This window comes from Muscardinus avellanarius (genome assembly GCF_963383645.1).
Source record: "Muscardinus avellanarius genome assembly, chromosome: 8".
Taxonomy (NCBI): domain Eukaryota; kingdom Metazoa; phylum Chordata; class Mammalia; order Rodentia; family Gliridae; genus Muscardinus; species Muscardinus avellanarius.
In genome coordinates this window covers 39,494,060-39,566,148 of record NC_137794.1, presented here as the reverse complement: position 1 = coordinate 39,566,148, position 72,089 = coordinate 39,494,060, and the positions used below count along the sequence as shown (strand labels likewise).

Genomic DNA, 72,089 nt, shown 5'->3' with positions numbered 1-72,089 from the left:
TATGTGCATGTATATCTCCACAAGTTTTTTATCCCATTAAGATGAATGACTACAGTGCACCAATAAAAATTTATTTAAAAATAAAATAAAAATATTCTTTAATTGGTTCTTTTTGACACATCATAATGTAGTTCAGACTGATAAGCACACAACACTCGGCTCCTTCCCCACTCCCTCCTCTTCCCAGAACATGATTTAGAGATTGACACTGATAATCATATATATATATATATATATATATATATATATATATATATATACATACATACCAGTGAAAATGTTTCCTTCATCACCTCCCTGCCCGCCCCTCAACCCCCTCTATCACTCTCCACTGAAATTTGTCTTTATCTAAAGTCCCTCTTGTATGCTGATAAGAGTTCTTTATATATTCTAGACCCAAGCCTCTTACCAGAATCATGTTGCAAAGAATGTATGTAGCATTTTATTCGCCATGTTCCAATAACTCTTCATATGGTCACGATCTCCATTCAGACACACTTCCTGTGTTCAAACTAACTTCAAACATGCTTTTTTTTTAATCCTCAAAATTAGATGCACTGGATACAATTCAGCATTATCCACTCTTTCCATCAGATTAATACATACTTCGCACATGGACCCGTGGAGGTGATATCCATGCGTGTGCATTACAGTGGCTGTGTAGGAAGGGCACTCTGGAGTTACATGTATTGCTTAGAATGCTGCTTCACCTCAGTGAAGCTTAATTTGCTTGTGTGTATAATGAGGCTACTGATAATACCTTCTACATGGAGATGTACTTACTAGTGATTAAACTAGGCTAACGTAGCAATGATTTGAACACAATTTTAGATTAAAATAGTAGTAGCTATTATGCTTGTCGTTGTTACTAGTATGTGCGCTCAGTTCCAAGTATTCTAAAATTTTGTGTATGTTACCCAAATTAATCCTCAGGACAACGGTATGAAGTGGATATTATCACAGGTGGTATTGCCTTCTCTAACAATACAAACATAATTTTAAATTACTGTTGTTACACAACCATAAAAAACACATTGAATAACTGCTGCTCACCTATATTAGAACATTGTAAAACATCTAACTTTAATTGTTTTCAGAAATCCTGCTTTACTTACCTGTTTTGTAGAGTTCAATTACTTAAACACAGTATGACTCAAAGGACTACTTCATTTGTTTAATAAAGAATATTGACAGTGTTTATTTTGGCTTCTAGCTAAATTCTCTGACATTCAGATTTTTTATTGAACAGATTCTCATAGTCTTCCCCACACATGTTGTAGTGATTTATAGTCACTCATCACATTAATGAAATAAATGTTAAATGATTAATTAAAGTGTTTATTTTTAAAGTGACAAGAGGAAAATATTTCAAGAGACAGATTTTTTTTAGTTGGCATATATTAAAAGAGAAAGATGGAAAAGGTTTTATAGTATATAGTATTAAATTTCTCTGACTCTGAAAATAGCCATCTAGCCTTTGATATTTGCTCAATTTATAATTAATAGAAGGCATTTGAGTTATAATTATAAAAATATTTTGGAGGGCTTCAGGAGTTTACATAGGCAGTTATTATTATTCTCAAAAACATTAATTTGTATAAAAGCTATTTGCCTTTGGATAAATAATGCATGTGCTGATATTCAACAATTATTTATTTGAGCACCAAAAGCTGCAATGAATGCTATCACATCACTGGTACATTATTTCATTAATTCCTAAGAACAATGTATAGTGGCAGGTTTCATTACTGCCCCTATTTATACAGAGCAGAAAACAGAATTACAAAGAAGTTATATGTTTTGCCAAAAGCTTTTCAGCTTCAAATATATTTTTAAAATATTTTTTCTCACAAGTGAGCAGAGTGAACACATTTTTGCCTCCCAAACAACTCTTCCTCTTAGGAACCTATCTTTCATTTGAAAATAACCCAATTGTTTTCTATCCTTGGTGCTCTGTAGCAGTGATTCTCTGAGGACAGTCCTGGCCCAGCAATAGCAGAATTACAGAAATTTTGTTAAAGCTGCAAATACCCCAGAACTTCTGAATTAGGATGCAGAATGGAAGGTGGGTGTGGTCCAGCATTCTATGGGTAAGAATATCTCCAACTGATTCTAAAGTCTGAGAATCAGCAATCTACACAAAATTATTTCTTTCAATCTTATAATTACAAATTCATTGGTCTATGTTCCCATGAAACTTGTCTCCTTGGTGGCATTCAATAAAATTTATCAACATCTCTTTCTTGAAACTCTTTTGTTTTCTGAAATATGTTTTTATCTGATCATTGCCTCTGAGACATCCTCACTTGTTCTTTTCTTATTCTTAAAAGATTATATTTCCTAAGATTCCTAATTTTTTGTGTTTTGGGGAGTGAACACTGGGCAACTACCTCCAGGCTACATTCTAAGCCCTTTTCAGTTTTTATTTTCAAACAGGGTCTTGCTAAGTTGCTGAGGGCCTCACTAATACTGGTCTTAGACCTGAGATGCTCCTGTCTCAGTCTCTCAAGTACTGAGAGCCCAGCTGTTGGCATGCTTTCAGTTTCTCACTTCACCAATTTCCACAGCCTTAAGCATCACATGTATGCCACTGACTTCCAAATCCCTGTCTCCTTCTCAGATCTTTCAACTAGAGAGTTACTGTGTCATTAACTCCATATATATTTTCTACTACGTAGCAGGTACAGTCTAGCACCATTTGGTGAGAAAACCACTGCTCTCTGGAGCAGATGACAGATATACAAATGCCTATAAAACAGTAAATCTTCATGTTCAATCATTATTTCTCAACATGTCCCAATTTACAAAAGTCACTCTTCTCCTTGAACTTTTATTATTCATTTTAGTTCCATATCAGTCAAAAACATCACCATCTACTTTGAAACCATCTGGCTCTTCATTTTGCTTAATCCCACATATTGGAGACTCATCCTAGTGTCTTCAGGCTTATTTAAAGATCTATCTCAAGTCAGGTGTGGTGGTATGTACTTGTAATTCCAGTACTTGGGATGCTAAGACAGGATAATCACGGGTTTGGGGCCAGGCTCAGCAATGTATCAAGGCCCCTAAGCAACTTAGTGAAATTCTGTTTCAAAATAAAAAATAAAATAGGACTTGGGGTGTAGCCTGGAGGTAGAATGCCTCTGGATTCAACCTCCAGTACCAAAAAACCTCACAGAAAAACAAAAACAAAAAAAAAACCTATCTCAAGGAAACAGACCAAGTGATGTTGTGTATATTTATGAATACATCACTGTGAAGCTTGCTGTTATGTATAATTATGATGCACCAATAAAAATTAGTTAAAATAAAATAAAAATATTTTTAAATTAATAAAACCTATCTTATCTTTTCTCCTAGTCAATGCCTTGAGTCCCATTTTCATCTATACTATAGAAAATGGTACAATATACTATACTGCAGTGGATTACTACCTGTTTTTTTTCATTCTTTTTCTCATTTAGTTTATATTTCAAAGTGTTTTTTTGGCATATTTCCAGAAAATCTGAGATCTTGTCACATAATTACCCTGCTCAAAAACACTCAAATAAACAAATGGAACCCTTCAATGGCTCCCAATTACCCCAAAGACCAAACATTTAAGATCCTAAATGTGGCTTTAAATTCAACCTTTCTTTCCAGCTACACGTCCCATTCTCCCTGGGCTTCACCCATTCTGAGCTCTGTCCCCGGGAGCAGTGACTTCATCAACGCTTCTTTCTCTGGCAGCGTCCCACATCTGGACTCAGCCCCACTGATGTGAATGTCTTCTCACCTTTCCTAATGCTGCTCCAATACCAGACAAAAAGTAGTAGCCTCCTCAGTCACGCTCCTAGAATGTTTTGTTGATGTCAGTAACAATATCCCACTGGATTTTACACAATTTGAAAGCAAGGGTTGTGTGGATTCATTTGTGTGCCTTTGGTAACTAGCTCAGTGCCTGGCACATTAGTGAATGTTCAATAAATGAAGGCTGAATCGATTTAATCCAGCTTTAATACATTCTGTTTCCAGATTGCAGCCATCTGGAAGTATAAAATTTAAAAGACTGTAGTTCTACCTTCTAGACATAAGGATACTGAAAGTAGGTAGAGATAGCTGAGGAGAAGTGCAGAACCTTACAAGCATACTCCTTACACGCACATGGTCGGGGGAGGCTGGCCTTTCATGCCACAGTTTGCAGGACTCCTAGAGGATGACATGTTTAATTGTAGCGCTCTGTGGTGATGTTCATTAATTATAACAGTGTTAAACTACATTTTCATATGCTATTTATATATTAGAGAAGTAATCATGCTCTTAAGTAAATATCTTAATAAAATATCAGATTTAAGAATTAGTATTCCGGGCGTGGTGGCGCACGCTTGTAACCCCCGCGCTTGGGAGGCAGAGACAGGAGGATCACACAGGTTCGAAGCCAGCTGTGCGCACTGGCTTAGGAGACCCTTTTTCCAAATGAAAATGTAAAAATAGGTCTGGGAGTATAACCCGGAGGTAGAAGGGCTTCCAGGAACCCCAGTACCACCAAAAAAAAAAAAAAAAAAAAAAAAAAAAAAAAGAATTAGTACTTACATCACTTAGGATTGAAATTGTCAGATAAATGAAATGCCAAAATAACATTGCTTTGAAAAATAATGAAATCTTATTTCTGTCCCACATATAGAGTCGGATACGAGCATCTTTGGCTGATATGGAATCCGGGCCCACAGTGAACTGTTGCTGAACTTCCACAGCCTCCACTGCAAAGGGGCATCCAAGCCTGTGACTCATATACCTCACTGAACAGAATATAGAGTACATTCAGTGTTAATATACTGCACTTGGTACGTCATGTGCCACACACCGAAAGTAAGTCATATACCCTAAGGCTACATACAGGCCCAAAATGAACTGGAAATTTGAAAAGAATGTCTTTGAATGAGAGTTGGAAAGCTTGGTTCTACATCACTACCAGAAGAGCTAGGGTCAGAACCTGAAGTTTTTGATGTCTGGTCCTGCAACAGCTGCCCAGGTCCTTCGCAATCCTCAGATGTCACCTATCACATCAATACACATTCCTGACCAGCTTAGGGCTTCAGAGTCACTCTTCATCGGAACATCGGAACTCTAAACCCACTGTGGGTGCTTCTGAAATCTCCCTGGCTTCTGGACTCATGGAATATTCATATAAAGATTTGAGCACATCTGGGTTCTATGGAACAGTTTAGTACAGTATTTTCTTCTACCTTTATCTCTAAACTAAACATTCTTCTGAATCCTGCTCCAAACTGCAAACATTGTAGAAAACTAAGACCCTGACTCTCATCTAGCTTTGAAGATCTCAAATGCCTACATGCCAGTGTGTTATCTATCTCCTCTTCCCTAACACACTTGTACATATGTAAGCACACACACACACACACACACACACACACACACACACACACACACACAATGAGGCAATGAGGAAAGCAGTTTCAATCCAACTCATTCTCATTTGAATCAACAGTCACCTTTTACTATTCTGACCAAGTTGCTAAATAACCAATTCACTCAATTATTGTTGGATATTTTTCAAAAGTGTAGTTCTTTTTTTTTTTGGTGGTAGTATTGGGGTTCCTGGAAGCCCTTCTACCTCCGGGCTACACTCCCAGACCTATTTTTACATTTTCATTTGGAAACAGGGTCTCCTAAGCCAGCGCGCGCTGGCTTCGAACCTGCGCGATCCTCCTGTCTCTGCCTCCCAAGCGCGGGGATTACAAGCGTGCGCCACCACGCCCGGCAAAAGTTTAGTTCTGGTGACTGGTCATATCAGTAGTTTTCACAGGTGATTGGATAGAGTAGCTCAACTAAATATCAGTTTCTTGTGTGACTTATATTTCAGACCCAAGCATTTCTCCAGAAGTCAGCATCTAAGATGTGACTAAATGAGCTTTCCTTTGAACATGCTGGATAGCTGTCTCTCATTCCCTGTCCCTGCCTCTACCTCTGCTGGTGAGAAGGCCCTTAAAATTCTCTTCTACCTGGTAAGAAATATATATTGATGATTTCCCTGCAACTGATAATTTGGCAAATTGATGTACAGAGACATCTAGAACCATCACGCAGTGCCACCTCCTCCTGGAGTTAAATTATGTTTCTATTCACAAAGTAAACAAAAAGCAGATGGAAGCAAACTTGTTTGGGGAAAAATACTGGTCTCCACCAATATTAGTTTCTACATATTATTCTGGTGCCAAATAGCACACCAAATGATACTAACTTCCACATTACCTCCACCCAAAGCACTGCTTCTTTCCATTGGATTTTTCTCTTGCACTGCAATGAAGGGTCAGGGAAGTCTGTATGTGGATGTGTGGATGGGGAGGAGAGAGGAGCAAAGAGCGAAGAGAGCGAGTAAGAGCAAGACCTTTTTGGGCTTGACCTTTGTGTAGCACTTTACTATTTTAAAGCACTTTCAAATAAATATACAGCCTCATCTGATCTGCACAATCAACTAATGCATTTGCCAGGATCACTTTATTTTTCAGTTGAGGAAATGGAGGCTCATAAAAGTTAAAGAACCTCCCTAAAGCCAGAGTCAGTACAGGAAAGAATCAACACCGGAGATCATCTCTTAACTCTTACTCCTTTGCTTAGTTCTGACTCCTTCTTGGATACTTTCACATTTTTTTGCCTAAGATAATATAGGTCAAATAATTTTACCAAAACTTCTTTCTTCCCTACTAATACAGTTATGTGATTGTTCATATTTTCCATACAGTTTTTTTAGCTGTAAACTCTTGAAGGCAAAGGCCAAACCTTCTCCATGTTCAGTATAGCTCTCAACTGGTATTCACGGGGTTCTCTTTAGTCCTTCCCTTTGGCTGAAGGCTTCCTTGGATGTTGTGAATATGATCAGTGAACATTAGCTAATCAAGCAGTTTTTGAGGTTCTGGCAGGACTTGTAGAGTCATGTATACAAGTTTAGAAAATGATGTCAGATTATTTTGATCAATAAATGCAATGGCTCTGAGAGCAAACAAGACAGAGAATTTTCTAGTCTACTTGACCCAATATAGATCAGCTTGCAGTGTCCACCACCTCTCCCAGAAGTGGAAGATTTCTAGTTTTTCTTCCCTGCTATACATATCATCTGGAAATTTTGAGTACACTGGTGTTGAACCAACTATCCTAAATGATATTACAATATACTGTTCAGTGAGAAGATAAAATGCAAGAGAGTGTTGGAAAAAGAACGTAACAAGAAGGCTGTAACCACTTTAGAAGTGTAAAACTCCTTCCACAGGGGAGTTGGGATACTAAAACTTCCATCAAAGCACATGAAAATGACATCAGTGGTCTGTTATCCCCTCATAAACTAACCAGACCTAGGCAAAGAAGTTCAAGCAATGTCAGCCCTTGTCAAGCCAATAACAAGGTTTGACATCTGTTAAATCATTAAAGATACAAATAAAATGTTAACCAAGACAGAGGAGGAAGGGAGAGTGCTGATAGCATGTGTTAAGACAAGAGTGAAAGGCCAGAAAGGAGGTGATTAATTCCTGGATTTTGGAATATCACTGTAGTATGTTGGCTAAACCTTCCCAAGTTCCAAGTCACTGGCAACTACTCTGGTAATAAAAAGACAATGGAAATCTGTAATAGATGGCTTTAGGGCTTTTAACACTGATATGGCTGTTTCCACTACAAGTAGATATCTTTTCATTCCTTACATCTTCATCTTCTCCCAGATATCTTGTTTCAATTCCATGAAATATAATTCTCTCTGACCTCAAGGAGAACTTTGTCCTTGAACCAGTTCCATAAGAGCAAAACTAAATATTGGCCTATAGTACTTTAATTTTTAAACTGAGTTAAAGGGTAGATCCATTTTCTCTGTCCTTTGTACCCAGGGTCAAGCTGGCTTTTGAGTTTCTCCTGCCCAGGCGAGAGTTTTCCTCCTAAACTTACAACAGAGACAAAGTTAGATAGCCATTTAATTGTTTTATTCCTGTTTTCCTGTGCATAAAGAAATACTACATTTCCCAAGTAAGTGGGACTTTGAGGATGACTTCTTTTCAATAGAAAGTGAACAGAAGTCCTAAGTGTCCCTTCTAGGCTGAGGTAGTTAGGAATGGATGTGCTTTCTCCATACACCCCCTTTCCATTCCATAGTGAACCTGAAAGTTAAATTTCAAATGGCATAGCTACAAGAAGGAGCTGAGCTCTAGATCCCTGGGTCACCACTGGGAGGGAGGAAAGATGTCCCAAACAGCCACCTGGCCCACTAGTATTGGGTTATTCCACTGCTATTCAGGGACTCTTTGATACCAGCATTTGCATTTATCCCCACAACTAGTTAATAACTTTTAGAATGTTAATATTTTCTAAAATAAGTAAGCCTAGGAGTTAGATGATAAGTATACCATAAATAGATGGGGAAGAATATGCCTCCAGGTGAGTTGAAGGAAACCTAACTGACCTCAAGCAATAGACATGAGCTCCTCCATATGTGGGTGCACAGAGACTTCAGCTTAAAGGCAAAGTACAAATGAAGTACTTTCCCATGCACCCAGACTGACAATAAAAAAAAGAAGGCACCTTCAGAAAGAATGACAAGTGTACATTAGCTCACTGAAAGAAATTGTCACCAGCTGGGCATGGTGGAGCATGCTTGTAATCCCAACATTCTGGAGGCTGAGACCGGGGGATCTCAGTTCGCAGACATCCTCAGCTACTTAGTGGTCTTTAGCGAGACCTTGTTTCAAAATAAAGAATGAAAAATAGGGGTAGGGGGTGTAGCTCAGAGGTCAAATTCCCCTGGGTTCCATCCTCAGACCTGCCAAAAAAAAAGAAAGGAAGGAAGGAAGGAAAGAAATTGTCACAGTTGTGTGGGGCTGAGGAAAGGAGATACCTAATAGAAAAACAGGGATTCACAACAATCTGAAAAAGCAAGTGAGCTGCACACATTGGCAGGGCCTCCAACATGCAAGACCCACGCCTTTCCCTAGGCTAGACCATGGAGGTAGTACCAGGAGCAGAGGCAACTTGGTGTCATTGAGCAGTAGCAGCAGAAGGTCCAAAAGTGCAAACCTTCCAGGAAGCAAGTGTGTGAATGCTAAGCCAGCTGGCCCCGGCTGAGGCTGGGGTTTGCTTGGGGAAGCTTCAATTTAAGGTGGGCCTGGAGTATGAGGGAGGGTGCAGGGCTGAGGTCCCAGGACCACACTGGTAGAGGAAGCCAGGACATGACTATCTGGGAGAATTTTCTGTCTTCCATTCCCCCCATCCCAGAATTTCTCTAGAGAACTGCTGGTTCTGCTGCAGTGCTGTTCTAGAATCCATTAAAGGAGAAGAATCCAGAGGTGTACACTGTAATAGAGTATGTGTGACTCCTTTTCACCCTCTTTTTTCTGGGAGAGCTTTAGGGAGTTGGCAAGTGTGGCCAAGAAAACCATGCCAAAGGAATAGGCAGGCCTGTCTGATTGCACCTCCCCAGGACTTGGTATACCCCATTGCTGATTGCACACCACACAGGAGGCTAGGAAGATGCACTCAGCACCCATCACGTGGCCTCATGAAGACAAAAGTTTCTCCTCCATGCGCCTTCCTCCTGTCATTATATGGTTTGCACCCCTTCTGCTATATTCCGAGCATTAACCAAAGAAAGAAGCTGAATATGTGTTATGGGTTGTTTGAGCTTCACTCACATACAAGCACATGTATGATTACATGTATTTTGGCTGACCTGGAGAAGGACATAGCAAGACTTCTAGCAGAGCAGGGAGGACATGTGCGTATGCTTCTCTGTGTTTGTCTTAAGAGATGACTAACATTGGGAAATATAGAGAGACTTAGACATACTAGACTGATAGCGAACCCATTATCGACTCACAAGTTTCAGAGGCAGGAGAAGGGTATGTCCTGGGCAGGTGTGAAGGAGAAAGAAGGAAGAGGAACCAAAACAGAAGACCTTTCTGGAGTGGGGGTTCAAATGAATAGTCTAGGTGGGGGTCCAGGGCACAGAGCATATCTCTATGAAATCTAGCACCCCTGCTGGCTCTTCACAGGTACTCAACTCAAAAGCTTTGCCCAGGAAGGGTGGGGCAAGGGCAGATGAGAGAAAGTAGTATGCCACTTTGTATTTTGTTCCTGCCCCAAGCTCCAAATAATTAAGAGAACACTGACTTTCTGTGGTGGCCTGCAAAAGCCTTAGTGGTCCCCTCTTCCTCCAAATACCCAGATATTCTATCTCCCTCTGGAGCTCAGCCAAGCCCTGACTCATCCCTTATGGCAAGGTGATCCAGGCAGCTGCCACCCCCACTGGTAACTAGGAGTCAGCTGCTACACCAAGCCTCAGAGGGGCCTGCAGCCTCAAGGACTGGCCCCTCCTGCCTTTGCTTGTTCCAGGTAAAGTCCATTTAACTGACACCCACTTACCCACTTCTTTCTCCAGAAACTGCCCCCCTAATCTTTAACCACCACAGGCGAGCAGGGTGTAGGGAGATAAGGTGGCTCCAGAGCTTTGCTCATCTGACCCTACCAGCAGGTCTTGAAGTTCAAACTTAGGCATTCTTATTCGCTCCCAGGCACAAAAGTTTCCTTGAATGCTGAGCAGCTGTGGAAAAGAAGGGAGGGAATTAACATTTATGGTACATGGATGATAATAAAATCAGCAATCATAGCCTAACACTTATAAAAAGTGTCTTAGGCGTCAGGCTCCAGAACATCCTTTCTTTGTTTTGTTTTCCTTTGGTGGTAGGGAATTGAACCCAGGAAACTGAACCACTGAGCTACATCTCCAGTCTCTTGAATTTTCAATTTTTTAAATTTTGAAAGAGGGTCTCACTACATTACTGAGCACACTGGCCTCAATCTGCAATTCTCCTGTCTCACCCTCCTAAATACTGGGATAACAGGAGTGAGCCACCACACAGGGATGGAAGATCCTTTCTTTCCTTAAACCAATGGGATACAGTATCTCCATTTTGCAGCAGAAACCAGCACTGAATTCACACCTGATTCCATAGTTCTTTGTAGACATTGAACAACCTGATTATAGAATAGCAGCTTTAACTCTCATGCAGCAAAGTAAAAAATCATTCAGGAAGAGTATCTGTGCATACAGAGGTGAGGCAGGAACAGGCGATCTCCCAAATGGAGCAATACGTAAAACACAGTGGCTGATACTGCCAACGTCACCATCATTATCGATTCAAGGAATATACTGCTTACTATAAGGAACTGATGTGATGTCTCCCTGTGTTGAAAAAGGATCATGTTTTGCCTTTTACTCTTATCGCTAAGAACCTCAGAAGTATACAAAGTTCCTTTTTAATAACTGTTTAGTGTCCCACATACATATCAGAATTATTTTCATCTTACCCTGGGTTGTGATTTCAATTTTAACCAGTCCTAAGCTTTTACTTAGCATTAACATATTATGTGTTTGCTCACAAGGCTCCTCAAAACCTTAGTGGAATAAAGTAAGGTATGTATGACATTAATAAAATAATAATTTACCTGGGTAGGGCTTTCATCTGTAGCATCATACAGATTCTTTAGTGCTTTGAATTCTATTGCTGAAAAAAAAATCTGAAGAAAAATCAAGACACCATCTGGCTGCCTTTGGAAAGACAGAGGTAATTCAGGTCTTTGATCTGCTCTGCACATGGGCTGGGAGGAGAGAGGACCAAATCTTCCTGACAGACAATGGTTCGCTTTATTAAACAAGTGTCTTGTATTACACAGAGAGAGTGTGCATTATGTGGATGCACACAAAAAATATGATGAAAAGTAGATACTGAGCATACTGAGTACTTGGGGTTTTGAAACATTAACATCGCAGCTGTTTCTAATCATTTTTCTCTAAATGCAAGCTTATTTCCACAATATGTACTAATGTAACTGTAACTGCCCGAGAAGGCTTCATTTTACAAAATGAAATCTTAGAAATAACTGTGCAACTGAGAGTCCATAACCACCTTAGAATACCACCCTATACATAGGTTACAGGTTACTTGGCTTTTTTTTTTTTTGAAGATTTAAAGGAGTTTATTAAAAACATAGAAATACAGAAGATAGTTACAGCCCCATGCTAAAGCATGAGGGGGTGCTTCTAATGAAATCACCCCCCCCTTTTTTATCTGCTGTCACCCAAGATGGGGGCAGCTTAAACAGTTGACCTAGTTATAAACTTGTGAAATGTGCCTTTAAAAAAAAGGCAGAGAACCGTTACTAATGAGGAAAGTCAAAAAGGCTCTTAGGTGGCTTGTAAATGGGGATGACTATGAGAAAGCAGCTCATTGCCCTCTTGCTATCTGGGGAGATAATTCCTGGGAACTTGACTGGGGAATTATCTCTTAGCTGGCCTAGGGTTTGTGGAGACTTACGTCTTGGTTCCATTAAAATTCTGGTGTTAACCCTCAGGCAAGTGCAAAGAAAACATATTTACATTCCTTTCAGGTTCTTCCTTCCAATTTCCTTTTTATTTTCAACTGTTTTTTTTTTTTCCCCACGTTTGTGGGTGCTCCCTTTCCAGAGGGCTTTATGTATTTCTGTAAAGTGTTGAGAGGCTTGAAGTCTCCCTCCAAGGAGTTTGACACAGGAAGGAAGGATAGTGCCTTCCTCTGGGCTGGTTAACCAGGAACTCAAGGGGCCTCCATTCGGTCCACAGAAGAGGGCGACCTACAGGACTTCCCTTTCGGCTTGGTTTCGGGTGAGCCCAGCTCGGGATCCGGCGGACAGTCTAGGGAAGCGGTCAGCGCAGAGCCCGAGTCTGCTGGATGCGCCCCAGGCCAGGCCAGGCCAGACAGCGCTGCCGAAGGTCCCCAGAGGGCGCCACGTGCGCCGCCCGGAGCCCGACAGAGCCCCGGCCCGCGGCCATGGGTTGGGGGAGGTCATCTGGACCTAGCTGCTTACGAACATCTTTCGGTCGGGGTACCGCAGACCCAGGCCGGGGTTGCCCTCCCCCCTAAATCTGAGAGGACTTAACAGCCTCCCAGTGCTATAGTAGACTGTCTCTCTGCAACCCAGCCCCCCCCCTCCCCCGGGAATAGCTTACCCGCCACCACCCAGCTCGCCAGCCCCGCAAGGACACCCATCCCGCTCGGACGCCAAGGGTTAAGGCCGGGTGTGGTTGGGGTCGGGAGGCTCGGTCCACCTCCGCCCGCCCTGGAGTCCTCCCGAGCCCAGGGGCCGCGAGCCGAGGCGCCGGCGGAGGCCTGGGGGCGGGGGGGGCGCGTCGGGGTCCCCAGAGCCTCGCGGAGCGCGCGGAGGCCGGGGCTGCCCGGGGCGCGACCGAGCGGGGACGCGGGGCCCGGGCTGCGGGCGGAGAGAGGGACCCCGGGGCCCCGCACGCAGGGGCTTAAATTTTCACTCCCTTTGCTCTGAACTTGTTTTTTGTTTGTTTGTTTGTTTTTGAATTCTTAATTCTAGCCGGTACCAGACCGTCCCTGCCCGGCCGTCCTGCGCTGGCGGGAAGTGCCAGCCCCAAAGGCGATCGCGCGCCCACCCCGAGCCCGCGGCGGGGATGGTTCGCGCGGCGTCCCGGGGATTTGAGGAGCTTCCTAAGCGTCCCGGGAGGCGCAGGCGCCCAAGCTGATCTGTGACCCAAGGCGGCGCTGTCCAGACACGCGCCCCGAGAGATGGTGCCCTGCTCTTATTCTTGGCGTTTGCTGTGCGCTTGGTACCACGAGGGCTTTCTCTGCACTGATCACCAGAAACCTCGGTCCGCCGCCCCGGCTCCCCGGGGCCTCCTAGCAATCTGCGGCCGCCGCCGCGGGCTCGGGGGCGTCTGCCCCGGCTCCCCAACAGGTGCCGAGGGCCGGGGGCCACCGTCGAGACGAGCCCCGGGCCCAGACAGGCACGCGCGGCCCCGGCGGGCTGCGGGCCGCTCCGGGCTCCGAGGGAGCCGGGATCCCGCGCGCTGCGGCCAGTGCGCTGGGTGGGGAAGCCGCGCCGCGCCGCGGAGAGCATCCCGGGACGCCTTCCTGTACTTCCCGTAAAATGGGTTTTATTATTAAAGACGGAGATGACTTTCCTTTTCAAGTGACTTGTGCAATCAGAAAAACTCCTCAGGGAGAGATAGATAGAGAGATAGAGAGAGGGATTCATCACTCTCCACCAAGTTTACCTCCCAATCCACACTCCCTTCATTGATGGATTAATTAGGGGTCCCCTGGTCGTGGCCCTGCCTCTATCCCCCAACCTGTCCCTTTCTTAAAAGCCTCGGAACTCGGCCGAGCGCGGTCCTCGCCCGGGTCCCCGCGGTCCAGCCCGCCGGCCTGGACGCCCCGCAGTCCCGGCTGCGCGAGGCTCGACGCCGCCCGGGCTCTGATTGATGCTCCAGCCTCACGCGCGGGAACCCCAATGCTTTGGCCGGGTTAATTTCTGCCATTGTTCCTCATCACCCTGAGATAGTTGAAGTTTGGGGGCGGGTTTTATTTATCGCCCTGCACATTTGAAATACAGTCAGACATAAAAATAACTGACTCTGGGACTCTGGCGCAATATTGAAGCCGTCGGGGAATAATTTGGCTAACTGACTTGGACATTTTACCTTCTAAACAGAAATACAACTCTCAGTCAAACTGTAAATCATATTGGCTTTAGCAATAAAAGAGAAAGGAAGAAAGAAAGAAAATGCACCCAAACCCAGAAAGAATGGAAACAAAATGAAAGAAAACTCAGATATTGAAAAAGGCGATACAAGCGACAGAAAGGTAGACTTGATTTTAATTTCAGGTGTGGGATTTCACTGGAAATGTGAATTCCTGGATATTTTACCAGGAGGTTCTGTCCTAAAGATTCCCTCTGAAACTCGACTGACTTTAGAAAACTTTGCTTTTGTTATTAAATAATACCAAATAATAAATGCTAGCTTAAAACATTAATAAACTTCAACTAAGGTTACTCCCGGGTTAAGTCAGTCGGGGTCCCTTTCTAGAACTGTAATTATAAATAAAAACAAGGCGACGCAGAATGGCTTGAGCAGGATCTAAAACTTGGTACAGAAGAGAGTCCGAAAATTTCCCTGCACTCTCCTTGTTTCTAATTTTCAGTGGGTGAACGGAAAATAATCTGACAGTCTTTCCCGCGCTTCAGGGATCCCTCTGCTCATCTATCTGGTTGCCCATAATATTAAACCGATTTCTTACCGCCTCACATAGATCGAGAGATCAAACAAGAGAAGCCTTCCGCAAGACAGGAACTGGAAAAGAACAGAAAACTGGTACAGACGACCACTCCGCGATTGATCTCAAGGGGGAATCCGAAACGCAACCGAATAAAACTCGTGCAGGGGAAGGGCGCATCTGCTCTTATTTTACGTTTCTCCCCCCACGTAAATTTTATTCTAGCGCAACAAAGCAGAGACCACTCAGGACGTTTCCCTTCGAAGCACCACAGAAATCTGAGGATGGTTTTCTTGACTAATTGGAGCAATCTTATGTGTAGGCAGGCACCTGCCCCACTTTTAGGGTAAACGAGTGTATAATTGTTTGAATTCTTAAAACAAAACAAAACAAAACCAGGACCGACCATTAATATAACATTTCTCCAAATAAACTGGAGCAAGTGAGATGTGCCTTTCAAAATGCACAATATTAAATTTAAATTTAAAGACAGCACCAAAGGCTTCAGGTAGAAAATGCGAGGGATGTTTTTGCAATACCTTTGAAGGTGTAAGAGAAGATACATTGTTAGCAGATCATATCCATTGCTAAGAAATATGCCATTTAAATTCTGATTCCAACGGTATTACATAAAATAATTAAGATTAAAACTAATATTTTGATGGGTAAATGATTGGCAAGTAGTTGGCATTTTTCCCCTCAAGAACGAATTTATGTTAGCATGGTTCCATTCTGAATCTCCGGATTTTATATCAGTCCCAAGATGCCTTTGCTCAAATGGATATCTCTGCTTCTTCAGAACGGGAACTGAAGTTACTGTGCTGAAGGCACCTCCTGTATTGTGAGTAATCCTTTGCTAATGGATGGTCTGATGTTCTTTTCAGTATGACCAGCTGGAAAATAAAATGCTTGCTTTTCTGTATATTTATTTGTTAGAGTTTTTCGTTACGTCCAATACATCATGATGTGTTTCTTTTAGAATCTCAAACTACATATATCTCAAAAAACATATATTTCAAAAATTAAATCTACAGATGTAATACATACTGTGAACCCTATAAAATGCGTTTACAGTGCTGACTTAAAGAAAGAAATTTATAACTTTCATATGTACCTTCCTTGTGCAATAGGCAACTGCCATATGTTTCCGACTGCCATAATTCAGTTTTCCTGGACATCTGTAGCAGGTAGTGAGTGCTTCTTAAAGTACATTTTATGTAATTTGAGAAGGAATCCTCACCAAAGACTAAAGGTGAACATAAAAAAGCCCAAGTCTTTCTAGAAATGCTAGTTATTCTAAATTTACATCCCCTATTATGCAAGGCCCGAGATAGTTTTCCCTCCCCCTTTCTTCGTGTAACTGAATTTGGAAATGGAGAACTTGGATGTGCTGCTTTGTATATACCTAGGATTCTTTCCAAGCAACATTTTCAGAACATATAAATGTTTGGTAGAGCTCCTTTGGTTACTACTACCCATTAGCCTTTTGCTTAAAAATTCTTATTGGTTGTTCCTGAAAACCCAGTTTGAAAATATATTTCAGTATGGTATTTTGTTTGCGACAAAGTTTAAAGATTTTTATATTGAAAAGGGGAAAACCTATTCTCCTCCATTTCTCATCTATCCAAATTGTACATGATATACTTCTTAAAGGACAGAAGAGTGTGCACAATTAAAAGTGAAAAACAAACCAAACCAAATCAAAAGTTATATGGAAGAACCAGTGCTTTTAGTCAAATTTTTGCCAGATGCTTAAATATAGCAGTCACTAATAATGTTAATATTATTTTTCAGTAGTTCACCCCTTTTTGCACAATTCTAGCGCTGGATTTAAATTAACCTGTTAAAAAGTCTGTCATTCAGCTGAAACAGAAATGCCCCATCTGCCAGAACAAAAACATGAATAAATTCCAGCCACATTTTTCATTGCATATACTTTCAGCACAGTATGAAAATGTATACATATTTTCCACTGTCAGAAAACTGCAGGTATCTACCAATGTAAAAGCAAAGGACAGGAAGGACAGGCCCCTATATACAGCCAATTAGAGTTCAAGTGTGTGTGTGTGTGTGTGTGTGTGTGTGTGTGTGTGTGTGTGTGTATTTTAATGGTGGTTACTGGAGATTGAACCCAACAGGGCATTCTACTTCTGAGCTACAGAGGTAGAATTATATAATTTTGAAACAGGATCTTACTAAGTTGCTCATGTTGGCCTGGAACTAGCAATCCTTTTGTCTCAGCCACTCAAGTACTGGGATTCAGGAATGCATCACTGTTACCAGTTATAATCATTTTTATAAAAAGCTAAACACCAAGCCCAGAAGGATGAGTGAACAAGCCTGTAGGTCCAGGTACTCCATAGGCTGAAGCTGGAGACTGAGGCAGGAGGATTGCCTGAACCCAAGAGTTGGGAGGCAAGCCAGGGCAAAAGAGTGATACCTAAACACCAAGCTTAGTGAGTCTTAAACAGGGCCTATGTTTAATTCCATTTCTAATTCATTTTGGTAAACTGGCAAACTCAAGGTAACCTTTGCTTATAGAGAAAATTAACATTACATATTTAAAGAATGTGAAACTGCATATTTTAAACCTCAATTTAAAGATGCTTTTACATAGTATATGCTATCAAATACCCATTAACTGATTACAGATTATTATTTATTTAATGTCCTCATTTCTTGTTTTACTTTATGTCCAAATTTCTTGTTGCAATGTCGGTATTACCACGTCCAACCACCCACCTTTGGGTGTTAATTTTATCCCTATGTTACAGTACCTCCTCCTCCGAGCTAGCTCATATTTGGGTCAGATATGAGTGGTAGAGAGGAGCGTGGCCTTCTGAGCATTTCTGTTTTGATTCCCCACCTGTAGTGTGACAGGAGCATGGATCATAAATGAGGAAGAGAGGCGGGTGATTTTTCACTCAAGGGTGAAAAACTATGCAGTGTGATTTGGAGATACAGCCGGTGCTGAAATTGAACAGTGTAGAGAGGCTCAGCCACCTAGCATGGGGACATTTCTTTCTTTCTTCTTCTTCTTTTTTAAAAATTTTCCAGTACTGGGGATTGAACTCAGGGGTATTTTACCAGGAGTCACACCCCCAGACCTATTTTTTTTATTATTTATTTTGAAACAGGGTCTCCCTAAGTTGCGGAGGGCCTCACTAAGTAGCTGGCGCTGGCCTCGAACTGGACACATTTCCGGCTCAAGGCTTCCCCTGGCCTTTGATGTGGTCGGTCAAAAACCCCTTCCCTCTCCTCTCCCTTCTCCAAACTGGAGAATTCGGGTCATGCGAGATGGAGTGAAGCCTAGCTTACCCTCGCCCTACACTCTTCCTTGACATTCCCCAGATCACGCACTTCTGAGCCCCAGAGAGAAAGGAGCCTTGATCGAAAATTGGACTTTAGACGAGAAACTCTGGGGTCTCTGAACCGAGCCGAGCCAGGACCTTCGAGGGAGTCTGTGCAGTTCTCCCCTCTGTCTGCGCTGGTTTTTTTTGATAGGGGGCCTCGGTCTCAGTTAATCCGAATCGAGAAGAGAAGGTTGTTGGGAGGGAAGAATGGAAAACGGTGAACCCCACAAGGGGACGCGATGTCTCTGTGCGTGCGCAAAGCTGGCGGCTGCAGCGAGCCGAGCAGTGGCAGCCCGGGGCGGGTTCTCCTCCATAGCCCAGTCCAAGGCCGGGCGGGGAGGGCTCTTGTCCGCGAGAGCGCAGGCCTGGGGCCCCGCTCTCCAGAATTCCCTCCGCGGCCCTTGTAAACATATACAAGCTATAACTTACTATTTTAATTAACTCAGATAACAGAGCGAGGCAAGAAGAGTAAGTACTAAGAAGAAAGGTAGGAGAAACAAGGCGGAGGACGGGAGCCCCAGCCCGGGTAACGCCGCGCTGCCGGCGGGCGACTCAGAACAGTGATGGCGCTCAGTGTCCCCAGTTAAGTCTCTCTCAGATGACAAAGTAATAGAGTCAGATAAGTACCCCTCTCGGTGCTGGAATTGGCTGTTGCTCGCGCCCACTCTCCCTCCTGTGTTTGTATTTCTCCTTCAGTTAATCCGAGCTAATAATAAAGGTCTTCTATGCCTAGGAAAGAAGTCTCCGATCCTGTTTGGAAACTCGGGGGCCACCAGATGCGCCCCGCGCTCGCTCAGGGGCCAAAAACAGTCTCCTATATTCCAGGGATTATTTCCATGTGTCAGGGTCCTAATGAAGGGAATTAAACGCAAGGGTTAAGAACACTTACAGCGATTGGTTGTCAAGTGAAAAAGAAAAGAGAAAAAAAAAATCTAGAGGATCAAGGCCTGATGTGCAGTGCTTTAAGCTTCATGACTTAAAAGTAAAGCATTGTTTATAAATCCAAGTATCTTATAAATCAGGTAATAGGAAATAGCAAACTACACGCATGTTTATCAATGCTGTGTAAACAGTGGGAGCTGACAAGAGTTGCAAAAAAAAAAAAGAATCTTTTGGAATCGTCCCATTTTGAACCGCACCAACAAAAATAGAGACCAGATATCATTTTAAATTCACTTCCCCAGGAAGTGTTGCTCTCTGGCAAGACAAGGGCTCCACTATGTACCATTGGTTCAGATTTGTTCCAGAGCTGGTGGCCCAGGAATCTTCTGCCCCCGTTTCTCTCACAGGCCCCTGAGATTCATTCCCCTGGGTGACATTTACTTGTATCAGAGTGCCTAGGGGCCAGGCGTGATGGTGCATGCTTGTAATCCCAGCTTTCCGGAGCTGGAGACCAGAGGATTGTGGTTCCTGGATAGCCTCAGCTATGTAGGAGGCCCTTAGGTACTCAGTGAGACCCTGTTTCAAAAATTAAAAGACTAAAAAAAAAAAAAAAAATAGGACGGGGGTGCAGCTCGGAGGTAGGATGTCCCTGGGTTCCATCTCCTCCCCACCCCCTACCGCAAAAAAAAAAAAAAAAAGAGTCCGCCTGATCTTAGGATAGGAGAGGCCTGACAGTTTATTTCAGTCTTAATCATTTCCTTAAGGTAGCTCCTATCGGGAAAAGACATTTTCCTTCTTAGAGTGACTGATGGATAAATCCCCCCATACGCAGACCCTCTCCTGCTTTTATATGTGTGCAGGTGCGCTTGCACAAGGAACACTTACACACAGGCACTCATGCACACGTGCACATACACGTGCGAACGCGGGATCTGAAGTTGCTGAGGTTTCCTCCCGAGATATATGCCCTGACCCACTTTTGCTCTCTGGACTCGAAAACTGCACAGACCCAACTCGGTCCCAGCACTCAGGCCCACTTCGCAGAGAAGGGGCCTCATTAGCACGCTGTGGCTTTGCCAACACTTCAAAGGCCTTGACTCCGCCCCTCAACCCCTTGGGGGATTTCTCCTCTCCCGTGCCCAGGAGAGGTTTGTTGCCCATCTCTGGGATCTGAGGTCCCAGCGCACAGCAATCTCCGAAGCAAACAATGCTCCCTGGGGTCGGGGACACTGGGTCCTGCTCGGTCCTGGAGCTTGAGTCAGATTCCACGTTAAACCCAAGGAGACAAGTGGCCGTGTGCTCCCCTGGCTAAGGTCCCTCAGACCCAGCCTGGACCAGAATTAAGGAAGCTCTGGCCCTGCCCCGAGAGCTCAGAACACCGTGGGCGGTTTCTAAGGTGATGTAGAGAATGTCGGTGGGATCCAGCTCTTCCAGCACCTTAGTCATTTAGACACAAGCCCTTGGGTCCCCCCCCCCCCGCCCCCGAGATCGGGGTCTGTGCCTGTGGCTGCTAGGGGTAAAGGCGACAGAAGTGGAGTAAGAATAGAAGAGGGTTTGGGATTGCGTGCTCCTGAGAGTGCCGTGCAAGCCTGGTCAAACTTCTGAAAATTAGTATGAACTGCCCGGCACCTTAGGAGAGGAGAACTCCTCTACTACAAAGCAGGCTTCGCGTCTGGAAACAAGTGTTTGTCCCTGGTGATTTCTCAGAATCGGCGGCATCCGCCTCAACCCCCAGCTGCCAGGCCGACCAGGCCCAGGCTCTGGCGACTCCAACCCCAGGACCGCAGGGCCTCCAGGTCTCCAAAGCTGCGAGGGCGGCGTGGCCCAGCAGAATGGCGCTCCTCTCCCGGGTCACCCGGAGCCAGGGCTGGGCGGGGCGCTTTATCCCCGGAGGCGGCAGAAAAGGGCTTGGGATCCCTGGCGGCGCAGAGTTTGGGGCATAACCTCGGGCCGAGTCGACCCGCATCCCAGTCTGAGCTGTCGACGCAGCCGCTCGGCTCTCCTTCCTCAGCTCAAGCCTTAGCTGAAACGTCAGGAACAGGGTCTGCGCTTATTTTATTAAGGCAGAATAACGGCCTGAGTCTCCTCTTGAGCTGGGGTACCCGGAAAGGTCCAAACCGGTGACTAAGTTTTTCTTTTGCAGATGCAAAACAACTACCCTCCTTGAATTTTGTTTCTCAAGCATCTGAAGAGGCCGGGGCTACACGGATGTCACTTAGGATCCTGAGGCTGGAAAGCCGAGCTGGTCGGCCTTCACTTGCCTCTCGGCGCCCCTAGATAGATTCTCGCTCCTCCCGTGCTGTCCAGCCCAGGAAGAACTGTGCGTTCCCGAGAGCAAAAGATTGGTTCCAGTGGCGAAGCTACCATACAGAAAAACTGATAAAGAAGTCAGAAGAAAATAGTGCAGCCGATGATTGCGGAGGCTAAATTGAAAAAGAAAAAACAAAACCAAAATAAAACGAAACGATTGGTGGTCGTGTATTTTACACCAAAGAGTAATACTCAACATGAATTTTATTCCAAGAGAGATTTGCTCCATGTACACCACACACGTTTTTGTTAATCCTAACATAAAGTGGAAACTACAAAACAAAAGGTGCATACACATGTTTATCATCCAACTGAAAAACTGCAGTTTTCTTTAGAAATTAGAGAAGAGTGGCAAATTGTCATATCAGGAGAAACATGAAAGTACCTGAAGTCATAGAGAAAATTTTAAAATTCGAATTGCATTTTAAAACGTATTTTACTTTGCCAAGTTTCAAAGGAGTTTAAGGTCCGTATCATTAAACACACTCAGAATTAAAATAAGATGACCGACCTTTAAAACTACCATTCTTTGAAAGAACAAGGCGTCCCCAGAAAGGGTGTGCTTTTTATAGGAAGGACTGAGCGATAATGTAACATTTTGTTCCTAAATATAAAAAGTGTGAATATTTTTGAACCCATCTACCTTAAGAAAACCCACGGAGTAAAATTTGAGCCTACTGCCTTGTTCCTCGCAAAGTAGGCGCTACTAAGTGCGGGGATGTTAGAAACGACCAACCTAGTGGTCACTGTGACTTCTCCCCATCTCCCAAAATGTTCTGAGTTGAACCAACGATGTGAGACCGGGATTTAAAGTTTCTTGAAGGATTCCAGATCAACTAACTGGTGATCTCTGTTTAATGCCAGGAGCCTTCCCCTTCCCAGGTCCCGGAGAAAAGCTGGCGACTCCTAGGCGAGACCGATAGGGTTCAGCGAGCTCAGGGCTGGCAGAGCCAAGCCAGACGGCGGCGCCTCACTCTCCGCGTTTTTGGCGACCTTGTAAGGAAGTGGGCGCGGGCTGCGCGGAGTCGGCGGCTCCTGATTGGCCAGCCGTCGCGGTGATTGGCAGGGCCACGAGCTCCGCCCCCGCCACTTTATTGACACTAATGAGCAAGTTCTTCCCACCGCTCTCCTGCCTGGAAGTGCTGACAGATCAAGGCAACAAATTTCAATTACAATCCCTAATTTGTGTCCGCAGAGTGTTTTTTACCCATGTTAGTCCTCTCTGGCGCATCAGTCGAGGCAGATCTCGGATCCGCAGGAGGAGGTGGCGGGGGTGGGCGCGCAGGAGTGCATCCGTGAGAGCTCGCGACGGAGGGAAGGAAACTTGGCGGTCGCGTCGCCGGTTCCTCGGATCCCAGCTCCGGCGAGAAAGAGGAAACTCCAAATTTGTTTTTGCCCGCGGCGGGGACGGGCCCGATCTCGGGCGGCCCCGGGAGCGGTTCCGCGGTTGGCGGGGCCCGCGCGGGTGCATGCGAGAGCCGGGCGGGCGGGCGCCGGCGCGGGCATGGCCGAGAAGCGGAGGAGCTCGCCCTGCAGCGTGCTGAGCCTCAAGGCGCACGCCTTCTCGGTGGAGGCGCTGATCGGCGCCGAGAAGCAGCAGCAGCAGCAGCTTCAGAAGAAACGGCGCAAGCTGGGCGCGGAGGAGGCGGCCGCGGACGACGAGGGCGGCCGGCGGGGCGGCGGCGCGGGCGAGCAGGGCCCCGGCGAGGCGGACGGGGGCGCCGCGCTGCCGCCCGCCCCGGAGCCCGGCTGCGGCTCCCGCGGGGCCGCGGGTGAGTCGCCCGCGCCGCCCGCTCCTTCCCGCCCGGCCCCTGCGCGCGAGGCCTGCAGGGTGGGGCGCTCCCTGGGGTCCCAGCCAATGGGTGCTCCTTTTTCCTCGCTAACTTTTAAAAGCCCGGGGCGAGGGGAGGGCAGAGCGACGGCCTGACGCCCGACGGCGGCCGCGAAGCCAGGAAGAGGGCGCCGGCCCTGCCGCCCTCCCCGGCGGGGCGGCAGCGCGGGCTTTGGGGCTCCCTCCCCGCCTCGTCTTGTGTTTTGGGGCTCCTTCCCCTCCTTGGGCTTTGGGGCGCCCTGCCCGCCCCCTTGGGCTTTGAGGCGCTCTTCCCGCCTCGCCTTGGGCTTTGGGGCGCCCTGCCCGCCTCGCCTTGGGCTTTGGGGCTCCTCTTCCCGCCTCGCCTTAGGCTTTGGGGCGCCCTGCCCGCCTCGCCTTGGGCTTTGGGGCTCCTCTTCCCGCCTCGCCTTAGGCTTTGGGGCGCCCTGCCCGCCCCCTTGGGCTTTGAGGCGCTCTTCCCGCCTCGCCTTGGGCTTTGGGGCGCCCTGCCCGCCTCGCCTTGGGCTTTGGGGCTACCTCCCCGCCTCGTCTTGGGCTTTGGGGCGCCCTGCCCGCCTCGCCTTGGGCTTTGGGGCTCCTCTTCCCGCCTCGCCTTAGGCTTTGGGGCGCCCTGCCCGCCCCCTTGGGCTTTGAGGCGCTCTTCCCGCCTCGCCTTGGGCTTTGGGGCGCCCTGCCCGCCTCGCCTTGGGCTTTGGGGCTCCCTCCCCGCCTCGTCTTGGGCTTTGGGGCGCCCTCCCCGCCTCGCCTAGGGCTTTGGGGCGCCCTCCCCGCCTGGCCGCGGAGTTGGGCGGGCGCGGCTCCGGAGGATGCTCAGGCCGCGCGGGAGCCCGGCTCCCGCGACGCGGAGGCCGGGGCGCGGGCACCGAGGGGGAGCCCGCAGGCGCCGCGCCGCCCCCGCCCTCACCGCCGCGCCGTCTCTCCCTCACGGTGCAGGCAGCGGCGACGACGGCCTCCCGCAGGGCGCGTCCCCCGGCGGCTCCCCGAAGGCGTCCCCCGCGCTGGCCCGGCCCGGGACCCCGCCGCCCTCGCCGCAGGCGCCCAGGGTGGATCTGCAAGGAGCCGAGCTCTGGAAGCGCTTCCACGAGATCGGCACCGAGATGATCATCACCAAGGCGGGCAGGTGAGCGCGCGGCGGGCGGCGAGGCCCGAGCTCCCGCGAGTCCTGTCCCGGGAGGCTGCGGGCGCCGCGCCTGTCGGCCCAGGCGCTGCCTCGGCGCCGGGACCAATCCTGGAACCAGGGGTAGCGTCTTCCCAAATCCTCTTTCATTTTTAAAACACAGTTTATTGTTTAGCAAATTATGATTTACCTTTTCAGATTTGAAAGGTCCGGATTCTTTATCAGAATTTCCTGGCACTATGGGGAAAAAAAAAAAAAAAGATGTGTTTTCCTATTTTTGATGTTGGACTAGGATAAAAGTCACTGTAATCACCCAGAGTACATGTGCTTTAATCACATAAAGCAGTAGGGATAATCGCGCTGTTTATTTTTAAGTCCTGCCTGTTTGTGGACCCACAGTTATCTGCTTAAAATTTTTAAAATATAATCCCACACATTAAGTTGCATTTGCTTGAAGAATAATACTAAGTCACTTTTGTAAGACATTACAGCTTTTTTTTTAAGTATTTGCACATTCATCAGTTACTAAAATAAATAGACTTGTTGATCAGATATTATTGTGAGGTTGGTACAGAGATACTTGCATTTTAAAGTTTTCAGTTCACTTAATGCAATGAAATCTATGAATAATACGCACCCTTAAAAGAAACATTAATAGGCAACACAACTTTTAGGGTGTGCACATGGCAAAAACCTGGATGGCATAAAAATATCCAAACTTACTAGAAATTACAAAAACATATTTTATTGGATCCATATGCTACCTTCTACATTTTCACAGAGCCTTTATTAATGATCCAAATTTGGTTTTCAACAACACAAAGCAACAGTTGTCTTATAAAGGATGTAGTTAAAGACCTTTACTCTTTATCTTACAGGTGCACTGAAATAACACTAAAACAGCTAGCATATTAAACTGTTCTCATGCTTAGTTTGAAATAATGGACTTTCTCTGGAAGTTTTTAATGGCATTATTCTTATAAAATATTTGGTAAATAACAGCAATAAATTTTTTGTTATGGGGTTCAATTAGCAGAAATTTGATCAACTGGGGAGTCTTAGATACATCTAAGTCAAAGAAGAGAGATTCTTTTTTTTAAAGAACAAGCTTCTCTATTTTTTTACATGAGTAATCCGCTGTTGCATTCTTTACTGCCCGTGCCCTTTTAAAGGATAAATACATTGACTTTAGCATCTCCGTTGATATACATCTCTAGGAAGCCAAGAGAAGTGGAGGTTTTCATTTGTTTTAATTAGCAAAGTTTTGAGTAAAGGTGGTTAAAAGAGAAAGCATTTTTTGAGGGATGTCGGGGGAGGTGGAATGATTTGGTAAATATATATTGTGTTTAGTTTCTGCTTTCAATAAAGAAGTTTTACTATACCTTTCAAATTTAGAGCAACTTTTGCACTTCACCTTTACCATGCTGCAGACAGGAAGTCCTGTCTCAATAAAGAACATATTGTTTAGTTATAGCATGGCACATTGGCTCCTTGTGGGTTTTTTTTAATAACCCTCTTAAAATTTCACATTATAATGTATTTTATCACTTTCAGAGAATTTTGAAATTCTATTTCTCCTTTTTGCTTTATCACTAGTATTATTAAGGTAAATATGCTTATTGATTTTGCTTAAAAAGTAAACATTTTCTCTAGCGCCATCGCTTACGATTCTTTTACTTTTAGCTCTACTGACATTTCAGTAAACATGAAACGCATGTGCATAGAGTGCAACAAATTACACTTTAAAAGTTTAGTTTTGATATGTTGTGTTCTGACACTTTAATTACATTCCCAAAGTGAATCCCATAAATTTGACCATATTAAAGATAGAGATTAGAGAGTCTTCATGCTTTATTTGTTCTCTATTCTTTATCCCAAATATAAACAAAACGCCCAATCTTCCCTCTCCCCTCCTGTATGAACAGGCGCATGTTTCCAGCAATGAGAGTGAAGATCTCAGGATTAGATCCTCACCAGCAGTACTACATTGCCATGGATATTGTGCCCGTGGACAACAAAAGATACAGGTACAGCTATTGGATACAGGATGAAAAGAAAACAAGAGTTTTGTAGACTACCTACTCCCTGTTTTCATCTGTGGCTACTGTGATCTTTGTTCCCCAAAGCCTGTCCAGATGTCCATCCATTCCAGCAGCCCAGATGGCACTTTCTCTTGCAGAAAATATGGAAACTGAATTTTTCGTTTGTTTTTAATAGATGCAGAAATGTCTCCTGAATCATTGAATATTTTTCAGGGGGTCAGTTTGGTATTGCTAATTTACATGTATCTTTTGTATTGATTCAAGTCTCAGTTAGGATTCTAAGAAATGTTATGTAAAATATATAAATACCCAAAGTGAAAGGTATATTTTCTTTCTGAGTTTTTGGTTTTCACCTTAACATCTCCTGTCTTGTTATATTCAAAATAACTAATGTTTTTAGGCTTCCCCCCTTTGAGAAAACTATCTTAGGTTTTCTATAAGTAAGAAAATTAAAGTTCAGTAATTCATTGTGATGTTAAGAAACCTCTAAATGGTAATGAATTGTTACTTTTTTGGTTGATACTTAACTATTCTTTAAAACATAACATTTGGATTTTGAAAGTGAATATATTTACCTAGACATCAAGTAAATTTGAAAAGATACATATTCTTCAATTTCAAACCAACCTTTGTTCCTTTTCTTTTATAAGAAAACATATATCTACAATTTTCAATGACAATGTTTTTAATTTTCTGGAGAGTTAAAAATGCTAACATTTTAAAAAGAAAGGTTTGAGCCTTTGGAAGATCAGAAAATGGATGGTGTTTTAAATTTTCCTCATCTTTGTCTCTTTTTATAAATAGAGTTTTTAGTAAGTTTTTAAAAACTAAATGGATTTGGTTTTTATCAGTATAAAAATTTAGGGAGTTGTTTTTGTGAAACAGGTTTACAGTGTTAAAAGTACACAGATTCTAATTTGTAAAAGGGCATATGAAGTATAAAAATGGGCAGTAAGAAGTTTTATTATTTGTGTTTTGTGTATTAATTATATTACATATTTTAATTAAATAAATCACTCAGATTTTTTTTAATTATCTGTTATTTAACTGAAGGTTAAAGGTATCGAAGTTCATTCTTTAAAATGTACTTGATTTAAAACCCATATTATAATTTAGGTTTGTATTAGAAGGAAAAATGTAATTCTTAATGAGCTTGGAATTCCTTTCTCTTCTAAAGTTGTGTCCAATTTCTTTCTCCAGATTTTTTCCACATATTTTAGATGTTTTATTTTACTTATTTGGTTCTTATATAATGCTTCACAGAAAGCAAGGAAATGTCACATATTAGTATTAAAATACTAAATTTTGAAAGATCAAATTGTAAAACAAAATTGTTTTCACTTATATTGCTTCTTAAGCAGAAATTTGTTTTTAGCATTGATACTTTTACTAAGAATGTATAACATGTAGTATTAATTCTCTTAGGTGTGAAGTTTTGGGATATTAAATATATGTATACTTTAACAAAGTTTTAATATACTCCTTTTATTTTGATAGTAATCCAATGATATTTACAGTGCAAGTTTTCTTATTGCTAAGATTTCTATTTTTCCAGCTTTTTCAGCAGTACTAGAACTTTATTCTTTTGCCTATTCTTTGATGTTAAACTGATATTTGATCAAGTTAAAAAATTGCAACTTATTAGAATATAATAAGATTAGTCATTACAAGAGTCCAGCGTTAGCAACTTAGTTATTAAAATTAAACCATACCAATTAAGGGAAGATATTTAAATACTCTTAATTTTGTGCTAATGTAATTTTTCCTAAGAAAAGTAATCATAGAAGGCATGCTGAGCTTAAAAGAGAATGAAATATGTTACCCTAGTTGAAACAAAGAATTTCACCAGAGCATTAAGAAAATGTTGCATGCTCTTTAAAAATGAAACTTGTATGTTACACAGGTAGAATTTTTTGTGACTATTTTTATTGCTATAAATTGTATGCCATATTTAATATACAAGTGAAAGGAAAACATCTAAGTATAAACTTTCATCTTACACTTATCAATTATACTAGTTTCTATTTTTTAATTAGTATATTTTAAGTTAACATTAAGAAGTGAAAATTTAAATATTTAAATATAGGATTACATTTTAATATCTTATTTATTACTTGAAACATTATTTATCTGTGTTATTCTTTCCAAATCAATATACTTGGCATATATAAGTAGAAAAATGGGATAGTTTGGTACCTTAATTAGAAGAGTAATATTAATTAGACATACCAGAATTTTCAATGTGTGATATATATTTTCATTAGTGGTATTAAAAACTATTTGAAAAAATTTTCTTATAGAGGTCAAGAATCAGAAATATAGATGAATAAAAGTCTGCATTTTTATTCACAAATTTTTGTCATTTTTGTCAAATTATAATTTTTTATAATTATTCACAAATTTTTGTCAAATTATAATGTCATAACATTAGAAAAATAATTCTAAATGATAAGAATTTTTCTGTCAAAATATAATATTCTCTCCCATCAGCTTGAAATGGGACATGATCTTTAAGGAAGTGAAACACTTTAAGATGTAACTCTCAAGTATTTTGAGATTTACTTAAAGGTGAGCTTGACAGCTTTATAGTTTCTTCATGTCAAATGAATATTCAGATGAAAAATGGAAAATAACAGACTACAGATAGAATGTCTAATGTAAATAGTAAGCATGACTCATTAGAATTAAGATACTTGCATTTATAGGGGTAATGGTACCAGTATTTTTCACTAAATCCTTAATATACTCTTAACTTGTCAATAGGCTTCCTGTATTTAGAAAGTTTTTTTTTTTTAAATGTACTTGAAACCTTATTTGGGGAAGAAAGAAGAAATCAAATTATTTTAGACTTTGAAAAGAAAGGTACACTTTGTTCTGATTCTACTAACTTGGAAATTCCAAGAAACAAATAGTCTCTATCCTGAGAACCTTGTCTTTACCTTCTAGGTATGTTTACCACAGCTCTAAGTGGATGGTGGCAGGTAATGCTGACTCCCCTGTGCCACCCCGGGTGTACATTCATCCAGACTCGCCTGCTTCTGGGGAGACCTGGATGAGACAGGTGATCAGCTTCGACAAGCTGAAGCTCACCAACAATGAACTGGATGACCAAGGCCATGTGAGTCGATGACCCCTCTAATTCCCATCACTGGGTGGCACAGGATACCTATGCTGTGCCTGACTGAAAGAAATGGACACTTCTAAGATCATAATACTCCTTTCTTGATTGATCAGCATGTGTATAATCTTCAAAGTCAAGATTATATTTGCCTGAGAGACTATGTTTTTGGCTGAAGCATCTTATGAATCATTTAATAGGCTAAAACTAGATAATAGTATTTGTATTGGAGAGAAAGAACCCAGGGAAAAAACTTGTTTTTAGCCAAAATATTTGTGTGAAATCCCACGAGGTGCTAATTGTTATAACACTCAATAGAATACTACTCGGGAGCTGGCTAGACAGGGATAATGACTAATGTGTCCTCTATGAGTCCCACTCTTCTCAGCTAATGCTGGTGCTTCTCTGTTTTGGCCCAGGCATTTGCTGTTTGTGTCCCATCTGCACGCTCCCAGTTGTTTTATAAGGACACCTAATGTATCAAAATACAGAAATAATTCCTTTTATTCTTTAAACTGCTGAGACATATGTAAGTTAAAGGTTAGCCATTTCAGTATTTTCATTTTAACACCGTACTAATTTTTATACAGTATTGTTTTTAGGCTCGATATCTGCTTTATTTTAATAAGTAAGCAGCTCTGTATACATGTTTATTTCTGTCCAAAGCTAGCATTTCTACTGTGTTTAATATTATGTGGGAGGGTTTTGATTAAAGTAGAACTGAAATGTCTTCTGAAGAACACGTTCATAACAGGAACACTTATTCATTTCTCAAAGCGGTAACATAAAGTTAGCATATTTATGAGTAAATCTTTTTTAAAAATACAAAATGCCATTTACTGATAATACCTTGATGACTAGATATGGTTTGCAAATTGCTGGACAAGACGGTGTCTTAAGCACTTTATCAAATTCAAACCTTTAAGCACCAGTTTCATTGTAATACAAATGTAGTGTCTAGATTCATAGGATACATCTAGTAAAACTTAACATGAACAGTGCTTTTGTTTATTATTTATTGCCTTTTATTATTTAAAACAGAATTGGAAAAACAATATAGTTTTTTCTGAATCCAGCTTTATGCTCTATATTTTAGCACATTTCCTTATTTCCTTTTTTATTATTTATGCTTATTTTTACAATTTATGCTTATTTTTTACAATTTAACATAGTCAAATGTTGTAACCATTATTTTGCATTTGATTTTAGTGACTTTAGTGACAGAACATTGGTTTCTTTTTCTGACTAAGGGAGACGACTAAAATGTTGGTAGCACATCTTTTTTTTTTTTTTTTGGTGGTACTGGGGATGGAACCCAGGGGCCTTCTACCTCCGGGCTACACTCCCAGACCTATTTTATATTTTATTTGGAAACAGGGTCTCACTAAGTTGCTGAGAGCCAGCTGAGGCTGGCTTCAAACCTGCGCGATCCTCCTGTCTCAGCTTCCCAAGTGCAGGGATTACAAGTGTGCTCCACCACGCCTGGCTCAGCACCTCTATTGAGAGTTCTTTTTTTGTGTATGTTTTCTGCACAGGATATTTGAAACTAAATTTCATTTAGTGTTACTTGTTTTCAAAACTGAAAGTACACTATGCTTTTCTGAGTTTTGCAGTCTGAGAAAATATCTTTTGAAGATAATTGTGTCCTGCTCAATTATGGTGACCCGTGCCTGTAATCTCAGTACTTGGGAGGCTGAGACAGGAAGATCACAGGTTCAAGGTCAGCCTCAGCAATGTAGCAAGAATGTCAGCAGGCCCCTGTTTAAAATTAAACAATGAAATAGGGCTGGTGGCCTAGCTTGGAGGTAGAATGCCTATGACATTCAACCTCTAGTATTGGGGGGGAAGAAAGATAACTGAGTCCCAAAGTTTCAAAACTGTATGCTGTCATATAAGAGGTACAAACTTTTAAATAATTTAAATTAGTAACTCATTTTACAGTTCTAATTCTTTCAGTGTAAATTAATGGCTTCATACCTAATATATAACATTTAATATTAAATAGATTTAGTAGCTTTCTACCTATATTTTAATTTTGTAATTTTATTTGACTTTATTTAAAACAGCCTTCCTCAAACTTGGCACAGTGGTGTGTTCCTGTAATCCCAGTATTTGGGAGGTTGAGACAAGAGAATCTCAAGTTCAATACCAGTTTGCAGTAACTTAGAGAAACCCTGTTTCAAAAATAAAATAGGGCTTGACTATAACTCAGAGGTAGAATGCTGCTGGGTCCAATCTCTAGTGCCATACATCATATATACACACAAAATAAAACAAAGCAAAAAATAAAGTCTTCATCAGAAAACAGGGTGTTTGTGTGTTATGTATGCATGCATGTGTACATATATATAGTATGTATTTATATACATGTACACATACACATATAAATGTGAATCTATACATTTACACATACACACACAGCAATGGAGAAATTTAAATAGTTGGCTTATATGATTGTGGGGGGCGCTGGCAAGTCTAGATGTACAGGACGTCCTGGCAGCCTGGAGACTCAAGATGAGTTGAGGTTTTACCTTGAATTTGAAGGTAGTCTGCTACCAGAATTTCTTCTTCCTCTGGGAACCTCAATCTGTTTTCTCTTAAGACCTTTCATTGTTAGGATGAGTCCCACTCACTTTATGGAGAATGATCAGCTTTATTCTAAGCCTGCCGATTTAAGTGTTAATCTCTAAAAACACTTTTATAGCAACAGCTAGACTGGTGTTTGACCAGATATTTGGATATTGTGGCCAAGTTGACACATACAATCAACTATTATGTAGCATTTGTTTAAAACATAAAATAATAGATTACAGATTGAAATTCAGTTCTTAAGCTTAAATAATTAAAATATTTCACTATTAGGAAAATAAAAAATATGCAAAAACCGGTAACGTGTAGAGATGTGTGTTATCCACTTACGAAATTTTTCTTTGAAGAATGTGGCAAGAAGTCAGGTGTGGGGGTGCGTGCTTGTAATCCCAGTATGTGGGAGATTGAGACAGGAGGATTGCAGGTTCGCCACCAGCCTCAGTTACTTAGTGAAGCCCTCTGCAACTTAGTGAGACCCTGGTTCAAAATAGATAATAAAAAACAGGGCTGGGAGTATAGCTCACAAGTAGAATGTCCCTGAGTTCAATCCCCAGTTCCATATACACAAAAAATATTGTGGCAAGATGTAGTTTAATAAAGGGATGTAATTAATGTGTGTGAAAAGCACAGAGGGAGTTATTTCTTTGCAATTTGGAAGCAAGGAAATTGACTGTAAAAATGTATATACCCATAAATTGGTGCCAGAGGAGAATTTAAAAGGGAAAATGTTTCTTTATCATTACTCATTTAAAAACATTTTCATTATTTAAAAAATTTTCAAAAACATAGTAAAATGTACTACAAGATACAGAGTCACAGGGTTTACCTTCAGTGAGCCTAGATCGGGAGGGAAGGGAACATTCATTAAGATTATCATCAGGCCAGCACAGAGAGGTACAGATGCCACTTTGTTTCAGCCAGGAGAGACTAGGAGGGCTTCCTGAAGAAGGTGTCTCTTGTGTTTATTTAGTCTGATCACTCCAAATGAAGCTAGACTAGAGATTAGGAATTGTTATTGATGATGACTCAGTGTTTAAGAAGAAAGTGGCACTATTGTGATGAGACTTTCTAACACATTGTCCCTTTTATGAGGCCTCTCAGGGACTTACCCTCTGCCCGCCCCAGCCCCTTTTTAATTCTAAAGAAATTGCTATAACCTCTAAAAAAATTGAAGACTCTAAGAAGTGGTTTTCTAAATTGCTTTCCTACTTATTTTTAGTATTTTCAGTTTCTACTTCTACTTTGTTAAAAATGTGCAAGCATACAACATTGTGACTTGAGAACTCTGTATAGACCTGGGACTTTTATTTATTTAGCAGAAAGCGATTGCAGAAATCAGATCCTCACAGGCTATGACTAGACTTAGGACCACATAAACTGAGATTATGCGCCCTTGTGGTTTCTCCAAATACCAGGGATTATTCAGAGAGGAATATTGGTGAGAATCCAGAGTCGAAATGTCCCTGCATGCCACAGCATATTTGAATGTTATGAGGACTTTATAACCCCTGCCTGACTCTTGGAGAATCTGTAACAAGCTTTTTTCTGGCTTCTCTACAAACCGAGATTGGTTGTTGGGCCATACATGTACAGATGGTTCAGAAATTTAGGTAGGGTAGTTTCTCTTCTCATGCATGTGTTTCTATTCACTTGTACTTGCTATCTGAAGAAAAAGGTTAATATGAGCATCTCTTTGAAATATTAGAATAAATTTAGTAGATAATATTGTGTCCAAACCTTAGCAGGACTTGTATCTCTAGTGCTGGGGAGCCATAGTCAGGGGCTTCTGGAAGGGCTTTATTCTCAGCTGTTGAGGATTCCTGGCTACAAATAACCTCACAGTCTTCCGACTTCTTCTTGAGAATTCTTCTTGAGAATTGGGTGGGTGGGGAAGCAAGATGTTACAGAGGAGGTTGACAAATTCTCCCTGGTGGAAGGAATTTGTAGTGGTTTAGAGGTACAAAACATTTGTTGGCGATTGTGGGCAAGTCATTTCTATTCTTTGAGGCTTGGTTTTCTCCTGGGTTGTATCGAAATCACAACATTTTTGAGCATATCAAGTGAACTTAAATGTAAAAGTATGTTATTTGTAAGGAGTGCTTTTTATGTAGCATTATGTATAAGACAAAATGAAGGCTGCCTTGCTGTAGAACTGATGAGTCACTTTGGTAGCTCTGACCCCTACCATCTAAAGTGATTTTTGGTATCACCAAAAATGCAGGGAGCCAGGTTTTTATTATCTGTTCCCTCTTGGTCTTTTGCTTGACTTATTCCAACATGGGAATTTAAGTCATCTGGAAAACTTCCAGTCAGCAGGGAGTTTCCTTACTGAGCTATTCTGCAAGACTAGACACAGCTGCCTGTCTGTCAAACCTCAGGCACTTTCAACTCATCATATCAGAAATAAATATTATATTTCTTTTGACTCAAATCTAGTATTTAAAGTAGAAAAACATGTATTAACCAGTATATGGAAAGGCACTCTATTTATAGATACAGGTTGTGTGACTGTAGAAATAGGTAAGGCATTACTTATTGAAGCTCTCTGTAACTTAATGAGACCCTCTCTCTGGGAGTTTATCAGTGGTATTTGCTACTTAGCTTTTTTTTTTTTTTCTTAGTTTGGAGAAGAGAATGAGTTTTTCCTCAAACTCTCATACTCCCTAAGAACCCAAGTATATATGATTTCTTTCTTTCTTTCTTTTTTTTTTTTTTTTTTTTTTTTTTTTTTGCAGTACTTGGGATGGAACCCAGGGGCATTCTACCTCCAAGTTACACCCCTAGCCCTATTTTTTATTCTTTATTTTGAAACAGTCACACTGAGTTGCGAAGGGTCTCACTAAGTATTAGCTGAGGCTATCTGCGAACTGTGGTCCTCCTGTTTCAGCCTCCCGAATGCTGGGATTACAAGCTTGTGCCACCACTCCAGGCCTATATATGAGTTTTCTAAAGAGAGAGGTTAGTTAAGAAAGAAAGGAAGGGAAAGCAGAATGAACAATAATAGTTACGATTATAAAATTGGTCATTTGTTGTATTTTATGTTCATATTTAAAAGTATATGTTAAGGTAAAACATAATAAATAATTTTGGGAAAGGGTCAGGGTAGTGTGTGTGTGTGTGTGTGCGCGTGTGTGTGTGTGTGTTACTGGAGTGGAACCCAAAGGCTTTTCTACCTCTGGACTATACTCCCAGACCTATTTTATACTTTATTTGGAAATGAGGTCTCATTAAGTTGCTGAGAACCTCACTAAGTAGCTGATGCTGGCTGTGAACCTGTGTGATCCTCCTGTCTCAGCCTCCCAGGCGTCGGGATTACAAGCCTGTGCCACCACACCCGGCTAGGGTAGTTTTATTATAGACTTTCAGGCAGTGACTGATACACTGGTTGGGGCTGAATCAATAGCCTTTATAGGCTGAAATCCATCCCTGTGGCTCCTTTGGTGAGCCTAGCTCAGTGATGATTCCTGCCTATACCATGTGAATTCATGACAAACCCACCTAAGACATTATGGTACAAAAACAAGTTGTGGGGGGTGGTGTGGAAGTCGAGGGGAAGACTTTAACTTCTTCATCTATAAGCTGGGGTATTAATGTCAGAGTTTTCAGACTGAAAAATATCAAGTGTAATGTCCCTTAGAAGCTTTCATCACAGACAGGAAAAAGCCACACCCCTAATTCCAGGACAGGGAGCTGACCTCAACTCACTCTCCTTTCCCAGCATAGTTCTTTAAGAGAACTACTGACTATACAGTCACTTTCAATCCTGCTGAGATATTGGGCTTCCAAGGACATAAACTTAGATTTAGATTGCATCTTTTAAAATGAAGATGAGTGGACATAATCTGCTAGGAATAATATACTTAGGAAATGAGAAAGGGTAACATCATTGAAAATGTCTTCAGGATACGCTGATTGTTAGCATCATCAGAATTTAATGTGTTTTTCAAACTTTTTACTTGACTCATAGCAAGACCTACTTTTTATGATATTAATTACCTACTGCACACAGCTAGTGGAAAGTGTTTTATAGTGCCCTATCCTTACTACAAGTGGGAAACAAATTCCTACTTTATTTTATAATTTTATTTATTTGAAAAAGTTCTGGTTGCAATTCTAAGTTGATTATATGAGCCTCTAATGGGTCACTGAAATTTTGCCCTTTTCTTAGGCCTAGAGTTTTTCCCAGGGGTGCACCCCAGTGATGCTGTTGGCCACTCTTGTCTTTCCCTCATGTATTCATGATGCCCCCAAAATCATGTCTAATCAGCAAGATGATCAGATCTGCTATCCAGTTATTTCCTCTAACAGAAAAAAAAATTGGGAATAAAAACAGACAACAAAAAAACAAACAAAATTAATAAACACCTCTGGGTATTGATTACTATCAGAAGACAAAGACATCCTTTTGTGACACCAGGTATACCTTCTAGGTATAAAACTCTTTGTGTTTGTGCAGGCCAAAGATCCTGAATTTGTTTTATTAAACTCCCCACATCCTGAAAAGCATGAGGCAGGTGAGCCACTGTGTTTTCTTGTGATTTTAATGCTTCCTCTCTGGATTTTTAATATCCAGAAACCTAAATTTAAACCTTACAGCCTAGGAAAGATGTAAGTTTGTTAACTAAACTCATTTATGAATACCTGAATAAAGAAAATATGAATATCAGCAGCAAATATAAAAACACACTGGATGAGACTGTTTCTTCACCCGTTCCCCACCCCAGACTTCAAAGCATAAAATATAAGGAAATAGAAAAAGTTCACTCCCATCATCATTGCCCATAGGTTCACTGTTTATCTCTTTGTCAGGGTCCTTTTTACTCTATTTTATTGTAGTTGTGATAATTTTATTACTAACTTGAGTAGTATTTTTGTCATTTTAAGGTTAGAAAGAAATATTACGTGTTTAAATTTTTTCTGAACACTATTTATAACAGTTGACTAATACCATATCCTGTGGTGTAGATTTTCATTTGCCTAGCCAATCTATATTGGGCATGTAAGTAATTTAGTTTTTTTTTTCTGTTATAGATTGTGTGATGTACATCTTTGCACATGAAAAGTTTTTTTTTAGGATAAATTCAGAGTGGAATAATTTAGTGGATGGTAGTTGACAGTTGCCCCTGCAGTGTGACAGGGGCAGCGTTGCCATTTTTTCCTGAGCCTGAGTTTTGAAGAAGCATTCTTGTGCTGGAGGCACAGATGTTGGGTTCTCTAGACAGTCTGGTAGTCCAGAAACTTTGTGAGCCACACACAGAGCAGATGCCAGAGTATCCTTAAAATTTCCTTTGCTCTTGAATGGACACATGCAGTTACTAATAAAGGAAAAGTTTTCTCTGAAGATAACCTTGTGTACAAATGCTTATTTTTAGAGGATGGGTTGATGCAATTTAGTTATTTCCATCTCATTTTAGTTTGGTTTTTTTTTTTTTTTTGGTTTAGACTCTGGTTCTGTTTACCTTCTTATAAATAAAATTCTAATTAATTTATTCTTGTATTATTGTAAGCAATAAAATTTGATGTTATCTCCATGGCTGTACTTAGGGTATCACTAAAATAATGATTTTTGGTTATTTTACATATACTTTACAACAATTTACTAGTCTTCTTTAGTTTTGGTGTATTTTATTACATTGGCACTTCTCTATCCTTGAAAGTGTTTATTTCCAGCAAAGATTTATTTTACATTAAATTATTTATTCATAGTGTCAAGACTGGGCAGAGGTTCTTGATTACATTTGGATTTTTTTCCCTTGCTATAGATCATTCTTCATTCTATGCACAAATACCAGCCACGAGTGCATGTCATCCGTAAAGACTGTGGAGATGATCTTTCTCCCATCAAGCCTGTGCCTTCTGGGGAGGGAGTAAAAGCATTCTCCTTTCCAGAAACTGTCTTCACAACTGTTACTGCCTACCAGAATCAGCAGGTATTGTTCTAAGTTCATATTCGTATCATATTTTTTAGGTGTAAATAGGAAGATTAGCTATGCTTATTGCTGTATAAGATATCATGAGTTATTATAAAATAACTCCCACATATGGTATCCAAACTGTCTATGAATATCTTGTGTATAAAAATAATAATTATTTATCTACGACTCCTCAAATCTGGCTACTGTAGGAAGGACTTCTTCAGATAAAGGGTATAGATATGTAAAATATTACAAGAAATTTTATTATAGAACATGGGATGTGGTTTTAAAACTATATCCCATGAAAATATTTCAGAAGCATTTGTCATGTTTGGTAATTTTTGTATATTTACAAAAGAGCTTTATCTTTTAAACTCTACTTTAAGTGTGCTGTACTTTAATATATTATATACATTATAGTCCAAAAGATCAGCAATTGTGGGTTAATACTTTCATAAATTTAGAAATAATTTAAGAAGTGAAATATTGATTTTCTATATGAATAAACATGTATCTCTTTAAAGTTGTGTTTACACGAGTCAAGTAAATATAGAATTGAATTGAGAAAAAATAGTCTATATAATTCCAGCCAATATTTGTAGGAAGTAGCTATATTATATAGGCTAATGTGGTTGTTAGCAGACTTTTACAATTTTATGGTCTGCCAAATTGTTTTAGGACTATACCTCTCTTTACCTTTTTAGATATTTTAGATAAAAATTTAAAGTCTACTAAATGTATACTACTCTAAACGTAGTATACTGAACGTAGTCTGCGCTCTCTGTTGTGTATGTGCTGTTTTAAATAAAGCTTCTTAGGAGATGTAGATCCCTCGAAATGTTTTCTTTTAGGGCTGAGAATCCCAACACTCTTGACCTGTGGAGGCACCAGCCCCACCACTGAAGCTTGCCTGTTTCTCACCCACATTTCCACTTTTTCATATGGACTGTTAGGAAGGCACATGAAATGTTTTTGAAGGTCTAGAGATAACTAGGATGATATTCTTAAAATATATTTGGGAAGAAAATAATTTTGGGGGGGCCAAAATTAGTACATAATTAAAATAGCAGAGGCTTTTAATAATGCCTTTAACAAGCCCAAACCATTGTGTCTGCCTCTGTCTCTTTCTCTCACACACAAATTACATGTGCTCTGTGTGTATTTTCTCCTACCCTTTTTGGTACAGTAAGTCTACCGTGGTGGGCTCTTTGTACATGTTAATGACTAATGCCAATTAGTAAATACTGACTAATTGTTTAAAAGAAATTAGTAAATACTGACTAATTGTTTAAAAGAATGGAGCAGCTGGATGTGGTGGTGCATGCGTGTAATCCCAGCATTCAGCAGGCTGAGACAGGAGGATCATGGTTCCAGGACAGCCTCAGCTACTCAGTGAGGCCCTTTGCAACTCAGTGAGACCCTGTTTCAAAATAATACAAAATAGGGCTGGGGGTGTATCTCAGAGGTAGAATGCCCCTGGGTTCTATCCCCAGAACCACAAAAATAAATAAATAAATAAATAAATAAATAAACAAACAATCAAACAAACAAACAAACAAACAATAAAAGAATGGAGCAATTAGAAGGGAGACTGACAATGGTAAAAAGCAATCATATTCATTTTTAATTTCCCTGCTATTTTGGAGAACTGATGGAAAATTGGTAAGCAGATTTACCTCGTTATTCACAGCATGGGCTCTGCAGCATGGTGTCCTATCCCATTCCTGCTGGCTAGTAACTGTATGACCTTAGGAATGTTACTTTTAAAGCCTCACTTTAAAAGAAAACATAAAATTGAGATAATATCCAAGCATGAATTACTATTATAATTAACTGAGTAGTATGCATAAAACAGAACAGCATACACAGTCTGTGCTGCTTCAATAGATGTGGCGATGTTAGTAATAAAAATGAAAATTGTAATTATGATACATTATGATACATATCTTTTTATTTAATTATGATACATATCTTTTTAGATAGGCAACACTATATAAATCTATACTCTTAAAACAGGGCAGGGGTGTAGCTTGGAGGTCAAATGCCTCTGGGTTCCATCCCCAGACCTGCAAAAAAAAAAAAATAATAATAATATTTAAATTATTTAATATTACTTAGACATTACTGAAATGAATAGAGAATTGAACTATAATGATCTAAGAATAACTTTTCTTTAATGATAAAATGGCAAACATGGTGAATTGATTAGCAAATCTTTTCATTATAGCCTTTTTTTGTGTGTGGGTCTGGGGATGGAATCCAGGGGCTTTCAACCTCCAAGCTACACCCCCTGGCCCTATTTTTTATTCTTTATTTTTAAATTGTGTCTCACTAAGTTACAGAGGGCCTCACTAAGTAGCTGAGGCTGTCCATGAACCGCAGTTCTCTGGTCTCAGCCTCCCAAATGCTGGGATTACAAGTGTGCACCACCACACCCAGCTCTTATAGCCTTTATAACAGTTTTGTCCACATACAAAAACGGTCTCATGTGGAGCACACGTATCTTGAGTGTTGCATGGATGACTGGAGGATGGGTAAGAAGACGCACAGACACTATAGAGAACTGCAGCGATGCCTTCCTGTGCTGTAGCAAATTTCCTCCTCAGCCACGACGATGCAGTCAGAACTATGTTCATTAACTTTGTAGAATTCATGAAGTCAAAGACTTTAGAAAGCAAAGCGTGGTAGACCTCTGAGAAAACAGCCTGTAAATTTTTTAGGTTAGGTAGAGATCTGGTAAGAAACAGATGGGATGTTACTTGTTTAATGTCAAGTTCAGGATGGTATAAATAAAATAAAAAGTTTTAATGGAGATGATTAGAACATTTGTAAATTTCTCCGCCTCCCAAATCTTTTCTTACTGGGCAAGAAGTTGGTTATGAGTCAACAAATTGGAATTCTATGTAAAATTAAAATGTCATTTATTACTATTACATGAATAAGATTTAATACCATATAACTTTCAAGTAGTGGTTACCTCTGGTTAAATATTCACTGTAGTGCTGTGATAAAGTTAGGGCTCCACAAATAAAAGACAAAAAAATAAAAGTTTCAGGTGAGAGCCACAAACATAAAAGGAAAAAAAGAAGATAAAGAGTAAGAAAATTAGAGGGTATTACCTAATTCAGAAAACACTTTGTTGGAGCTTAACAACAAGTGAGTTCAAGCATATGAATGGCCCCATAAATGGAGATTGTTGAGTATTACTTAATTCCCCATCACCCTGATTATAAGAGAATTAAACCACATTGTTGAATTAAAGGGAGTAACTTCAGTTCCTAGAGAATTGTCAAACATAGGGCAAATTATCAACAGATTATTCAGGATGTCCTTCTCCAGGATTATTAAAAGCAAAAGAAACTGTTATCTGTTTATGGAGACTGAAAAAGTGAGGAAGTATCTTTTTCACAGCATTGGGGTATTCTAGAGGATTTCCAAAATTTCTTTTAGCTTCTAGGATATTAAAATATGTGGGGAATATAAAAAGTAACACAATACAATCCTCTCTCAGTTACTTTTTATTCATTTGCAGTTCTACATTATTTGTTTTTTAGAAACTTTACTTGATGTTATATACGATTTTTTTCTACTTCTTTCCTACTTTGCAGATTACTCGCCTGAAGATCGACAGGAATCCATTTGCCAAAGGCTTCCGAGACTCTGGGAGAAACAGGTAAATCCTAGTGAAAAACATTCTGGATGTGACAAAACATAGTTGATATTTTATTGTGAATTTTTCATTTCAAACTAAATGGTTAAATTTACTAATATGTTATTGAAATCGTATCGGAGGAGAATTTAAATTGTTTAATACAGTTTGGCCTTGGAGGTAACTGTTTTTGGAGTGGAATGACGTGGCCTGCCCAAAGGGAAATGTTCATGAATGGTTCTGGGGTAAAGATGGAGGGTCTCAGAGCGTACATTGCCTGTTGTTTCTCAAGGGGCCTTGAAGGAGTCTGCCCTTACAAGCCCACAGCTTCAGTATTGCAAATAAATGTTCTCTCTGCCTCTGCTATTGGTTCAGAATATCCTTAGTGATGCATTAATTCCATCTGGTAAGATTGGGTTCTTGTTCACTGAGATTTCCAACTGGAATATAAAACTACTTCCTATTGCCAAGAGAGCTGATGTCTTTAGTTTCCAAATTTATCTTGGCTCTACTGACAGTCACACACTTGTTTGTTTTTTTTTCCTGTGTTATGTTTACAGTATTTGTACTAAGTGGGAAAGCTACAATAATGAATTTCACTCTATTTTATCAAAAAGCAGATCATCTAGTTTGTGTACCGAGAGATTTAAAATTCATTGATATGATTGTATTTCAATGCAGTTTAGTGAAGTATTTTCTAAAATAGTTGTGATAGAAGGTAGTAATAGACTAATGTTCTCCAAATACCTTTTCAGGACAAGGCTTTTAATTACATGTTTTTAAAAGAACATTATTTTTAAAAAGAAGTATTTGAACTGGGCGTGGTGGTGCATGCTTATAATCCCAGCATTTGGGAGGTTTTAGACAGGAGGATCACGGTTTGCGGCCAGCCTCAGCCTCTACTTAATGAGGTCTTTTGCAACTCAGTGAGACCCTGTTTCAAAATAAAGACTAAAAATAGATCTCGGGGTGTAGCTCAGAGGTAGAATGCCCCTGGGTTCCATCCCTAGTAAATTAAAAAAAAAAAAGTGTTTGAGCAATTTACTCTCAAAATTATTTTGTTGTGTTTTTTATTTTTTTTAGTACTAGGGATGGGACTCAGGGACATTCTACCTCCAAGCTATACCCCCACTCCTCTTTTTATTCTTTATTTTGAAACAGGGTTTCACTGAGTTGCAAAGAGCCTCACTAAGTAGCCGAGGCTGGCTGTAAACCGCAATCTTCCAGTCAAGCGTTCTCCACCACACCCCGCTTCAAAATTACTCTAATAGTCCTTGAAAACGAAGTATTAATTGGGTGTATATATAGGAAATCAAAATCCTCAACTAGGAAATCACATATCACATGGGTGACATGTGCATGCATATCTCTAACATCTTGTATACCAATAAGATGTATGACTACAATACACCAATAAAAAATATAAAATTTTAGAGAAAAAACAATCTGACAGGAGGGTCACAGTTTGCAGCCAGCCTCAGCTGCTTAGCGAGGCCCTTTCCAACTCAGTGAGACCTGTTTCAAAATAAAGAAAAAAAATCGGGCTGGAAGTGTAGCTCGGAGGTAGAATAACCCTGGGTTCCATCCCAAGTACTGCCAAAAAAAAAAAAAAAAAAAAAAAAAATCTGGTAACAGTCTTGATTTTTAGTATTTTTTTCTTTGTTCAGCTGATTAGTTGGACAAGATATGTGGCAAAGATCAGTTCTCAGAAAACACTCAATTGCTTGCTTGTAGCTTCTTGGCGTTTTCTTATGTAGTGGTGTCATTTAAACACCATGCTGTGTAAAGACTAAAATACGACTGCAGTGCAAGGGTAGAGTGACCTTCAGCTCAGTGCAAGTGGGTCAACAGACCGACCAATAGGAGGACTTTCTTTTCAAATTCTTTCCTCTGTAGCAAGGGTTTTAGGTATTTCTTAGACACATAAGTTATCCGCTGTGTTGAAATTATTTTACATCTTAGATATCTGTTTCAACATGGAGAAAAATAAATTTCTTTTGTTTTATTATCTCTTTACTATTCAGAGGAATTTCTGAAAATCGAATGCAAATTGAACCATAATTTAGTAACCCAAGATAATCACTTAGGTGGCTAAAAGGAAGCTTTGGAATGATTTCTCTCTTGACACATGCTTTGATGGAATTTTCTTGTGACTTTAGTTATATCAGGTTAGTATTTATGCAATTAAGAGTCTTGCACTGGTTCCGTTTATTTATCTTTTTAAGCAGAAAGGAATTGTTAAAACTCACTGGAGCCCCGGGAGAACGATGCGAATGTCTCAAGAGTTCATGCCAGGAGCTGTGTATAAGCTCTTTATACCAGCAAAGGCTTGACCGCTCTTGATGCCGCATATCTCACTGCTTGTACCATGTCAGTTCACTTAGGAGGCCGGGTTTTAAAAATTCTTAAAGTATATTTTACATAGTTAACAAGAATTAATTAATCCTCTACAAGAAGAAGCGAGAGGCCAGGTGTGGTGGCACATGCTTGTAATCCCAGTACTTGAGAGGCCGAGACAGGAGGATCTCAGGTTCAAGGCTGGCCTCAGCCACTTAGGCCCTCTGCAACTTAGTGAGACCCTGTTTTAAAAAGAGAATAAAAAATCAGGCTGGGGGTGTAGTTCAGAGGTAGAATGTCCCTGGGTTCCATTCCTAGGCCCCCCCACACAGTGAGATAGTAGATTTATCGCACAAGTTTTTGTGAAGAATTCTAGATGTGCCAGAATGATGAGATGTCATTTGATTCTTTAAATTTAGTCAGTTAAGAACCAGTAGCACTGGTGAAAATAAACTACTAAACTGCTGCTTGGTATGGTGAGGTCAAAATGCTAATTTTGATAGAGATTTGTATAGGCATGGCATTTAATGGTACTATTTCTTCTCTGATTTATAATAACACTTTTAATGTTTTAATGGATATACAGAAAACTATTATATTTGAACAATATTTAAATTTGTCAAAATTTAAAATTTTATTTTGCTCCGACTATTTAAAAAAAATCTTATTGTAGGTGAACTATCTTGTATCTATACATAGCTTTCTTACTAGTGAAATAAAGTCACGGATTTTCTTTCTCATGAAATTATTTCTCATGCTAATCATAGATCAGCTTTTACTGGTCACTCTTGAATGTTAATGTCTATAAATCAATGTTCCTAGTTTAAAAATTATTATATTAACATTTTTTACTAATAAATGAAGAAGATACAAATATGGAAATGAGAGAATTTGGTCAGCTTTAAACATTTGTGACTTATATATTGTTTTCTTAAAAGAAACCTAAGTTATATGTAAGATTCAGTAGACGGTTCAGTGAGGAATACAATATTTTTTCATTTATTAGTACAAAAGTGTCCATGAGATGAAGTTCACTTTATTATCTCTATTTCTGTTGAATCGTTATTATTTTTAAAAACCAGTTCAATTTTTATTTTTCCTCATACATAAAATAAACAAATCAGCAAGATAAGAAGTAAACATGGGATTGTGATTATTTAAACTTTATAAAACAATTTTCTTTAATTAAAAATTATCCTTTCCTGGCTCTTTATGGCTCCATAGCCCGTTTTATAGGAATCAGTAGCTTCAGCCCTTAAAAGCTCTCCTGCAAGACATTTGCTATGTGAGAGCAAATTTATGTGCTGAGAATAGTTTCATTCTTCAGTTAGCCCTTATAAAATTTTTTACTACTCAGGAAGGTACAAAAATTTCTTCTCTTTAAATACTTCAGGAAAAACATACCCATTTTACTAAATAAACTTGGCCATTTGATAGCATAAATTAGGGCAGTGATAAAATGTGGAAGTTGTTCAAAGGCGCCTTGTATAAATTATCGCCTTGGCAACTCTCCTGCAGGAGGTGCCTTTCATCTTTTCTTTAACTAGATGGGAAAAGTCTCCATTACTGGAGAAAATGAAGGCTTTTTAACAAAACTCCAGATTCAGCTAATAAATATTTTATAACTGTTTCCTGCAAAATATCTGAAATCCTTTCTGGAACTTGGAGTGTGAAACAGCAGCCCTCAGGAAAAAAAAATCAATAGCTCCAAATCAGATTACTTGTAGATGTGTCACCTTCAAAGCATCTCTCTAAAGCTTAGAGTTGTGTATTTGAGATGCTCAATAATTTCTCCCAAGAATTTGGTTTATAGATTTGAAGCATAATAAAGTTTACACTGTTAAAGCAAATAACGCAGTAACACACGTCTCTGTAGTTAATGTTTCTAAATCCAGTGGGTGCTGGTTAACTACCTTAGTAAGTTCCCGTCTAGATTGCTCCTTAACTGCTTTGGTATCTTTAATATTTAAAACTACCCTTAGCAAGATTCATCCACGTGGAAATAAAAGAAAAGTAGTTTTTAAAATGCGGCTGTAAATAAACCATTCTTTTGCACTTTTTAAGTTTTTCTTTTTTGTGGTACTGGGGATGGAACTCAGGGGCATTCTGCCTTTGAACTACACCTCCAGCCCTATTTTTTATTCTTTATTTTGAAACAGGGTCTCACTGAGTTGCAAAGGGCCTCACTAAGTAGCTGAGGCTGTCCGTGAACTGTGATCCTCCTGTCTCAGCCTCCCAAATGCTGAGATTATAAGTGTGCACCACCACGCCTGGCTCCATTCTTTTGCATTAAGAAAATCTTATTCCTAGAGTCATAAAAATTTAATATTGTTATGTAGGAAATATCGTGTAACCAGTTAAGCATCACCCATTAGTCCAGTATTAAAAACAAGGAACATGGGGTTTTGAAACTTTCTTGGCCTACCAAAGTGCCCAGAAAGCCACACTCTAATGTACAGAAAATATTACTCAGTGGTTTGATATTGGCATTGACTTATAATTTGGTCACAGAGATGATATCTGATTTTGAAAAGAATCACTTAGAATAAAACAACTGTAGAGCTAGAATAGGGTTCAGAGCTTTTGTGGGCTTATCCTCACTTTGTAGGGAAGTGATATCCACAGAGGTTATGAGATTCACTGGAGGCCATGCAGTTAGTTTTAGTGACTTGCCGTCACAGTTCACTTCTGATCACAATCTAGTGTCCTTCTGACTAAATAATCCTCTGTGTGGCACGTGGACTACATCCAAAGCAAGATTCTGTTCTTCCCTCCCAGGTAATGCAGTTAAAACAGGTGCAGGCATCCTCCGTGTCCTGCTTTCCATCTCTTTGAAGTGCTCCCAGAGCAGCACTCCCCTGAGCCTGGGACGGAGAAGATGAGTCAGGTCCCTGTGTAGACTCAGGATGTGTTCGTGCATGCAAATCTGTGCGTGCACACCAGCCACCGTGTACCCATGCATAGCTGTCCTGTCACTGAGGTGGTGCAGGCATGCTTCACATGGAGTTAAGACAGAAATCAGTGAGTTAATGGGGACTATGTTTGCACATACTAAGAAAGCAAATTCTGTGTGTAAAAATTGGCACAGAAGGACAAGTGAGATAGTTGCACAAATTGCTTCTGCTGTTGGAGAGCTTTCATCATATTGTAAAAGTGATGTGACACTTTCTTAGTTTGTAGTGCATGTGATTTTTGGGGTACAGGGAACCAAGAGGAGGTAGCACCTAAGTTAAAGTTATTAAATGTATCTGGCAATCACAAGAGGTGTCTAGTATTTGACATTCCAGAAAACAGGGTATTGGTTTCATGAAAAGCACAGTTATCTTGACTAACAAATTGTTCAGGGCTGAGATGGTTGAGGAATGACACATGAGATTTTAGGCTGTCCTGAGAATGGCTAGCTGAATGAAGGGCCTCAGTCTCAGAATTTAGAGGATTTAGTTACCTGGTAGGAGGAGGGGAAGGCTCTGAATCATTTATGGTTGAAGGCGATTTATACATGCTCTCAGAGTAGTTGCTTTTGTTTTAAATTGCATATATGCCATGTAAATTATCCATAACCAACTTACTCTGTCTCTTTTTAGTATTCAACCAGTAAGTTGACATGTTAAGGCTTTAAAGTAATCTATGATGTCACTACTAACTCCACATACCTGATAGCACTCTGAGATCACCTTCCTGCTCTCCTGCATGCTGGGGCCAAGGGGGCATGGGTGAGAGGTGAGGGGAGAATTCAGTGCTGCCCTCTCCTGGCCCTCCTGTTTCTGGAAGAAGAACCAGCCTGGCTCCTGTTGCAGATTGTGTTCATGGGTGGAAGTTGGTATTCTTTGAGTGTTCCCCTGAGTTGGCCACTAAAGCACTGATGATAGACAGAAATACGTCTTAGAAAAGAAAGTTTACAGGAGCATGCTTCTGTGGCAGCACCTCCTTGCTAGGGGAGAGACCCTGTAATGGGGAAAGGGGCGTTCCAGATCACAGCAGAGCCTTGGGCACACAGCAGCCAGGGCGGACTCGCTTCATCTCAGCTCCCTAGCCCACAGAGGCGGCTTTTCAACCTTCAAGTGGACCTTGGCCCCTGAGAATGTGACCAGGCATCCTGGGTGGTTTCCATTCCCTTTGTGCTTTCCTCTCGGAAGCATTTCTTCTCTGCTGCTGTCAACCTCTAACTAGCAGGTGTGGGAGGTCCTGTCAGTGCTGGTGTTGTTTTCTGAGATGCTCATTAATGGTGAAAGCTCCAACTGCTCCTAACTAGACTCCATTTGTCCACCCCTGCCTGACCCTTCTGTTTAGAATGGGTTTGGAAGCCCTGGTGGAATCGTATGCATTCTGGAGACCGTCTCTACGGACTCTCACCTTTGAAGATATCCCTGGAATTCCCAAGCAAGGTAACTCACAAATCTCCTGGGTCATCGATGCAGACAGTTCTGCCTAGAAGTTCCAACACTAAACTATGCACAAGTAATTATTTTCACCTATAATGGCAACCTCATCAACAACATTCTCTTACCCTGGGATCCATATCTTTTCCATATGGTATTATGGAGATGGGTAGAAAAAATGGTTGTTTTTGTCTTAGGTTAAATCTTGCATGTTTTAAGCTGTCTAAATAGCTCAGGACATTTACCTCACTGTTAAATCTTATATTAATATTAGAGGTAGACTTGCAGGCTTTAAAGCCAGGTACATTTCATGAGAAATTATTGATGCTATTTCCAATCCACCCTTTCTTGCCAGCTTCTTTTCTCCCCCAACCCCCTTTTTTATTGTGGTGCTAGAGATGGAACCCAGGGGATTCTACCTTCAGAATATACTCCCAGACCTATTTTATATTTTATTTGGAAACAAGGTCTCACCAAGTTGCTGAGAGCCTCACTAAATAGCTGAGGCTGGCTTTGAACCTGTGCGATCCTCCTGTCAGCCTCCCAAGCATGGGGATTACAAGTGTGTGCCACCATGCCTGGCTCCCCCCACCCTTTTTAGGCAGGCTTTATGATGGGAAGGTCAGGCATGATTATTTCCCACAAGCCCAAGGCTTGTGTTTCCTCAAAGAAGGACCTTCTCTTCCGTCTATTCATTAGATAGGACTCAAGCACATTGTGGTAGGCAGGCTTATTTCCAGGATCCTGTCAGCTTTCAGTGAGAGTTTCACATGCTGGGTTTTAGATTATTATCGGTGGTTGTATTGGGCTTTAGATTATTTTGAGAAGCTATCAATAACACTGCCACTGTCTTATAAGAACTATGAAAGTTTTACAACCTGTCCAGACCTTTGGAATTCTCTTCTCCCTTTAAGTTTCATTAAGTTTGCAAACATCAGTTTGTCTGCATATTAAGAGAGGGGTAGTCAGCCACCATCACTGTTAGTGATTGGACACAGGATTCACCATCCTCTCTGTTTCATAGAACTGTTTATTTGTTGTATTTGCTCTTGGGTTAGCATATGATTCACCAGCTTGTTTTCTGGTTGGAAATGATGTTTTCTGAAGGACTAGGTCATGGCCAAGATATGCATGGTGTAGTCAGTGATGCAAAGATGTTTTTAGTGAGAAGCCATAGATATGGTTGAGGTGGGATATGGACTAGTCCAGCTCTTTTCTTTGAGGTACTTTTTTTGGTGTGTGTGTGTGTGTGTGTGTGTGTGTGTGTGTGTGTGTGTGTGAGAGAGAGAGAGAGAGAGAGAGAGAGAGAGAGAGAGAATGAGAATATATTAATCCAGAGCACACTTTGCCAAGCTAATTGAAGGAGAAAGTGTGATTTTATACAGTAGTATCAAATTACTTTCTGTTCTACAAAAATTTCTCATTCCTGCAAGAGATAATTTGCCTTAAAATTTTGAGGGAAGTTCTGTTTAAATTATTTTAGTCTTAATTCAGTGAGATTATAAACTCCTTTTCATCTTTGTAGCTGCCACCCCTTTGTAACAAGCCACGTCTACCTTGTATTTACCAAATTAAAAGGAAAAGATGGCTGGGGAATCTCTCTTTACATTTTAACTTCTTTTGTAGGCAATGCAAGTTCCTCCACATTACTTCAAGGCACTGGGAATGGTGTTCCAGCCACCCACCCTCACCTTTTGTCTGGCTCCTCTTGTTCCTCTCCTGCCTTCCATCTGGGGCCCAACACCAGTCAGCTGTGCAGTCTGGCACCAGCCGACTATTCTGCCTGTGCCCGCTCAGGCCTCACCCTCAACCGATACAGCACATCTTTGGCCGAGACCTACAACAGGCTCACCAACCAGACCAGCGAGACGTTCGCCCCACCCAGGACTCCCTCGTACGTGGGTGTGAGCAGCAGCACCTCCGTGAACATGTCCATGAGTGGCACTGATGGGGACACCTTCAGCTGCCCACAGACCAGCTTGTCCATGCAGATTTCGGGAATGTCCCCTCAGCTCCAGTACATCATGCCGTCACCCTCCAGCAACACCTTTGCTGCTAACCAGACCCATCAGGCTTCCTATAACACTTTCAGGTTACACAGTCCCTGTACCTTGTATGGATATAACTTCTCCACATCCCCCAAACTGGCTGCCAGTCCTGAGAAAATCGTTTCTTCCCAAGGAAGTTTCTTGGGGTCCTCACCAAGTGGAACCATGACTGATCGACAGATGTTGCCCCCCGTGGAAGGAATGCACCTGCTTAGCAGTGGGGGTCAACAGAGTTTCTTTGACTCTAGGACCCTAGGCAGCTTAGCTCTGTCATCATCTCAAGTGTCTGCACATATGGTCTGATGAGACCTTTAAGTTAAACTACGTTTGATTCTTTCTAATGTATTTTTAATTTTTTTCTTTTAAAAAATGCAATATGAAAGGAAACTGTAGCTTGTGAAATGTACATAGATAATGAGAGCTCACTGAGGTTTTGACTTTCTCATGGTGAGGCTGTAATTCTTTGGTATATGTGTATTTAGTATAACCATATCTTGGGATACTGAAGCCTCTACTATTTCCCTCCAGTTTAACTACTCCAGTTGTACAGAGTATTGGCATACATGTAGTATATTTAAACAAATTCTCAGACTCTTTTAAATACAAAACTGTAAACCTGAAATTTGGCAGTGATACTAATCAGACAAAAACTTGTAACTTGTTAGAAAAATTCTCTAAATACTTTGAAAGTCGAGTTCAATCCATATGTAGTAACCAACATACAGCTTCTTGGGATTTCTGTTATTCTTGGTAACTTTGTGAAAACGTAAAATGAAAAAGCCAGTTGAAGTCTTACTTGTGAGGTATTGTAATAATGAAGGATGAGCTTTTACATTCCTGCTTATTTTTATTTACCCCAGATATTATATTGAGTAGATAAAGTTATAATGCATAATGATTTTATTTCTTGAAGGAAAATAAAGAAGAGATTTTGCTTTTTAAACTTTCCATTGGGCATAAAACAAGTACTTATTCATCTGCAGAGAATAAATTTCTAGTATTTTGGGCTTTTTTGCTTGTTTTATTTAGTTTATCAAATAGGAAATTTAAAAATATCCTATAAACATTTTTACATTTCAGTTTTCACCAGGAAAGGAATATATGATCTGAATAGCAGCAGAGAAGAAAATAGGTCCATCTCAAATTCTTTAATTCCAATGAGAAATATCTGTCGTTCTAAATTAAGAGGAGTAATGCTATCAGTTATACTTTAAGTTTTTCTGTACCTTGGGTCTTCATTTAGAATATTTTTTCCATCGTGCTTTGAGCTTCCTGACCCATGGTCTTTGAGTAAGGAAAAGGCATTTGTGCTACTTATTTATGTCTTGCAACTCCTACAAATTGAAACCTTCCCCTGCCTTAACCTTATCCCTCTGTCTGAGTTTTTTCTAAAACAGACAGGTCTTGGGCCTTTATGGTGTTAATGCTGCAAGGAATTTCAGAGGGTTATCTCTGCAATCTGTCTTGTGGATGTTGTAGTCAAAGGCCAAAGCCCCTTACTATAAAGACCCTCTTGGAGGACTGAGGAGGAAGATACTAATTATGATAAAGGAACTATAAAACTTTTAACCTCAACAGCATTTTTAACCCCAGAAGAGAAGTAACAAAAGCAGCATTACGTATTTTTAAAAATCCCAAATAACGCATACATGACTGAAGAATTAAAAATAAGCAACGTTGATAGCGTATTATGAGATAAATAAAAAGGCTAAGAATGCATGATGAGATGCATTACCCTTCTGTTGAGAAGACAAGATGATGCGCCCGTCAGCTTATTCATCACAGTGCATATATCTGACAAGCAGTGTGATTTCCTTGCATTGCTCAGCAGAATTGCTGTAACTCATCTCTAGTTTATATGGAGAAAGGGTATCACTCCTGATTTGCTTTGTACTTTAAAACAGCACCAGTGTTAGCTATTGAGGGGGATACTGCTTGAACAGAGTTTGCACAGAATGTGCCACCGTTTATAGATATTGACAGATTTCCTTACGGATTCTGTAATCAGTTCATCAAATTACTATTAATTTTTTAATTTAAGATTAGGATCAAGGGACATGAAATAATTGCAATAGGTAGATTTATATAAGATTTTGTGTGTGTGTACGATATTAATAGCTTGACAAGGATGTGGGAAAAGACTTTGAGGATGAGTCTCTCCCAGCCTTTGTGCTTGTTATAATTCAAGGAGAATAGTTTTACAACTTGAGAAAACACGGAAAGTAATGCTCTATACCCATATGTGTTAGTATGTAGAGCATTTCACTTTCCGCTGTTGGTCATTTCAGATGACACCACAATAAAGGTAGAATTTTTTTTATTAATCTTTTTTTGGTAAAATTAGCAATATTGTACAAATGCTGTTCCCTTTTGGTTTTTCTGTAAATATTACTCAACATGTCACTTCAAAGACTAACCTTTTATTGTTATGTTAAATGACATATATACATTGATAATTATAAGTATATATCTGTATTTTATTAAAATGTGCTTAAGAAATTATATTAAAGTGTATTATTAAACCCTTTTGTGATTTTTGGAGGGCAATCATTTTATCTCTAAATACTGTTCCAAGAATAAGCACACATGTGCATACCACAACTTTTGTAGTTCTCAATTACAAAGCAGGGAAATGAGCCTGCTGTTCATTTTTCGTGTGTTAAATATAATTTCTTGTTGTGTTGACCATGTCATTGAAGGTGAAGTCCCTGATAAATGTTGAATACATGAAAGTATGGAGGCGAGAGGAGGAAGGCAGAGTGGTGTGTTTTGTTTCACGTCCAGGACAGAGAGGTGAGGACACAAGAGCAAGCTGCTTGCAGTGATGACAGATTACTTCTAGGCCCCTTGACTGGAAAACATTCCAAGGGACGTCGTGATGGGGTGAGGTTGCTGCTATCAAGACCAGTCACATTCTGAAAATTAACACTTGCTTCCATACAAGCTTTCTCCCAGAGGTCAACAGCTTTTCACAAGTGTGGCACCCAGTTGCTGACCTCTGATTTCTGGAATGTAGAGGGTCAGGAGACCTTACTCGCTCCCAGAGGAGGCACAGTGTAGCCCATACAGGGAAGGATTGCTCTCACTCTGTACATTAATGAGTGAAATTTTGAGAAAAAGAAACCTTACTTTTAAAATGCTAATAATTAGCCGGGTGTGGTGGCGCACGCTTGTAATCCCAGCATTCGGGAGGCTGAGACCTGGAGGATCACGGTTCGCGGACAGCCTCAGCTACTTAGTGAGGCCCTCTGCAACTCAGTGAGACCCGGTTTCAAAATAAAGAATAAAAAATAGGGCAGGGGGTGTAGCTCGGAGGTCGAATGCCCCTGGGTTACATCCCCAGACCCGCAAAAAAAAAAATAAAATAAAATAAAAAATAAATAAAATGCTAATAATTCTTTCTCACCTCTCAGACTTATACCTAACAGTGACCCATACCTTACTATAAGCAGTAACTTTGGAGATAGTGAGAGATTTGATTAATAGGGAAAAAAAAAGTAATTTTTGTAGCAAGCTAATTCTGGGAAGATTTGGATGAAAAGGAGAAAGTACCAGAAGAGAAATCCCTAACTAAACTCTCCAGGCTCCCATGAAGTTCAGAACCATTAAAAACAATCATTTTTTTTATTTTACTGGGAATACACTTGACTCGTGCCTGTAATCCCGGTACTTGGGAGGTGGAGACAGGAGGATTGCAGGCTTAAGGCCAGCCTCAGCAATTTAGTAAGACCTGCAGCAGCTTATCCAGAGCTTGTTTCAGAATAAAAATAAACAGGGCTGGGTGTGTAGCTTGGAGATAGAACATCCCTGAGGTCAATCCCCAGTACTGAAAAAAGAAAAAAGGAATTCTTTATTTCACAGTGTGGTAATGTTGGGTTTCCTCTTGACAAATTTATTATCTCAGCTACATGAAGGTTTTCCTAAACTTTCTGTTGGAAATTAAACAATTAAATTATTATCATGTGTCAGTCTCACTGATCATCTTTTTAGAAAATGCTCAGATAAGTTTAGACTGAGGTTAAATAAGTGACACATGATTATAGCACCCCAGGAACTCAAAGCTTAAACATTAAAATTATCAGTGACCTAAATGAGCAAATAACATATATTCAACATAGAAACACCCGACAGATATTAAACTTTGTCTCTCTATATGCTAACAGATTTTCAGATACGTTTTCTTTCTACCTCAGAGTTGGTATTGTGAAAACATCATTGCCTTGGGAATTAGGGAAGTTGGTTTCAAACATCATGGATTTCTCAATCAAGATTTTGGGCAATATCTTAACCACTTTTAGTGTTCTTATGTGTGACAGAAATGAGTACAAGGATAATTACTTTTTCTGTTTCAAATTCATATAGTCTTCCTGTAAAAATATTTCGTTTTATATCAGGAAACTAGCTTTATAAATTACTAACTATTGCAATATATCTATCTATCTTAGAGCTGTATCTTTATAAAGATCACAACAGTATCAGTATTATTTCCAGTTAATTGGATTACTTAGAATTACTTGGAATTGCACTTAATTCAGTTATAATGTATAGGAAAAATTTAGTATTTTCCTATTGGAAGGAAACTATACTTAGTGAAGTAGATTTGCTATTTTATAGTGAACAGAAAAAGATGTTAATAAATTTTTTCATGGTGCTCTTAATTACATGACATAAATTATATAATTATGGAATAAGTAAGTCAATCTAATGAAATATCTAGAGATGATTTCCAGACCAGTCAAAATACATTTAAATTCTTTTTCTTTTTATTTTTTTGTGCGTCTGAAGATGGAACCCAGAAGCATTTGACCTCTGATCTATACCCCCTGCCCTATTTTTATTCTCTATTTTGAAACAGGATCTCACTGAGTTGCAGAGGGCCTCACTGAGTAGCTGAGGCTGTCTGCAAATTGTGATCCTCTGGTCTCAGCCTCCCGAATGCTGGGATTACAAGCGTGCGCCACCACACCCGGCTTACATTTAAATTATTTAGACAGCCTTTGAACTTGTCTCTTTGAAGGGTTTTATTTATGCCAAGACTCAGATACAATATGAAGTTTATTACCATGCCATTTTCTGAGTTTATGTTGATATAAAAGTTTATTTCAAAATAGACCTTCTATGTCCATGATTTAAATCATATTACTTCTGGTCTCTAGAATAACAATATGTCCAATAAAATGTCCAAAACATTTTTCTAGATAATACTTTATTGGGATAAGATATATCATGCAATGCATCTATTTAAAGTGAGCAAATCAAAAGTTTTTAGCATATTCTGAGTTGTGCAACCATCACCACCATCAATTGTAGAATATTTTATCACCCTGCAATAAACGTTTTGCTCATTAATAGTCATGCCCTCTTTTCTTCTCCTTTTTCTTGTCTTCTAAATCTTAGGCAACCACCAATCTACTTTCTGCCTCTATAGATTTTCTTATTATGGTCCATTGTGACTGACATCTTTCACTTAGCATAGCGTTTTCAAGGTTTATCCATGTTGTGGCATGTATGAGTATTGCATTTATTTTTTAATGCTGAGTATATTCATCGATAAACCACAATTTGTCATTTGATAGACATTTGAGTTGTTTCCACTCTTTATTATGATTAATGATGCTGTTATAAACATTAGTGCCCAAATTATTGTATGGATACATGCTTTCATTTCTCTTTGGTGTAGACTTAGGGGTGGAATTGTAAGGTGATGAAGCAATCACTTGAGAGACTACCAAGCTCTTATTTCCCCATATACTCACTGAAAATTGTTCTTATCAGTCTTTTTTAAAATTATAGTCAGCTAGGTGGTCATATAGTAACATCTCATTATGGTTTTGATTTGCGTTTTCCTGATGAATAGTAATTTTGAACTTCTTTTCCTGTGCTTTATTGGCCATTGGAGAAATGTTTGTCTATTCAGATCCTTTGCCCATTTTTTAATTGGGTTATCTTGTTATTATTATTAAAGTATAAGATTTCTTTATTTGTACATGTGTTTAATCAGATATATGACCTACACACATTTTCTCTCATTCTGTGGGGCTTTCTTTCAATTTCCTTCATGGTGTCCTTTATAGCACAAAAGATCTTAATTTTTGAGAAGGTCCGGTTCGTCTGTTTTTTTCTTTTGTTGCTTGTGCCTTTCATGTGAGCACCAAAATACTTTTATGAACTCTTTTAATCTGCCATTTCACATTCTTAGTAGTAGTAGTAACAAAATTGCATTTTAAGTGCTTTTTGAGTGTATACAATTAGCATTGCTTGATAAATGACTCCTCCTCCCAACACACCTGAAATGTTCTTAGGGAAATAAATTATTCCTTCACTATCTTAAAAGGAAATAAAAGAATCTTAAAGCATTATAAACTTTTTATCATCATAAAAAGGTTGGGATTTTCAATACTTAATCAATATATATTAAGGATTGACTATTTACTTGACATTGCTTTAGAAATTTGGAATATAGCCATAAACAACACTGCTGATATCTCTAAATGTCTCCAAAAGTTACAATGCTATTTGCTGAAGGAAAAAACATTTTATATTGCAATATATCACAGTTGGCAGGAAAAATGAGTGCTGCCTTCTTGGCTTGTCCATGAGTTGGTTCCTTTGCCCTTATGATGTTTTATATCCCAGATGGTCACTGCAAACTGCTTGCTGTGTGCCAAGGTACAAGAGGGATATATTATCGCCTTAACTCTGAGTTTGTTTTATGGTTTTCTTTGGAAACTCTAACATAATTTAAAATTCATTTTTCAATTTGGCTCTATCTACAGAACTGTAATAAGATGTTTCTATATTATTAGTAAGAGTGAATACTTTACTTGTTTGGGGTTTTGGACACTTCTACACATTTTTCTTACAGGTATTTTGGGAAATGGCTGGCAGAGATTTGTAGATTCCTTTGTCTTTATTTACCTAATCAAATTCCAAGGGAGAATTGCTTGAACTTTATGTTTTTTCAAGAAAAGTGGAAACTCTCACTTTACAACAATAGTGTCTTGAGAAGTACTTCTGTCCATCAAGGAATGTTACAAAGCCCTGATAGTCCTTACCTTAGGGAGGTTGGCTTAACAATGAGTGAACATCATGCAGACCCCCTTATACCTTCTGCTCATTCTGTTTTTCTAAGTCCCATGACCTTGATGTATGGGAAGGAGAAGAACTAAACATTGTCTGTGCTCAAATGTGGTTTATTCAGTTTTACCGTGGGGATACTGAGAGGGCAGAGATAAAAACATAAAAATAGAGGTCTTAACAGGTTTAGCAATCAAGTAAGAAAGGTATGAGCCAGGCGTGGTGGCGCACTCCTGTAATCCCAGCATTTGGGAGGCTGAGACCAGAGGATCATGGTTTGCAGACAGTCTCAGGTACTTAGTGAGGCCCTCCACAACTTAGTGAGCCCCTGTTTCAAAATAAAAAATAAAAAAAGGGCAGAGGATGTAGCTTTGAGGTCAAATGCCCCTGGGTTCCATCCCCAGACCCGCAAAAAAAAAAAAAAAAAAAAAAAAAAGAAAGGTATGGCGATATAATACATATGATCACTAGATAATCTCATTTTGATCCATCTATAAGCTTCAAAGAAGATATCCAGCAAATTCAGGGACCATCTCCATCAAGCATTTTCAAGCTCCTTGGTTTTTCATACTTTTTTCTCAGTCCTAAATATCCTTCCCCACCTACCTTCTCATTATCAAGGACTTACTCAAGAACTTCCTTCCTCAGTGAAGCCTTTCTCAATTTCTATTTCTCCCACTACCTTGTCTATAAGAGAAATAAACTCTTCTTCTCAAATCTTGTCACAGTACTCAGTGCATACTTTTCTAAAAGAATATATTTTAATAAACACAAAACATATTTTAATATGTGTTTGCTTTTCCCATAGGTCAACTAGCCCACCTATAATGTGGAGCCACATGGGAGGCAACTGTCTCATTTATTTTTGCCTCAACACCTACCCGAGATAAAAGGCAACTGAGAAAAGACTGAATACAAAAATAAACTTGTGAATAAAATGAAATTGGTAGGCCTAGAATGAAACCTCAAATTTGGGAAGACTAGAAGTTTTGCTTGGTCACCTGCCCATTTGCCATATCAGAAGACACTCGGGACTGCAGTTTTCTCGCAGAGAGAAGGGAAAGGAAAGGCTTCTTTCTCTTTTATTTCTTTCTCTCTGCTTAAGCAGTCTTATGTCCAGAGGGTTGTGACTAGCACCTATATAAGATGCTCCTCCCCAAACTGTAGATATTTTCTCATTCAAAGCTATTAGGATGTTACAGGAATCCAAAGGGAAACTTCTTTTTTAAAGTTGGTACACTGTACATGACAGTGAGATTCATAGTGAATGATATTCATATATGCACACACCACTATTTGGTCCATTTTCCTCCATGATTTTTCTTTTTCCCTCCTCTCATCCCTCCCTCCCTATGCATGATAGATTCATAGTGATACATTCATGCATGCAGAGGGCGTGTGGTCTGTTTCTTTCCCAGTACCTCCTCTTTTCTCGCCCTTCTCTTTCCCTAGGCCCTTACACTACTCTGCTGGTCTCTCACTTAATTTTCACGAGATTTTTTTCTTTCCTTTTTTTTCTCTCTAGATTTTGCATATAGAAAAAAACCCACAAGGACCTTGATTTTCTGAGTCTGGCTGATTTCTCTTAGCACTTTTTTCTCCAGCCCCTTCCATTTTAAATTTTATTAATTTTTTAATTTAATTCCAAGCCCTAATTAATCTTTTAATTTTTTTTAGGTACTGGGGATGGAACACAGGGTCATTCTACCTCTGAGCTACATCCCCAGCCCTATCTTTCATTCTTTTTTTAAAATTGTATTTATGTGGAACATATTAAAATTGGTATGCATTTAGACTGTGCTTGGTGCCCTCCCCACCCGTTCTCCTCCCCCCCTTCCAACAATGAGTCTCCAGGTTGACCATGCTATATTCATACTTTTACACATATTCGGATGTAGCTCCTCCATTAATCAACCTCAGCCTTCTTCCTCTCCTATCCTTCCATTCTAGCTTTTATTCTTTATTTTGAAACTGGGTCTCACTGAGTTGTGGAGGGCCTCACTAAGTAGCTGAGGCTGTCCGTGAACCTGGATCCTCCTGTCCCAGCCTCCCGAATGCTGGGATTACATACATGAGCCATCATGCTCGGCATGAGTAAAAACTTAATAACTATTCTTTTATTTTTCTGAAAATCCAGTTTATTTTTCATGTCATGGACAGATCCAGTCAGTGTGATCTGCTTTTCCGCATATTTAATAATTTATTAAAACAAGTTTTCCCACAAGACTCTTTTCCATCAACTAAAAATCCCAATCTGACCACATATCCAAATAAAGCTCTTGAAAATCACCTCTTAAAATTTGGAAGAAAAATGTGGCAAGCCTCTCCTAAAACATTTACTGTACTGAGAATGGCTAAAGAGCAATTTGTTTTAAAAGGTGACTAGTACAACCGTTTAGTTCAGAAAATTAATGCTTTAGTGCACTTTGCTTCAGTGTTAGCCAATGTGCGTCATTTACCTTTTTGCTTTTTGTTTTGCCTTTTGGGGAGAGTGGGGTGGGGAGGCACACAAAACAGACTTGAAGATTTCCACTGTATGAAAAAGATGACTTTGCAAGCAAAACAATGTAAACTGCCTTTTTTTCTTAAGACCTGGACATTTTAAGACAGATGCTTTGCAAAACATAACACAGTTTTTTATTATTAAATGAGATAATCTATTTGTTACATTGTCACATTGCTAGTCATAGAAATGATGTAGTGATGAAAGTTGATGTTGGATCAAATAAAGTCCTAATTTCTGTTACATAAGGTATCACATGCCACTTGGGGTTATTTAATCGATGGAGCTTCAGCAGATACAGCTATAGTTTCAGGAATATTTTTGTTGCAGGCAACCATAGAATCTAATGTAGCATCAACATAAAGACAGTGAGGCTTTTGCTATCCTAAGACACCCATCTAACCACAGGTTCACTGTTGATTGCAGTGAAGTGGGGAGATAGAGAATCCCAAGTTCATAAGAGTGGGCATATTGCATCCTGGTAGCTATGGGTGTGGCACTCTGAAGGGATTGTTGTATTAGGTGACTAACATGATTATTTCTAGATTATTAGTTGTGCATCTGTGTGAGTGAGTTGATACTGCAACAATATTAATGTGCAAAGACATAATGGTCATACAACGTAGACAGTGTTAGAAACAGAGATGAAGGCGGTGGAGACATCAGAGGATGTGATGAGGGCCACACGGTGATAGGTGGGATGAATGAGAGCTGCGAAGAAGAGAGTCTGTTTGGTTAAGGTCACAGAAGGGTGGTGGGTGTAGAAGAACACTGCGCAGCAGAACTTTCTGAACTTGCCCTCTCTACACTGGCCAATACTGTAGCCACTAGCCCACATGGCCACCAAGTACTTGAAATGTGTCTAGTCTAAGGGTCTGCATTTTAAATTTTATTTAATACTAATTAATTCCAGTTTGAGCTTAGCCATATGTATAAGTGGCTACCATGTTAGATAATGAAGCTGTAGAAACTCTGCAAAGAAGAGTACTGTATGTCTTTAGATATGTAGGGATGATGAACAGTGTGGAGACCAGCTTCCTGGATGCAGAGCTCACCCACTGTGCAGGTGATGTTTCTTCAGGGTCATTGGAATAGGTAGTAACTCTGTGACTTCATCCAGCAGTGACCCACTTCTTCTATGTTTTCTTTCTATCAAGAAGAGGCCAAAAATTTCTTTGTAGGGAGGTATATATTGTAATATCAAATGACAGGATTTTTTTTTTTGAAGAGTAGCTATTCTGAACAGGAAAAAATTTCATGGTGTTGGTAACTGACTTCCTGGCTGAGGAGATACTCACGCTCTGCCCCTTTCTTTCTACCTCATGCTCTTTCTTACTCAGCAGTGCCTGTAATTGAACCACCGGAGAAGCTCATCATCCTCTCCCCTTGTCAAACCAGACTAGTCATTTACTTGTGAACATGATTATTTCTCATGCTTTATCCCCACTAAATGCATTAAGAGAATAATTTCTCCAAGGAAAGGATAGCAACATAAATCAATACAGAATTTCTCTTTCAAGTCAAGTATAGTTGTGATGTTGTTTTAACTAAGAAAGAAATGGAAATGTTTCCCATGTGATGGCCAAAATATAGCATTAAAAACAAAAATAAAGCCAGGTATGGTGGCACAAGCCTGTAATCCCAGTACTTGGGAGGCTGAGACAGTAGGATTGCAGGTTCAAAACCATCCTCAGCTACTTAGTGAGGCTGTCAGCAAATTAGCAAGACCCTGTTTACAAATAAAAATAAAAATAGAGCCGGGTGTAGCATGTAGGTAGAATGCCCCTGGATTCAGTTCTAATAATAAGTAAATAAATATTTACAAATAAATAATAACAAATAAACAAATGAGCATACACAAAGAGAACTGGCATGTGTTTGATTTTCACCTAAACTGCAAGCATTTAGTTCTCCTGGCAAACAAAACAGTTAATCAAAATTACTTAGTAAATCTCTTGTTAAGAAAGAAAAAAGGAGAGATCATTTTATTTATAAGAGGATATAAATTTTTTTAATCACTTATGTAATTGAATGCTGCTCACCTATAAGAGACCAAATGATCAAACCAAGGACCTCATTCATGCTAGGCAAGTGCTTTACAAGCAAGCTATATCCCTAACCCCGAAATGTTTTATCCGAGCATCCCTTATGTTAGAAGGGAGAGTTGGGGGCAACATTGTTCATGAAAAGACAAGGAAGTTCTCTATGAATGTATTACTGTGGCCTCAGATAAATTGAGGGCTCAACCTCCTTCTTACCTTTCATTTGTATATTTACTTACATATTGAATTTTTGGGAATATAAGATGTTTCACTATTTTTTGAACCACTAAGAAAGAAAACATATGCCAGTCAAACTTCAGGCAAAGTCTCATCCATATTTCTGAGCAACACATAGTCAGATCAGTCTATCTTGAGTTTCATTTTCTTTCTATGGCATTACTTGGCATGGGGTAGGCTATCCTTTTGCACATGACTGAGACATAAATTAGCTCTGTGTGTGTGTGTGTGTGTGTGTGTGTGTGTGTGTGTGTGTGTGTGTGTGTTTAGTCCCATAAAACACTTGGTTTTTGGTTTGAAATAAAATATGGAATTGATATGATTTCTTTTATTATGACTATTTGCTTCACTAATATCAAATGTATGCCCTATTTTTCTCTTTTTATTCTTTTTTATGGGCACAAATGGCCTTTGTTTCAATGCATTTTCCCAGTGTAACCTTCTTAAAGATATTTTATTTGGTAGTTAAACTCAACTCATGTTTTAACATTAGTGCAAATAATTTAAAATCAGACTGAGGAGATTCTATAGATGAGCAAATAAGGCAACCTAACTGAGGGGATAAGAGGGGGAAGAGGGAAACTCGCTAATGCACATGATGTATTTTGACAAACATCTCAAAAACAATCACTAAGCCAAACATGAGTGGCGGGGGAGGGAATGGGGTGGGAAATGGGTAAGGGCTAATTGGGTGATGTGTGCATGTATGTCTCCACCATCATGCATCCCATTAAGCTGTATGAATGCAATGAACCAATAAAAAAACAAAATCACACTGAATGCTGCTTGCCCTATAGCAATTGTGAGCTGACATCAACTTTAAAATGCATTTCAATTCGGTAGGGTCTAAAAATGCAAAAACAAAAAATCACATAGCCTCAGATCTTAGAGAGACAGAGAGTACATTACAAACTATTTTTAAAATTTATAGAATCCTCAGGGAAAGTCATGTTTGACTGAAAGTTAACTGGAAATAAAATTAATGTGGTATCAGATTGCGGTTGACTTATCCTGCGCTCACCTCTACTTTGTCTCTCAGTCTCGTCTTTCCTAAAAGCGGTGGCCTTGCAGATGTCTCCGAGGTGTTAGCCTCAACTGCAACATGTCGTCCAGATTCTTGACTAAGCCCAGTGAGGGTCACCTCCAGGAAATGCTGAGCAGCATTTTTTCCGGGTCTGTGGACAATTGGCAAAAGCGTTGATGACAGTTGCAAGAACAAGATGCACAGCAGTATTCTTTACAGCAGTTTAATCCGTGTCATCAAATCCCCAGAAACCATGATTAATAGCAGCACTTGAGTTTGTTCTCAAGTTGTATATTTGGCAGTGGTGAACTTTGATCCACAGTCTCACTTTAAAGAGTTATTTTGACACAAACTTCTCCTGTAATCCTTCCATTTTATTAAGCCCCACACCAATACCACGGAAGGGGACATTTTATACTATTGCTGTGAGCTGTGTGTTTATTGTACCATCTTAGGCACTTGATAAAGGGCGGGGGGGCGTTTTGACTGGACACTGGGTAGTTAGCATCACCCAGGGCAGTGTCATTGGGAGCTGCCAGTGTAGGGTGTCTGAAGGTCAGTTTTGATTAAGAACATTGAATGGAAAGTTAAACCTATGGGCAATTCTGAGCCTATGATTTAGTTAGTCTCAGGTAACATTATTTTTTATATAGTTAGTCTAAATAAATATTATCTCATTTTTTCTCTTTTATTTTCTACCCTCTGCATTTCAATATAGAAAATCTTTCTATTCTCCTTATAATTCTCTTTCTAGATTATTACAGCCTGGTAGAGATACAAAATAAGCCACATATTTAATTAAAAAATCTAGTGGCTCTATTAAAAAAGGAACAGGTGAAATTATATATCAATTTATTATATAAATAAAATAAATATAATGTACTTCATAATATATTTAACCCAGTATATTCTAAATATGAATTCAACATGTAGTTAATATAAAACTTATTGAGAGATTTTACATAGTCTTCTTTTTAGTACTAAGTCTTTGAACTCCAGTGTCAATCTAAATACTGAATTTTCAATATAGCCATTTCAAAACAATAAAGTTGTATTTCATAGAAAAATATTTATATTACTTCTGTTGTCAAATTTTTATTCCAAAATTAAATAAGTGAATAAAATTAGGAATCTAGTTCTATAGTTACATTAGCCATATTTCAAGTGCTCAAAAGCCACATGTATTTAGAGGCTACTATATTGGACATCTTAGTTTTTAAGCATCAGTGAGAATACCCCTATAATTTGAGAACTTAATATAATTTTATTAAACACTTTAATGTATGTAGTCTTATTCCTGAATTATTAGAAAAATGAGAAATCTGAACACTGGGATTCCTAGAGCTTGCTTGGAACTTAGACCTGAAAGGACTTTTTCTTAGAAAGTAAGGACTAAGCTGGGCATGGTGGCGCACGCTTGTAATCTCAGTACTTGGGAGGCTGAGACGGGAGGATCACACAGGTTCAAAGCCAGCCTCAGCTACTTAGTGAGGCTCTCAGCAACTTAGTGAGACCCTGTTTACAAATAAAATATAAACTAGGTCTGGGAGTATAGCCCGGAGGTAGAATATCCTCTGGGTTCCGGAGGTAGAATATCCTCTGGGTTCCACCCCTGGTACCACCAAAAAAAGAAAAAAGAAAAAAGAAAAAAAAAGAAAAGAAAAGAAAAAGAAAGTAAGGACTAAAAAGAAAAAGCCATAGAGATGGAACACCTTATCATTGAACCTTCTTCAAATCCATAGCTATTATTATGATCTCATTCGCTGTATTTTTAACAATACAAACATGGTCCTTAAAGTCATAGAATGGAGCTGGGCGTGGTAGCACACACTTGTAATCCCAGTACTTGAGAGGCTGAGACAGGAGGATCTGGGTTTGTGGCCAGCCTCAGCTACCCTTTGCAACTTAGTGAGACCCTGTTTCAAAAATAAAGAATAAAAAAAATGTGCTGGGCTTGTAGCTCAAAGATAGAATGCCACTGGTTTCAATCCCCAGCACCATGCACACAGAAAAAAGTCATAGAATGGGGATTGACACATATTAGATTTTTTTTAAGTTTTACTATCCTTTTTTAAATATTCACCACAGTAGCCATATAGTATTTAATCAGTAAAAGGAAAACAACAGAAGTCTATCGTCTTTTTTTTTTCAGTACTGGGAGTTAAACCCAGGGACATTCTACTTCTGAGCTACACCCCCAATCCTATTTTATTTTTTTACACACTAGCTCGCTGAGTGTCTGCTAAGTTGCTATGCTTGGCCTCAAACTTGCAATCCTCCTGACTCAACCTCCCAAGTACTGGGATTATAGGCATGTGCCATACCCAGCTTTATTTATCTTTATAAGTGGCTAATGGTTGTGACTCTGGATGGGTTCTCCTAAAAAGAGAACCTCTGAATGATTCTTAGAGAAAAATATTTTTTTCTCATATTCCATGACTTAGTTTATAAGTACCAGGCATATGTAGTGAGCTAGAGCTATATGTAGTTTGGAAAATTTCATAGTTGAAATTGGGTTTAGGGTTTATTTAACAAATAATAGAAGAATTGGAGGGACGGAGTGGGGCAGGTACTGTAGAGGTGAGTAAAATCACTCAGAGACATGGGGGAACTTACAGGCTGGCTAGTGGAGCTCTTGCTAGTCTGGCTGGTTCTCCATTGCTTGCTTCCTGAAGAGGAGAGTTTTCTTCCCATTCTTGAGTCTTCTAAGAATGGCCTGTCTTTGGCTTCTGCTGCCGCATGGTTTTAGACACAATCCAGGCTTTCTGAGAGGGCACCATGCCAAGTCTTCTAGGCTGGAGGACAAGATAGAAACTTTTGGTGGAAATATGCCTGGCCTGTGTGATGCAATGATTTAATTAATGATGTTCAAAGTACTAAACTACCATCAGCTGTAATGGTTACAGGAACTGAGACTCCAAGTAGAACATTGAAGTAATGGAAATCCAATAAAAAGTAAAGTAGAGTTGGCATAGATAAGGGGAAAAAGAAAGATATCAAAGAGGAGCCTAGACTTGTCTGTTTAGCTGACCCACAATAAACTTTAAGAAAAATCTGCTGGGCCTCAATGCCATCTTTCATCCTGAAGTGAAAATAGGTTGGATAAGGAAGATTATCACTGTGGCTTCTAGAGACGATGATCTGTGTCTGTTGTTACTGGGTTCATAAAAGGAAAAGAAAACTGTGCTGTTCCCAAAGTGACTCATTTATGGGCTTCAACATCAGGATGTTTCTCTAAGTTCTTAAAGCATGCGAACATAAAATGTCCTACCAGATAATTGTCACTTTTAGAGACTGAATCAAATGCAAAACCTCATGAAGATTATGATCATATAAAGATTGTCTTTTACTTCCACTTGCTCTGTTGGCATATTTGGCTTTTTTTTTTTAAGGCACACTGAACTCTGGTCGTTGATATTGTGAAAACAGTATTTTTTCCCATAAATGCTTTGGTATTTGGTTTTCATGTTATGTCCATCATGGGAAAATCTCTTTTCCTGATTAAATAGCCTGAAGTTTCTCATCATGCCACCTCATTCTCCATCAGAAGTGAGGAGTAGGTATTTTAGATGCCTCTGAGTATCTGTGACTTGAAATCAAGCAGGGCCGAGTTCAGAGGTTCCCCTTTCTCCTTCCTGCTCTTCAGGCTGTTTCTCCCCTCCCAACCCTCCCTAAATCTGATGTGAGGCTGTGAACTGACTAAAGCCTTTGAGGGAATGACAATGATGTCACTTGAAAACTGGGCAGCAGTGAGAATACTCACAACTGCACTTTACTGAGCATTTACTATATTCAGGTCCTCTACGGAGCCTCCCCCCTGCTTTATATCATATTATGAACATTTCAGTGCTAGGAAGTAGTTAATATTACACTTTACAGTCAAAGAAATCTTAAGAAGAAAAAGAAACCCAGGAAGATTAAAATAATTTACCAAAGTCCCCGAGCTAGTGAATCCTTGAGCCAAGTCCCTCATAGTGGCCTGATTCAGCAAAGCTGCTTCATCAAAGGTGTAGGAATGTTAGTTGGCAGCGGTCAGCGAGAGTCTGAAAAGCCAGCTGCCCCGGCCCCGGCCTCCATGCAGTGGCCTCTCTTCTAGCCGTGTGCTTCCCTTTCCTTTTCTTAGTTTACACATATCACATGCTGTTGGTTTCTGCCACTCATTGTGTTCTGGGAATGGAAATGTCCAAACCTTGGGCTACATAAAACATTGGAAAGGAAAAAAAGTAAAAAAGCTTTAATTGGTGTAAGTATGTGAGCACACACACACACACACACACACACACACACACTGCACACGGACGATGGCTGTCCAGAGTGTCCCTCCATTTCCCCCGGCTGAGCGGGGCCCTCCACAGTGACCGAGGATAAAACGTGTGAGTCAAAACATGCTCTCTGAGTGCAGCCTGTTTCTGTCCCCACAGCTTTGTAAAAATCAAAGTTTGAGGCACCACAGGAGCTCTTTTAAACGTCCGGGCGGGCTTGCTGCAGCCCAGATGTTGTTCCAGGCCCTGCGCTGCGAGCTCCAATCGCCGAGCGTTCCTCTGCAGACCGGCTCACCGCCACTGGCACCGCTTCCTCAATGTTGCAGATGCCACAGCTCATTTCTTTGAAGTCAGAATGTTTTTTTAAAAAACACCCCTTTCGACAGATTTGGCCCAACTTCTCATTATATAAGCTGATCTGCTGGAACATCTGTCACTGTGTGGCTTCGGCCCCCATCCTCCACTGAAGTGTAATAACTTGACATTAATAAATAATGAGGCAGTGGTGAGTTTAACACATATATTATGAGGCATTGAGGCTAAAATGGCAGACTTTCATCTTTCAGGAAGACCGAAAGCCTAGATTAAGCAAACAAGGGAAACTCAGCTAGGGCCCAGATAAAAACTTCCAACTATTGCTCACTTTAAAAAGGATTAGAATGTACTTGTCTGTCTCCTTATTGTAAAATGAACATGAGGTCAATGGGAAAGGCTGAGGCTTCATAGCTGGAGACATTAACACAGCATAATTTCCATTCTGCACCCCCTGGGTTACCACTTCTCTAAATGCACTCTTTGGTCCAGAGTAAGCATTTTCTTAGAAGAAATCACCATTGTAACTCAGTCTCACGTTGACCTCCACCATAAAGAATAAATGCTGTCGCAGCGTGATACACTTCGGTAACACCACCTTGGAGAGCAGCGTTGTTGCTGCGAGTGCTGGCTTGCTCGGTATTCTTCGGCGAGGGTCATCTTTGTACCTGCTATCTGAATACTCCTGGGCATATGCTGGCGAAAGCTCTTTGTGCAAATAGAAAAGGAGACAGTATCTGGTTATTCTCTGGTATGAATTTCAACACTTTTGAAATTCAAATGTATTTTCATTTGTAAGCGGCCAAAGATAACCTTAAATTAAGGCAGATGCACAGACTCAGCAAAATAACAAAGGGGATGTGGTTTCAGACTTTGTTCTTTAGTGCATATACATACACAGGTTTGTGTTCTTACCCTGTACTTACGTGCCCAGCTTCTGCCTGCCTTTTACAGCGTCTGTCTGGGTTAGCCTGTACATCTCCAACTTTTTGTCATTCATGTGGATGCAAAATAAACATCTAATGACAAAGCAGACGAAGCTGTAAGTGTGGACACTGCTATTATTCCCATTTAGAAATGAAGGAATGGAAGGAGAGAGATGAATTGCCTGAAGCTAACACAGCAAGTTGGCCATAGAGCGAAGCTTGGAAGCCTGAGTCCCTCCCTGGACCATGCTGTGGGTTCTTCAGATTTGGGCATGGACATTTATCTTTGGTGTTGGCTTAGAAGCTTGCTAAAATTAAAATAAGGAAACCAGAAGCTTTCTACCTCTAAGCTACACCCCAGCCCTATTTTTTATCCTTACTTTTAAATTTTTATTTATTCATTTTTGCCATACTGAGAATGGAACCCAGGGGCATTCTACCTCTGAGCTACACACCCTGCCCAATTTTTTATTCTGTATTTTGAGACAGGGTCTCACTGAGTTGCAAAGGTCCTCGCTAAGTAGCTGAGGCTGTCCGCAAACTAACCCTCCTGTCTCAGCCCCACAAATGCTGGGATTACAAGCGTGCACCACCATGCCCAGCTTCAATTTTTTAGTTTGAAACAAGAGCTAGCTAAATTGTTGCAAGTCTCACTAAATTACTAATTCTGGCTTTGAATCTGTGATGCTCCTGACTCAGCCTCCTAGGTACTGGAATTGCAAACATGCACCACCATGCCCAGCTGGTAGCTTACATTTTAGGGTGAAGATAGTACAGAACCCAACAATAAAAATACCAAAAAGTGAGGAGACCAGTCAAAAACAGTAGGCACTGGTGACAACATGAAAGACAGATAGGAAGTTTTTCTGTTGGTGCAAAGCATAGGACTCACTTCTTGGTTCGTTTAAGGAATGCGTCCACCATAGGTCAGGATGGTTATGAACAAACTCCATTTCATTCTCCTGGCAACAGTTTGTCTTATTTTGCCAGTCAGAGTTCTCAGACATAAAGAACATGACTCACTCTAGGCAGGCAGGCTAGATCATAAAGATCCACTCCTGACCATCATCAATCCTCAGCTGAAGTATAAAAAAGTACTTGAGAAAATATACATGTATGTAGATATATATGGCATACTTGCATTTATTTTCAATTTTCATTAGAATTCTCTTTTGGTAATGGAGTTATTTTAATAACGATTTTTTTCCTTCAGACTATGATGCTGTGTAAAGACATACATGATTTTTGTTTGATTCAACAGAAAAATATCGGTCACTTTATTGTACCTGCACTCAGGCTATTTGTTAAACACTAGACAATTTTGATGTACATTTTTCCCCTGGACTAAGATATTTTAATTGGAGAGAGTAGTTGAATTGTCAATGTTATGTTAAGCTAACCAATATATTATATCACTTGTTTGTTAGCAATTCGTGACTTGATCTTAGAACTCAGAAAGGAAAGAAAAAAGGATTATGCAAGTATTTTTGTATTGAGATAATAATTTGGGATATTTTATATCCCATTTTCTTAGAGTTGACTATGACAAAATCTTATGTAAATTCAGACTATTTTGTCAGGCCATAAACTCCAAACTGTCTTCAGAGAGCCAGAGTCCTGACGGGTGTTAGCTGTGTGCGTGGCAAGAGCAGAGTGGAGTGGAGAGTCGGTTGTGGGGAAGAGTCTTTACAGAATTGGAGATCAGAAACATAGATGTGTGGAGGCTGGACTTAATGATAAGACTCTAAAATAGGTTCCCAAACCATTTTGAAATGTGCCGAATCAATAGCTAAAACTGGGGAGTCAATTGGATATGAAATTAAATGTTGGTAAAATCTGGAATCTGACTTTAAGATGAACAGTATAGCTGAATAGCCAGTACATATGAATATTTTATTTTTCCTTTCTGCTTTTCCTGTCCTCTCTCTTTTCTCTTCCCCTTCTTTCCGCTATCCCTGTCTTCCTTTCTCCTCTCCACCTCTCTATTTGTAACTTTATTCTAATCCAGGGGATAGTGGACCTTGGTAAACTTAGAGGTGTGTGTGTGTGTGTGTGTGTGTGTGTGTGTGTGTGTGTGTGTGTATGTGTGTGTGTGTTCACTTACCTAGGATAAATACAAAGGAGAGGGTACATTTACGAGCTACAGACCCAAGGGCAGTAGTGACTAATAATAAGGAGTTCACCAACTTAAGCTTACAGCACCCAAATATCCCTTCTTTGGATGTGTGATATTAGAAACCCCATTGTTAGCGGGAACCATGGAACCACAGCGTCCTAAACCCACAGTGACATAAACATGGTCACCTACCTGGTTCTCCTTTCTAATATTGCTCTTAGGATGGCAATAAGTTTTTGAAGGGAAGTTACTTATATGTGCATAAATTAAACCAAACTTCTGTTCTCCCCCTTTTCCCTTCAGATTAAGAAAAATCACTGTGTGTCTGCACATGCACATGTGTGTGCACACACACATGAGTGCGTGCACATATTTGGAAAACATTCAGCTCTTTCCTGATGAGCATTCAGTTTATTGCTATTTCAAGGGTGGGCTTGGAAAGTGAGAATGTTGCTATTGCCCTTTCAGTAGACAGTCAGAAACAAACAAACCAAGAAAATCTATAGGCTTCTAACAGATGGGTTTTAAAAAGTAGGTCATGTTTTGAGCCCACCAACTTTGATGACATCCCTATAACAGAAACTGAATTCCTAAGTGTCAGGAGAATACAAATGAGGTTCTAAAATGGTCTCTGGATCTGTTACAACTTCCAAGTATAGCTGGGAAAAAAGTTTTGGAGGAAGTTCTCTAAGAATTCACGAAAGTAAAAACCATGCTGGGAAGCCCTGAATTATTCATTCTCTCTCTCTCTCTCTCTCTCTCTCTCTCTCTCTCTCTCTCTCTCTCTCTCTCTCTCTCTCTCTCTCTCTGTGTGTGTGTATGTATATATATATATATATATTACATTTCAGGAAAAATAGTGTGTAGTGTGTATGTGTTTTTTTTTTGTGGTGGTGGTACTGGGGTTCCTGGAAACCCTTCTACCTAT

General features: G+C 40.1%; 1 protein-coding gene across 1 annotated transcript; it reads left to right on the top strand.

Moving 5' to 3' along the window:
• Positions 1-23,141: 23,141 nt before the first annotated feature.
• Positions 23,142-50,965, top strand: TBX18 (T-box transcription factor 18; the record flags this gene model as incomplete). The annotated part of the gene is made up of 8 exons (XM_080699741.1): positions 23,142-23,409; positions 24,402-24,588; positions 26,511-26,612; positions 29,574-29,745; positions 38,097-38,264; positions 41,858-41,922; positions 48,526-48,620; positions 50,241-50,965. 8 exons carry the CDS (start codon positions 23,142-23,144, stop codon positions 50,963-50,965), a joined length of 1,782 nt encoding a protein of 593 aa, XP_080555867.1.
• Positions 50,966-72,089: the final 21,124 nt, after the last annotated feature.